We start from the raw sequence: 72,089 nt of genomic DNA on the forward strand, positions 1-72,089 counted from the left end.
GTGCCATCTTAGAGTTTCGCAACACAATTTACGTGAGAATTCTCAAAACCAGGGCTCGCCCTGAACAACCGGTGTTAACCGTCAACCCTTAATTCCGTACAGTCTTTAAACCAAGACTCACTCCGAACAACTGGTATTAACCGTCAATTGTTAACTTTGTATATGCCGTTGATCATTTCAGTTAATTTTGATATTACTCACAAATAATTCCAAATTTTAATCACAATTGATGTTATATCAACTCATTAAAATTCCCAACATAAAATATTGCACATGTCACACAATAATAAATAAATGTACAGCATTTAAATAAACAATTTATTTAAACCATGGTATGAAATAATAATTTAGATACAGAGAAAATAAACCAAAGTCACACACGTGCATGGATCTTTAATTTACAAGATTAGACTACCACAATATTAAATAAACCACAATACACCCATACATGGATTACTAATTTACTATATTTGATGAATTGGACCAACACAATAACTGATTTTTATCCGAATAAATAATTAAAGTCATGATCTTAAACCTGTCTAGAAATTTTCAGGTTATACCTTAGGTAATAAAAATTATAAATAAATTATTTATACAGTTCTAAAATTCGTGAAAATGTACAGAATATTCAATAAATATGTTTGGGTCATTTTTCAGAAATAAATTCCCAAAAATAAGTTGTAAATAATTCTGTAAAATTCCCAGAAATTTTTTATGACACCGATTTATCACATTTTCTTAAATTAATTCCATACTTAAATTTATAAATCAGATCCACAATCTAAAAATTTAGTATGAAATTAGACTTCTCAAATTTCATATTTTAGTTAGAATTTACCAGATTTGGCTTAATATAGAATTTTTAATAAGCTTTTAAACATATACTAAAATGTGTCTTACAGTAGCAGATTTAATTATAAATTTGTATAAATTCGTACCAGGCTCAATAATTGTTAAGAAAATTCATGGATGAACTAGACATCATTCTCAACAACTTTGTAGAAGAAATCATTTCAAAATTTTGAGCATAAAATTGTCTAAAAATTCGTACAAGTTTCTAGCAGATTGAAGAGTTATATAATCAAACCAAATAAAATCTTTAATCATCTTTTAATGGCACAAATTACACATGCAAGTCTAAATCCAAGATTATATCATGATTTTAAGGCTACTAATAAAGAAATGACCTTCAAATATTTAACATACCAATCACAAATTCACATACAACTATAAACAAAATTTTATCTAAAGTTTTAGCTATGTTAACATATGAACACAAATCTAAATATTTAACAATTAAAAAGAATGAGACGGTTATGAGAGTTTTCTTACTATGTTAGGTTGTTAATGATTTATCGTCCGAATTTGATTTATGATTCTGATCGTAAGATATGATTGTCCTGGCTCCATGATCGTCTTGCTAAAATTTCACATCAATCGGACGCGATCTCACCGTTGATCTGCCATTGGATTCTCTTAGAACTTTTAGTTGTTGATCATCATCTTAGACTCAGAATTTGCAAGATCTAACCCCAAAAATGGATTCTACACGTCGAAAAACCTAAGGGTGGTCATCCCCAAAGTCATAGGACCACTCGATTAACCTAAAGGTACTAGGGTGCACCGTAGCAGCATGGGCCGAGAAACATAGGATAAAATTTAAGCTCATCTTCTCCAAAGCCGTAGCATGCACGAACAGAAGAGACCCAGAAATTTGGTTTCAATGTCCCCAGTTCAAATACTTGTATCTTCTTCATCGTAACTCCGTTTTATCTTATTTTTCTGTCATTGGATTCACCTCACGGCCTAGTTTTTGGTTCACTACTCACACGCCTCGTTCCGTCTCTTTTTGCATGCCGTCGGATCTCCAAAATTTGATGGAAAATAAGATTATTTTCCTACCGTCTTGGACATTTTTTTCGAACCATCTTTCGGACTCCATAACTTTCTTAATTCTTAACGGTTTTACTTCATTCTTTCGCCAATCTCTTCAACTTACTCCGTACTTCATCTTACATGATCCATTTTTCTCAATTCTTCCCGGAATGGATGGTTTTGGCATGCCGAAAGTAAGCCGAAAACCAACTTTTTGAAATTCAAAGTAAACTTCTCTAACTTTGTTTCTTTCTCCTCCATCTTCCTTCTTTTTCTCTTTCTTCACCTACAACACTTTGTGAATGGTGGTTCTAGATGATAATGGAAATAGGTGATGGTGGTGGTGGCGGTCCGACGGTGCGCCAATGGTGGTGAAGTTCGCGGGTTGGCGATAGTGTGGGTTGAGGCCATGGCTATGGAGGTTGGGGAAGGAGGAAAAACATGGATAAAGGAGAAAGAGAGTTTTGAGAATAAGAGATGGAGGGAGAGAGAGAACCGAGAGAGAGAGAGAGATATATGAAATGGATAGACAGAGATATCAAATTAGAAGAGAAGCAAAGTGAGGAAGATGAAAAGAAATAAAATAAAAAAATGAGAAATTGAACACCTGGAGGTATGGAATGGCATGTTCACCACGTTCTCTTTTGATGTAGGAAGTGATTGCACGTGGAAGGCGGGATGTGAGAAAACATGGGGAGCAAGCCCATGGTTTCTGATTGGATTTTAGTGCAGAAAATATTAGGTTTCAGTGTAATTTGATTACAAAAAAAAATATAGAGAAAAATATAATAAAAATATCATACGGTTCAGAAATTAATATTGAGTAATAATATAAAGTCAAAAATATTTTATTTTATTTTGTTTTGAATAAATTTTCAGTACAAAAATATACAGACTATTAAATTCAAAATATTTTGACACCCCGTATTTTTGAAGTATTAATATTTAGTGAGTGGTATTAGTGGTTTATTATGATAATTTAAGGGTGAGATTTTTAGATAAAAATCTAATTTTAAATTATTTATTTGTATTTATCTCATCCCTTTTATATCTATCATATTGTTATTTATTCTCATCTAATAATAAATCCTACCATTCCCCATCAAAAAAAAAAAAAAAATATAGAGAAAAATATAATAAAAATATCATACGGTTCAGAAATTAATATTGAGTAATAATATAAAGTCAAAAATATTTTATTTTATTTTGTTTTGAATAAATTTTCAGTACAAAAATATACAGACTATTAAATTCAAAATATTGTGAATAATTATTTAAGAAAATTAAAAATATACATATTATTTTTATTATATAAAAATACGGGGTTTCACAACATGGAAGAAGAGGAAAGGGATGGTAGGGAGAGGTGGAGAGGGAGAGAAAATGGTTAGGGGAAGAAAGGCTTTGGATGTGAAATTTGTGGCTGATATGTCAGATTGTTTGGATAAGTATAAAGTGTTTGGGATTGAAGAACTGAGACAAGCAACTAATGGGTTTGATGAGAGGTGGGTGATTCAAGGGTCTGTGTATAAAGGTTGTATTGATGGAGTGATCTATGCTATCAAGAAGATAAAGTGGAATGCTTGTGAAGAACTCAAGATCTTGCAGAAGGTAAACATCAAAAAAAATTTCATCTTTGCCCCTTGTGTTGAATTAAAGCAAATTTTGAGTTAAAGCATTTTTATTTGTTTATTTATTTTTTGAAATTACTAACCAAAACGACGTCGTTTTAGTTAGTTTCATTTGGAACCGTTGGATCACCCACTTCAGGGATCACTTTAGGAAACCAAAGTCTAGAGGATCCTGATACAAGTGGAAAATCATTACGAGCCAAGATATGGCTTGGCTTGTATCTTGTTAGAGATGATTGAGCCGCCAAGTAGGTCCATGATGAAGGCCCAATTCTAAATTGGGGAAAACAAAGTCTCTTTAAGGAGGTAAACCCTAACCTAAATAGGAAAGGAGGGCAAAACCCTAAAACTAAAAAAAAAAAGTGTTGTCCAAGAAAGAAATATTCCTAAAAAGAGGCAATGAGATCAGCCTATAAAAGGAGCATACCCCATTGGGAAAAGATATGCGTGTCATTTTGTGCATTCTTATTCAGATTGTGTTCAGTATTAACTTTTATCATTAGAGTGCCCTTCCAGTAAACGGCCGGGACAGGTACTAATCTTGGCCTTGTAGGTAGATTACTAATTTCATTCCCAAATCACTTGTGAAAGACAACTGTCACGACCCAAACCTGCCTCTATAGGTTTAGCGTCGTAACCGGTCAGCAATCCTTGGATTATCAAAGGCTTCTTAATAGAATAACATATAGTTAGGAGCTGCGGAAGCAAATATACAAAATATACGTAGTCCATTGAGCTGTGAAAACATACATGGAACAGATAATTTAAAAACTTTTATAAACTTACGAGTGACGGCAAAAGGTACAGTATTTACACATCACTCCATGAACATATTATTAGAAGTCTTGCCCGAAAATCAAAAGAAACAAAGCCTAGTATATTCAAAAAAATAGCCACTAAACTTGACTTAATCCGGAACCTCCTCGGGAGGCACAAAGGTTGGCTGACAAAAACTGAGACGCCAGGTCCTCAACTCTGAGCCTGGTCACGTGCTTGATCACCTACATACATAATATAAAATACTGAACGGAAGCCCAGTGAATAATAACAAAGTAAATGATATAATGAATGAAGTCCATACCAGATTCAGAAATCATAATTCAGATTCAGAAACAAATTCATATTCATATCCTTGTTTAACTCATACACAGAAGTCAGAGTTCATGCTTAATTATACGTGGTACATCCATTAGCGCTAACAGAGTAGATACCGAACAGATGCAGAACATATGGTGGTTATGAGTAACCAGTTCCATAAAGGAACCTCCGGATCTTGGTAACAGACAGATATGCTAAGCTTTATAGTGGAGCCTCTGGTACGGGTAACAGATTGCAGACATATGAAGTTCTATAATGGAACCTCTGATATCGGGTAACAGCTAACATATATCACATGATGCTAAGGATACCATGAATACATTGTCAGGAATCGGACAATCATTCATTGTACAGAACATAACATTTCAAAAAATAGATATTATTTCATCATGCATAAAATAAATAAAGTGGAACATAGCTTTACTAAGTTATTACTCACAGTTGGTTTCGGGTGCAGATAGACAGAGCAGACAAATCAAACAGTTTACGACATGTGACCTACATTAACACATAACAAATACACATTTGAAACACACGTTGGAATATATCTAACTCATTACGTTCTATTCATAGTGTGTTTCTACATTTTACCCTCATTATTATGCCTTAATCTTGGCCTAGGAATGCCTAGGATGGAATGAGGATGCAAAAATGCATTTGAAAGCACTTGATCGAATTTTCTTAAAACAGGGTCCCCGCTCGAGCGTAGCTTTCTTCGCTCGAGCGGACATGCAAAATGTGAGGGGACGCTTGAGCGCAACTTCCTTCGCTTGAGCATTCTGCAAACTTTGAAAAAGTACTAGTTATTCGATTTTCATGCTTGATGAATGCTCGATGGTTACTCATCGCTCGAGCGGTCTGCAAAAACATGAAACTTCTAGGAGCATGCATTTTACGCTCGAGCGAATTTCTGGTCGCTCGAGTGGAGATGCAAAAACAAAGGTGGTCACTCGAGCACAGAATCTTACGCACGAGCGGAGAGCAAAATTCTAGAATTTCCAGATTGTTCTTCCTTGCTCAAAACTCGAATCTAATCCATTAGAACACAACTCTTGGCCCCAAAACTTGAGAAAACAAGTTTAAACTTTGAAGACATTAAGAATTAAAGGTTATTTCACAAAATCAAGGCCTACGAGTAAGTCAATTGAGTAAAATCAAACTTGAAACTTATAAAACAACACATGGACTTATATGCAAGCACTTTCTTGACTTCAAAGCTTCCAAAACATGATCAGTTGAGGCAAATTGATGAAAAACAAGATGAAGTTTCATAATAAAGGCCTAGTTTGGGAAGACTAAATAAGTGTACTTTTTGAATTTTTTTGTATTATGTGTAGAAAAAGTAGAGAGGAGATGTTGATTGCTGTGACCCAAAAAAGATAAAAAGATGAAATAAGTGCACTTTTTTGGCAGTAGCCAAACTTGGCCTAAGTTGAGAATATGACATGCATGGAGAATTTACTTGAAATCAACTTTAAAAATCACCATGAAATGCACATGCAAGCTTTACTCTTCTTCTTCTCACTTCCTTAGTTCATTTCATGCACTAATCTTCATTTCCTCTGAACTCACAACTTAAATGAGTTAATTACACAATTCAAAGGTTGAATTCCTTACCTACAAGCCTCAATTCTTTGAGTTCTTGAGTGATTCTTCCTAATGACTCAAATTCTGGCTAAGTTCAAGTCAATTCCTCCAAATTCTCTAGCAATCACCCTAGTTGAGCTCAAGTCTCTTATTTTCTTTCCTTCTCTCACATTTTTATCACTAAGAATGAAGATATGAGAGTGTAAAGGTATGACTGAGAGTCTATCAATGCCTTATATAGGCTAAAGTAATGGTTTAATTAAGTGATTGGTCAAAATACTCAATTAGACATTAAATTATTCTAATTAAATCATTCCGAATCGAATTTCAATTGAATCTACCATAATATTCTAAAAATTCGAATTGACACATAAATCAAGCCAATTTCTAAATCGGATGCCGACGAGGCCTTTAATTCGTAAATCGAAATGAAAACATTGACAGATCTTTCCTACGTTAAATAGATATAAACACAAATAATACAACACATATGTAATTAATTCAAAATTTGATCTTAATAACTTATTAAACATATGAAATCATGGATTAACGTTAATCATGGGTCGGGGTTATTATAACAACCTTTTCAAATTTGGTTGTGTAGTCAAATTTTAATAGGGCGTTCCAAAGGTCCAAGTGTTGATTTTCTTTGTTCATAAGGACAAGTTTCAGCAAAATGACCAAATTACCCCTTATATATATATTGTTTAAGCCTCATTCTAGAACCAAACCCTAACTCTCACTCTCTCTCTCTCTGAATCGCCGTCTTTTCTCTACCTCACAGCACCGCGATCGTTGCCTCTGTTGTTATCATACCTCCGTCACCTTCTTCCCACCTTATTTACCAAGATCTTCCCTTCTTATTGCTCAAGACACCGCTACATCGTCACGAACCATCGTTTCTTTGTCATCGTCTCCAACTTCAACAGTAGTAGCAGAACCAAAGTCTTCTCTTTTGATTAGTAAAGTTTCTTTGTTGGCGGCAGCGACGACTGTGGTCCCTGAGCAACTCTTTCGCCTCTGTTGTCGCGAGTTTGGGCATGTAGAAACGAAGCAAGACTGACATGAAATTGAGGAAGCTATGAATCTGACTAACCTCAGAGATAGCCAAGCAGATGGAAGCGAAGAGAGAAGTGAAGCTCGTGTCGATCCCTACCAAGTCCCTCTTCACAATTTCCAGAGCTCTCACGATCTTCTTTTGATCTAACGACGATTTTGATTTCCCGATTCGATTCTCTCATTTTTTTTTCTTTTTTTCTTCTTCTGTTGATAGCAGAGAATTCTGGTGATGTGTCAGATGCTGATTGAGCTCGGTTGTTGAAATTAGGATTTCCTTTGGCACTGTCGAACCATCATCGCTGACCCACGGGAAAAAAATGATCTTGCGTTGATGGTCGGCTACACAAATCTCAAATCTAAACATGGAGTGTAAATATCAGATCTCACTTGCAAAATACATATGTACTCATACTATTTATATGTATATATGTATATTTTAGTTGTTGATGATGATGATAATGAAACAAATATATGACAAATTTTGAACAGATAAGTGAGAAATTTTGCATAGAAATAGGACAAAGCTGCTCAAAATTTGAACAGATAATAATAATATGTGATTTTTTGTGTAATATTGATTGTTGGTGGTGGATAATTCCAACAAATAGAAAAATTAGTTTGTGAATTTCAAACAGGTAGGAAAAATGAACTTTCGAATTTGAGTAACAAATAAGAAATTGTTATTTTAACAGATAAGAAAAATTGAATAGATAGATAGAATTTAGGAAAAAATTAAATAGATAGATAGAATTTAGGGAAAAAATTGAACAAATAGATAAAATTTAGGAAAAAAAATTGAACAGATAAGAGAAAAAATTGAACAGATAGATATAAATTTGAACAGTTAGTCAATGAAAAATCAAATAGAAAAAAAAATGAGAGGGAAAAATTGAAAACAAAATATCCTTTAGGATATCTCATCAAATTATTTCACAAAGTGTAGATTTCTCACCAATAAAAAATATTTACTAAACCTAATACCTTAAACTCTCTTTAAATTGGATTTACCACCAATTTTTTTTATTTTAGTATACAAACTTATCAATGTTGGAAGGTAATTCATTAAAATGGCCCAAGGAAAAATTAACTAAATGGTGTGCAGTGAAAAGGAAAAAACCTTGGCTGGCTGGTTGGCTGGCTGAACCCACCATCAGCCCTAGTGGTTAACCAAGGGTAATTATTGGGTAATGTCAAAGTGTTACATGACATTACTTACGTCTTGTTCTAAATTAATGGCATAGTAAAAGTCTTACAGTTGGAACACGGTGACTCATCCTTGTTGGGTTCTTATTGAGTTGAAAGATAAAGAATGAAAAAAAATGATCCACTTAATATGAATTATAATTTTTTATTTACTGAAAATGTCATGTAAATGACGCTACATTATAGTTTCAGACTATTTAATAATTTTCCGTTAAAGGTGCACACTAACCTGAAGTGAGGTAGGACATCAGCAAATTGGTTTGGTTAAGTGGGCTTAATCATTAAACATAGTTCTTGGTTCACGTCATTGGACTGTTTGTTACAATTTTTAGATGATTATAATTTATTTTGATTTGAAAATCTGTGTCAGACTGTTTGGTGTAATTTTTATTTATAGTTTATTAGGTAAAAATAACTTAAATAAACTGAAAAAATTAATTATTTGAAAGTTAAGATAGAGATACTTTTAACTTTTACTTTTTAATTATCAATTTTTAACTTAAAAAAACCTTTACCAAATAGGACCATTGTATTGTGGATATTCCATTAGCAACAAGTTCTATTTTATATTTTTGCTTCTAAGTGCTAATGCAGTAATGCTCCACCTAAGATCCCAAAAGTAGCATTCATATTGCGACATTCATTAATGCCATCTTTATTTATTATTATTATTACAATGTATCATTTTATAATGAAGCACAATCAAATGCAGATCAAAATACAAAAAAAATATTATTATAAAGAAACTGTTAAAATAAAATAAATAAACTTCAAATAAATATTAAGAGAATAAGATTCATTTTTTGTAATACAAATGTGATTCAAACATATAACTACCAATATCTAATCAATTTAATTTTTTGTATAAATATTCTATTTAATGAATACTCAAAAGTGAATAGTTCATATCATTGAGATTGGCCCCAAAATGGGCCCATTAAGTCCAAATATTCTCTCAATTGAGATGACCAACTTGAGAGAATCCAAACCCTTCTGATTTTCAGAAAAAAAAATATATAAAAGAATAGGAAAATGATAAGAAAAGAAAATAAATGTATACAAAATGAAAATTACTAATCAGTTTTTTGTGGGCATGCCTAAGAAAAGAGAAGAGTATAAATAGTCATTTGACATTTTTCCAATGTTCTGTTATCTATAAACAAAATAAATACGCATACAATATTAATTGGCTATTTTGGTGGGTAAGTGTCGAAAGAAATATGTTGATTGAGATTAAATATATAAACTTATATGAAAGTTATTTTGTTATTTTTTTTATTTTTTATTTTTTGTAAAATAAGGATAAAATAGTACTTCACTTCTACCCTTATGAGATTGGATTGCGGATCCCAAAACCCTATGAGAACATTAATTCCATTCTATTGAATTACTATTTAAATCATAAGCTAAATAAACATGATCTTTGGGTATCATATCAAGCTCAATAAATTTTGAGTTAAATTAATTTCAAAAAGTTACTTTTTCTATTTTATCTAGCATTTTTTTTTTTTTTTTATATATTCACCTCTATCAGACTCTCTATTCTAAAATTAAATTTTACAAAATATTCATTTGTATTTTTAAAAAAATAGTCGGGGAAGTTCCTAATCTTGTATTGTTTATCTACATATATGTAGTGTCATTTTCCTTGAAAAAATAAAAATGTACCCAACAGTGGTTGTCCGGCTAGACGTCCAAAGTGGGTAGGATTTTGTATATATATCAATTTCTCAAAAGATAAATAAAATAAAATAAAATAAAAGAAGTTGTGGTCGACTGGGTGGATGGCCGAGTGGTCAACCACTTGGTAAAAAGTGTCTAGTTTTTCCAAATGAAAGAGTTACTTTGGGTGGTTAACTGGGTGGTTGATCACTTGGTAAAAAAATAAAAAAATAATATATAATTTGTGAATAGTATATTGCTATATGAAGCGATGTACTGTATCAGGTACAAATTTTGTAAATATGTAGCGAGGTTGATGGAGGTTCTTAAAAGTTATTGTCCCTACTTTTGCTCTATATTTTGGTTTAGAAATGAGTTTAACAAGTTGTGTGGATGCTCTTTGTGTGACTCCTATTAAGGTTCCAAAATTGGCAAAGTGTTAGAAGTGTTCTTTCTAGGCTAAAAAATGAAGCAAGTTATACCTCACATGATCAAATAAAAAAACGTAAAATTGTTTGTATTTACTCTTTAAGTAAATTACAAATTATCCTTTCTATGTTTGTCTATATTTTCACTTTTGCCTATAAAAATTATTTTTTTTTACTTTGACTCTTCATATTTCAAAATTTTCTCAATTTATTCTAAAAGCTAACTTATATCCAGAATTAGATAGAAAATGACATATTAACAGTCACGTATAAAGATATTTTATTGTATATAATTTACACCTCTAACACAAATTTAAATTCCAATATAATAATATACAATAATTTTTAATGTTATGTGGATGTTAACGTAACATTTTCTGTCTAACTCTAAATAGAGGTTAATTAACTTTAGGAGTGAACTGGGAAAAACTTAACACATGAGAGCTAAAGTGAGGAAAAATAAACCTTAAGGGTGAAAATGAGAAAATAACCAAACATGAAAGAGATGAAGCGTAATTTACCCTTATTTATTTATTTTTAAAACGTGTACTGTGTCAAATAATGAAACAAATTAATGTGCTAGTGTTGGCACCATAAAATATTATTATTATTATTATCATTTTCAAGACACGTGGCATTCTCTTATTCATTTGAAAGTTAAAAGAAGTTATAGAGATGATGGAGAATATGAAGGACAAAGTGGATGAGTGGAAGGACACATGGCAAGACAAGAATGAAGATGGAAGAAATGGGTAGTTATTACAGTAATTTTTCCTCTAAAAATAGCTATTAATGGCTACATTATAAAGGATCCAGAATTCATAATCAAAGACAATTGATTTCAATATTTCTTGTCATTTTCCTTATCTTAGAAATAGTTTAACATAAATTTATATTTCAAAACATTTATTTTCAGCATTTTCATTTCGAAGCATTTTATGCACTTCTTTTTCGAAGCATAGGAGTAGAGGTAAGTAATTATTACTTTGATTGTTTACTCAATCGCCTTTCTCCGTCCCTCTTTCTTCTTTTACTTTTTCTTTTCTCTACACTTGACAATTTTGAAGTCCTCTTCGTTGAGGCAAAAGAACCGTCAACACAATCGCTTGATAATTGGCTTGAATTTAATCTATAAGGATTTTTCAATCCTTGCTGGCACGCTCGCAATTATAATAATAACCTTCGAAAGTCAAAAAGCCAACATGTATTTTTGGCACGCCCAGTGGGACGTCAAGTGTAATAAATGGAAAATGAATTGGATTTGTCCATTTCAACTAGCCTAAATGAAATTTATTGGTGTAAACAAGAAATTTTGGATCTTCAAGAAGAGATCCATTTTCTTGATGAAATAAATTTTCATCCCTTACAATATTATTTGGTGGAAGAAAAAAGGCACCATTTAATTGGAGAAATTCATCGACTTGATATGGAAATTCGCCAATGGAATGATGAGTTATCAACTCTCACTACCAAGTCTTTAACTGAGGCCTTACTGGCCGGAATTGGTGAATTTTTTCAGAATTTTTCCATGGTTAAAAATAGCAAAAGCAAATAGTTGATTTCATCAATGACTTGGGGGGTTCAAGAACCCGTTTTTAAAGAGCCAAATTATGAAATTAACATAACGAAGAGCATATTATTGAGCCAAATTTGGCTAAGAATGATGTTCCATGCATGGCTTGGGGGGTCTCAAAACCAATTTTTAGAGAGTCAAGTCATGAAAATAACATATCTATGGGTGATTTTCATAAGCCATTAATGGCTAACATGGAAAAACAACCCACTTTGCTAAATAATTATGAAAATCTATTCGGCAAAAGTCATGTTTTTAAAACAAACATAGTCAAAAATAGTGAACAAGCCACTGTTCATGAATTCAAATTTTTTGACATTTTTCAAAATGTCAAAAAGTATGAATTTTCATGGTCACATTATACCATGACTTTTGTTGTTCGAAATCCATTTTGGATTTGTGGATCACATCAAACGTTGACTATGATGGAATGACTAACAAATAATATTTCGCTATTGAAATATATTGAGCCAAAAATGTTGTTAGTTGATCCATAAAACCATCACCATGTGGTTTTGTGGTTACCTTCGAAGTATGTTTCAAGACACTTCGAAGTAGATTATTCATTGAAATATCATTTTATAGCCATTAATGGCAAGTTAAAATGCCAAACTGATTTCATAATAATCTAACTCTTTGGATTTAATTCGAAGAGATGTCGTGAGCACTTTCGAAGGACGACTTTAATCCTTTAGTAACATATGTGACTTTCGAAGGGTGGTTTTGTCATCAATAAATACCTTCGAAATGTAACATGGGACAAGAAAGTTTTCGAAATGTGTACCTCCCTTCATATATATGTAAAACGACAATTAATTAATTATCGAATAATACCTATTTTTGGCATGATAATTAGTAGCTTTACTGATAACCATTTTTATAGCCATTTGTTACATGAAAATGTAACTAGTATTCTATAAAGGTTGGTTCGAAGAACAACGGTTTTGGTGTCTTCGGAGAATTAATAATTGGTTTAAAGCATAAAATTAATATTTTCATTAATTATGTGTGAACCAAAACATACAAAATTTGAATAACCACAATGTTGGCCAAAAGTTGCTTCGAAAGCCCTTTTGTCATAATTTTGTAAGCTTCGAAGCACTCCATCTTGCATCAACAACAGCTTCGAAGAAAAAATAGTGATAGTTGTGAACCTTCGAAGCTTTGCCGAGTATTTCCAAGGATGTAATTCGTCCTTTGTTGGCATTTTCGACCATCGAATAATAATTTTAGTCCTCTATACCACCTTTGAAGTTGGTTATTTAGCATGTATAACAGTTTGCTAAGGTGAATCATTAGCTTTGTTGATAATTTTAGTCCTTTATACCACCTTCGAAGCTGGTTATTTAGCATGTGTAACAGTTTGCTAAGGTGAATCATTGGCTTTGTCTTGAAAATATGTGGTTATCCTTCGAAACTTTTCTGCAATAATATCCCTTCAATGCGTATATATATAATTCACAACATCTAGTCATAATTTCATGCTCATTCGAAGGAGTTTATTGGTGCTATTATATCATTCGAAGCACTTTGTTAATATTATTTGAAGCACTTTATAGCTTAGATTAGTCATGTGCTTGGTTCGGCCCTTCAAAAATTCAAATAAACATCATTTTTAAGGGCCGCGGGGGGTAATGTTGGCACCATAAAATATTATTATTATTATTATTATCATTTTCAAGGCACGTGGCATCCTCTTATTCATTTGGAAGTTAAAAGAAGTTATAGAGATAATGGAGAATATAAAGGACAAAGTGGATGAGTGGAAGGACACATGGCAAGACAAGAATGGAGATGGAAGAAATGGATAGTTACTAAGTAGTTATTACAGTATTTTTTCCTCTATAAATAGCCATTAATGGCTACATTGTAAAGGATCCAGAATTCATAATCAAAGACAATTGATTTCAATATTTCTTGTCATTTTCCTTATCTTAGAAGTAGTTTAACATAAATTTATATTTCAAAGCATTTATTTTCAGCATTTTCATTTCGAAGCATTTTATGCACTTCCTTTTCGAAGCATAGGCGTAGAGGTAAGTAATTATTACTTTGATTGTTCACTCAATTGTCTTTCTCCGTCCCTCTTTCTTTTTTTACTTTTTCTTTTCTCTACACTTGACAATTTTGAAATCCTCTTCGTTGAGGCAAAAGAATCGTCAACACAATCGCTTGATAATTGGCTTGAATTTAATCTGTAAGGATTTTTCAATCCTTGCTGGCACGCTCGCAATTACAATAATAACCTTCGAAAGTCAAAAAACCAACATGTATTTTTGGCACGCCCAGTGGGACGTCAAGTGTAATAAATGGAAAATAAATTGGATTTGTCCATGTCAAATAGACTAGATGAAATTTATTGGCGTAAATAAGAAATTTTGGATCTTCAAGAAGAGATCCATTTTCTTGATGAAATAAATTTTCATCCCTTACAATATTATTTGGTGGAAGAAAAAAGGCACCATTTAATTGGAGAAATTCATCAACTTGATATGGAAATTCGCCAATGGAATGATGAGTTATCAACTCTCACTACCAAGTCTTTAACTGAGGCCTTAATGGCCGGAATTGGTGAATTTTTTCAGAATTTTTCCATGGTTAAAAATAGCAAAAGCAAAGAGTTGATTTCATCAATGACTTGGGGGGTTCAAGAATCCGTTTTTAAAGAGCCAAATTATGAAATTAACATAACGAAGAGCATATTCTTGAGCCAAATTTGGCTAAGAATGATGTTCCATGCATGGCTCGGGGGGTCTCAAAACTAATTTTTAGAGAGTCAAGTCATGAAAATAACATGTCTATGGGTGATTTTCATAAGCTATAAATGGCTAACATGGAAAAACAACCTACTTTGCCAAATAATTATGAAAATCTATTCGGCAAAAGTCACGTTTTTAAAACAAACATAGTCAAAAATAGTGAACAAGCCACTGTTCATGAATTCAAATTTTTTGACATTTTTCAAAATGTCAAAAAGTTTGAATTTTCATGGTCACATTATACCATGACTTTTGTTGTTCGAAATCCATTTTGGATTTGTGGATCACATCAAACGTTGACTTTGATGGAATGACTAACAAATAATATTTTGTTATTGCAATATATTGAGCCAAAAATGTTGTTAGTTGATCCATAAAACCATCACCATTTGGTTTTGTGGTTACCTTCGAAGTATGTTTCAAGACACTTCGAAGTAGATTATTCATTGAAATATCATTTTATAGCCATTAATGGCTAGTTAAAATGCCAAACTAATTTCATAATCATCTAACTCTTTGGATTTAATTCGAAGAGATGTCGTGAGCACTTTCGAAGAACGAATTTAATCCTTTAGTAACATATGTGACTTTCGAAGGGTGGTTTTGTCATCAATAAATACATTCGAAATGTAACAAGGGACAAGAAAGCTTTCGAAATGTGTACCGCCCTTCAAATATATGTAAAACGACAATTAATTAATTATCGAATAATGCCTATTTTTGGCATGATAATTAGTGGCTTTACTGATAACCATTTTTATAGCCATTTGTTACATGAAAATGTAACTAATATTCTATAAAAGTTGGTTCGAAGAACAACGGTTTTGGTGTCTTCGGAGAATTAATAATTGGTTTAAAGCATAAAATTAATATTTTCATTAATTATGTGTGAACCAAAGCATACAAAATTTGAATAACCACAATGTTGGCCAAAAGTTGCTTCGAAAGCCCTTTTGCCATAATTTTGTAAGCTTCGAAGCACTCCATCTTGCATCAACAACAGCTTCGAAGAAAAAATAGTGATAGTTGTGAACCTTCGAAGCTTTGCCGAGTATTTCCAAGGATGTAATTCGTCCTTTGTTGGCATTTTCGACCTTCGAATAATAATTTTGGTCCTCTATACCACCTTTGAAGTTGGTTATTTAGTATGTATAACAGTTTGCTAAGGTGAATCATTAGCTTTGTTGATAATTTTACTCCTTTATACCACCTTCGAAGCCGATTATTTAGCATGTGTAACAGTTTGCTAAGGTGAATCATTGGCTTTGTCTTGAAAATATGTGGTTATCTTTCGAAACTTTTCTGCAATAATATCCCTTCAATGCGTATATATATATAATTCGCAACATCTAGTCATAATTTCATGCTCATTCGAAGGAGTTTATTGGTGCTATTATATCATTCGAAGCACTTTGTTAATATTATTCGAAGCACTTTATTGCTTAGATTAGTCATGTGCCTGGTTCGGCCCTTCAAAAATTCAAATAAATATCATTTTTAAGGGCCGCGGGGGGTAATGTTGGCACCATAAAATATTATTATTATTATTATTATCATTTTCAAGACACGTGGCATTCTCTTATTCATTTGGAAGTTAAAAGAAGTTATAGAGATGATGGAGAATATAAAGGACAAAGTGGATGAGTGGAAGGACACATGACAAGACAAGAATGGAGATAGAAGAAATGGATAGTTACTAAGTAGTTATTACAGTATTTTTTCCTCTATAAATAGCCATTAATGGCTACATTGTAAAGGATCCAGAATTCATAATCAAAGACAATTGATTTCAATACTTCTTGTCATTTTCCTTATCTTAGAAGTAGTTTAACATAAATTTATATTTCAAAGCATTTATTTTCAGCATTTTCATTTCGAAGCATTTTATGCACTTCCTTTTCGAAGCATAGGAGTAGAGGTAAGTAATTATTACTTTGATTGTTTACTCAATCGTCTTTCTTCGTCCCTCTTTCTTTTTTTACTTTTTCTTTTCTCTACACTTGACAATTTTGAAGTCCTCTTCGTTGAGGCAAAAGAACCGTCAACACAATCGCTTGACAATTGGCTTGAATTTAATCTGTAAGGATTTTTCAATCCTTGCTGGCACGCTCGCAATTACAATAATAACCTTCGAAAGTCAAAAAACCAACATGTATTTTTGGCACGCCCAGTGGGACGTCAAGTGTAATAAATAGAAAATGAATTGGATTTGTCCATTTCAACTAGCCTAGATGAAATTTATTGGCGTAAATAATCAATTTTGGATCTTCAAGAAGAGATCCATTTTCTTGATGAAATAAATTTTCATTCCTTACAATATTATTTGGTGGAAGAAAAAAGGCACCATTTAATTGGAGAAATTCATCGACTTAATATGGAAATTCGCCAATGGAATGATGAGTTATCAACTCTCACTACCAAGTCTTTAACTGAGGCCTTAATGGCCGGAATTGGTGAATTTTTTCAGAATTTTTCCATGATTAAAAATAGCAAAAGCAAAGAGTTGATTTCATCAATGACTTGGGGAGTTCAAGAACCCGTTTTTAAAGAGCCAAATTATGAAATTAACATAACGAAGAGCATATTCTTGAGCCAAATTTGGCTAAGAATGATGTTCCATGCATGGCTCGGGGGGTCTCAAAACCAATTTTTAGAGAGTCAAGTCATGAAAATAACATATCTATGGGTGATTTTCATAAGCCATTAATGGCTAACATGGAAAAACAACCCACTTTGCTAAATAATTATGAAAATCTATTCGGCAAAAGTCACGTTTTTAAAACAAACATAGTAAAAAATAGTGAACAAGCCACTGTTCATGAATTCAAATTTTTTGACATTTTTCAAAATGTCAAAAAGTATGAATTTTCATGGTCACACTATACCATGACTTTTGTTGTTCGAAATCCATTTTGGATTTGTGGATCACATCAAACGTTGACTTTGATGGAATGACTAACAAATAATATTTCGTTATTGCAATATATTGAGCCAAAAATGTTGTTAGTTGATCCATAAAACGATCACCATTTGGTTTTGTGGTTGCCTTCGAAGTATGTCTCAAGACACTTCGAAGTAGATTATTCATTGAAATATCATTTTATAGCCATTAATGGCTAGTTAAAATGCCAAACTAATTTCATAATAATCCAACTCTTTGGATTTAATTCGAAGAGATGTCGTGAGCACTTTCGAAGGACGACTTTAATCCTTTAGTAACATATGTGACTTTCGAAGGGTGGTTTTGTCATCAATAAACACCTTCGAAATGTAACATGGGACAAGAAAGCTTTCGAAATGTGTACCTCCCTTCGAATATATGTAAAACGACAATTAATTAATTATCGAATAATGCCTATTTTTGGCATGATAATTAGTGGCTTTACTGATAACCATTTTTATAGCCATTTGTTACATGAAAATGTAACTAGTATTCTATAAAAGTTGGTTCGAAGAACAACGGTTTTGGTGTCTTCGGAGAATTAATAATTGGTTTAAAACATAAAATTAATATTTTCATTAATTATGTGTGAACCAAAACATACAAAATTTGAATAACCACAATGTTGGCCAAAAGTTGCTTCGAAAGCCCTTTTGCCATAATTTTGTAAGCTTCGAAGCACTCCATCTTGCATCAACAACAGCTTCGAAGAAAAAATAGTGATAGTTGTGAACTTTCGAAGCTTTGCTGAGTATTTCCAAGGATGTAATTCGTCCTTTGTTGGCATTTTTGACCTTCGAATGATAATTTTAGTCCTCTATACCACCTTTGAAGTTGGTTATTTAGCATGTATAACAGTTTGCTAAGGTGAATCATTGGTTTTGTTGATAATTTTAGTCCTTTATACCACCTTCGAAGCTGGTTATTTAGCATGTGTAACAGTTTGCTAAGGTGAATCATTGGCTTTGTCTTGAAAATATGTGGTTATCCTTCGAAACTTTTCTGTAATAATATCCCTTCAATGCGTATATATATAATTCGCAACATCTAGTCATAATTTCATGCTCATTCGAAGGAGTTTATTGGTGCTATTATATCATTCGAAGCACTTTGTCAATATTATTCGAAGCACTTTATTGCTTAGATTAGTCATGTGCTTGGTTCGGCCCTTCAAAAATTCAAATAAATATCATTTTTAAGGGCCGCGAGGGCTAATGTTGGCACCATAAAATATTATTATTATTATTATTATCATTTTCAAGGCACGTGGCATTCTCTTATTCATTTGGAAGTTAAAAGAAGTTATAGAGATGATGGAGAATATGAAGGACAAAGTGGATGAGTGGAAAGACACATGGCAAGACAAGAATGAAGATGGAAGAAATCGGTAGTTACTAAGTAGTTATTACAGTATTTTTTCCTCTATAAATAGCCATTAATGGCTACATTGTAAAGGATCCAGAATTCATAATCAAAGACAATTGATTTCAATATTTCTTGTCATTTTCCTTATCTTAGAAGTAGTTTAACATAAATTTATATTTCAAAGCATTTATTTTCAGCATTTTCATTTCGAAGCATTTTATGCACTTCCTTTTTGAAGCATAGGAGTAGAGGTAAGTAATTATTACTTTGATTGTTCACTCAATCGTCTTTCTCCATCCCTCTTTTTTTTTTTACTTTTTCTTTTCTTTACACTTGACAATTTTGAAGTCCTCTTCGTTGAGGCAAAAGAACCGTCAACACAATCGCTTGATAATTGGCTTGAATTTAATCTGTAAGGATTTTTCATTCCTTGCTGGCGCGCTCGTAATTACAATAATAACTTTCGAAAGCAAAAAAGCCAACAGCTAGCTAGAATTTTTCAAATAAAAGAAAACCTGTTTTTGGTTTTACATTGAGAGCAGATTTGAAGATATTTAATCCTTTGAAAATACTGGTTTCCTTCTAGTTCATTTTAAAAAAAAATTAAATTATTAGATGGTGATATTTTTCTTAAAAATTTGTCTTAATCTTAGAACTCAAAAGGTTTTAACACATCTCATTTTCAACGATATTGATGGTTTTCTTGCTTTGATGGTCTTAATCTTAATTAATAATTATGCATTTCGAAAAGCAACAACAATAAAACTTTAATTAAAAAATATACAATATGAAAAATTAAGAAATAGTTATTAGGAATATATATTTGTTACATGAATTTTATCATTTTTTCCACATTCTATGTGAATTCACAGAACAAATATTTTTTGTATGATTGATCCTATATACGCCTGACATTTTGTATGAATTACATAAAATTAGAAAAATAGTAAAATTCATCAACTTGTTTACATGAGTAGGTAATTATTTAGTAATCTCATAAGTACTATACTCTAAATCAATCAATCACGCAGTGGGGAATTTTAAAAATATTGAGATATTCTAATTGATTTTTGTTAAACACTTAGAAGATAAAAGATGACTCACTCAATTTGTATTATGAATTTTTATTAATTGAGAAAATCATGTAAATAATATTGCATAGTATTTCAAGAATATCTAATAAATTTCTTATATGAGCTTTTTTTTTTAAAATTAAAATTAAAATATAAAAAATCTCGATTTGGGATCTTGCCCAAAACTCATAGTATTCTTGGGCCTTATTGTATGTACAAGTTCATTTCATTTGACAAATTGAAAATACAAATATAGTATAGAGAAAAATGTTTTTTTTTTTTGGGGGGGGGGGGGGGGGGGCTGTATCTTTAATGATTTGAGATTTTATGTAATCTACTTGATTTACCTAAATGCTCCATTAGAGATTTCTTATCCCAATTAATTAGACCATGTCATTCATGTCTTCTTACGATAAGCACAATGTCATATGCCACAATTATAAGCAGTCAAACACAAAGTTGATGATGACACGATTATGTATATCAATTTTCTATCTTAAATTAGATGATGAGTTACCATGAACTAATCTATCAATTTATCTATATTATTATGAAGTGAATATCTCTTATGGTGTCTTAAAATTTTGTTTCTTATACTGTCACGTGTATATTTTTTTAATTTAAAATTAAAAAAAAAATAGATAGATAAGTGTCATGTGTATATTTTTTTAATTTAAAATTAAAAAAAAATAAATAGATAAGTGGAGAGGATTTAAATTTTAGACTTATATCAAATAAATAATACTTTTAACCCATAATATAAAATGAATTTTTTATTTTATTTTTATTTATTTGAATAGCAGTGCCAACTGCTAGTATATTGAAGGCGGGTGTTAAATTGGCTAATATAAATATGATGTACTGCTAATCCTTATCTAAAATTACACGATCTTTGACGGTTGCTTCTTTCTCCAAAACTCTGTTCACTATTGCATTCTTCTCTCTCTCTCTCTCTCTCTCTCTCTCTTCTAGACACATTTTCTCTGAGTGAAATAATGAGAATGTATCATGTTGTAACATAAAAGCAAGCTTCGTTTCAGTTCAACGTCCACATTATTACGACCCGTACTTCTCGTGTTTCTGGCTTTGGATTACTCGTGATTTCCTTTTTCTTACAACCACAAGTATATCATCTACACACGGTTAGTCTTCTTCTACTTCATTTTCATTTCCTTTTCATTCATTGATTGATTAATGACAATGACACGATTGGTTCAGATTCATATTCCGAAAATTTAATTGAAATATTATTGCATAGTAATCGTTGTTTTTGTGCACAGAGAGAGAGACAGAGATTGACCTATAGATTTGTTGTTGTTGTTGTTGATGTTGTGATGGTACATGGAAATGGAAGAAGAGATGAGGATACAAATGGAATTAGAGTTGAGGAGGAGGAGGAGGAGGAGGAGGAGGAGGAGGAAGAGTATGAGGTGGATGATGTCAATGATCGAATGGAGTCGTCGCGTGGAAGTCGATTCAATTTGCTCAATAGAGAATTGGAGCTCGACTACGCCCGGAGGATATTCAGCAGAGAAAATGTCATCAAGGGTATTAAGGACCTTTCCAAAGGTCTCGCCATTCATCCTGACAACAGGTACCACTACGACTCTCGCTCACTCACTCTCTCTCTCTCTCTCTCTCTCTCTCTCAATCTACGCGACGCGAGTATTCATGTCTATCATGTGACGTGTAAGGTCTGTTTGGATTAAACGGTTTAGTGAGAAGAGATGTACAGAAAAAGAACTCACACCTTACTTTATTTGCAAGTTCGGAGAGGTGATGTGAAAAATGATGATAAATAAAGAAGAGTAAATTACACAAACTTCTCTTAAAATCTAGACGAAAAATAATAACGGATAATAAAATTGTTTGAAATAATTTATAAATAAGTGTATTTTTAAATTTTTATAAAAAGATATGTAAAAATATGAAAAAATGATGTGACTCAACAAATATGAAAAAATAATAAATATGTTATTTTAGTGTACTCCAAATTTCTAATAGTGTGTTTCTGTCACCTATTTGAATTATAATTTTAAAATTTTTCTTAGCTTTATTATCCTTATATTACCCTCACAATTTCATTTTATTTTTTTAAATTTATATTCAAATTTATAGTCTAAACACAATTTATAGTTTAAACACAATTTTAAAGTTTTAATGCACGTAGCATATCTATCTTTTCATCTCTATTTTGTAAATTAATATTGTCATTCCTTTTACATTCTTTTATTTGTGTCTTTATACTATTTATATTAATTTTAATTTATTTAATCTTATTAAAAGGGAGAGTAGTGTTTTGTTTGTCACCAAAATAGTAATGGTATATTTATTGTTAATCTAAATTAATCAATAAAAACAATGTAATTTCAAAACTTATAAAAATTTCATATAATATATATGATGGAGATTTTTTCAAAATCAAAATCTGAATTTGATTGTTATGTCAAGGCTTGTGGGGCTCACCATAAGTGTTTCAATAATTCATATCATTTATTTGGTAAAATTCTCCCTCAAGATCATTCCTAAAAAAAATTATATCAATTCAATAATTAGAATATTTTTATTTTATCACATTAATTTTAAAAAATGGATGATTTATTTTAAAAAGAAAAAATTAAAAATTAGATGTATTTTTCAAAATAATTACCTACGTATCGAAGAATTTATGATTTTAATAATTAAAATTTATAAATTTTACAATTATTTTGCATTTTTTTTCAACCCCTCCACTAAGTTTTTATTTCCCCTTTAAAAAAACTCATTCATTGTTCATTTTTTTTAAAAAAATAAATATTATAAAATAAAAATATTATGATTATCAGATAAATTTAATTTTTTCATAAATAATGCACACAAAACACTTTACAAAATGAATAATTTGAGATCTCGTTTGGCATGTAACGCTTTTAGTCTGAAGTCAAAAAATTACTAAAAAAATAAAAAAGTTCATAACTTATACTAAAAAGTCAATTTTTTTTTTCTACTTCTTGTATGTCTTTTTATAAAAAATTAAAGAATCATTCAAAATAAATTAATTTTTTTATTTTATAATTTAATTAAAAATTAAAAAATTACTAAAATAATCGATTCTCAAATGAGATCTGAATCATTAAAAAAATCCCATACCAACTCCACTAGCCCTAATACTACAATGAAATTTAAATTTTAAACTTTAGGGAGAAACCCAATTAGATATCATAGAAAAATGTTATAAATTTCAAATTTTACTAAATAAATAATTAAATATCTAAAATTTATAAAATTATAAATTTTATAATCATGTAAAATATTTGATCATTTATTTAATAAAAAATTTAAGTATTTCTAACATTCGCTCGATATCGTGTCGTTTTAGGAACCAAAATAAAAAGCCACGTTTTTGTCAATAGGTCCAAAAACGCAAGTGGCATAAACGTAACAAAATTAGTTTGGGAAGTTACAAAAACGCAAGTGTGAAATTACAAATTGGAGCCTATGATAAAAAAATAAAAAAATAAATTTCTTATATTGGGTAAGGGTATTTTGGTCATTTTAATTTGATTTAACACCATAAACAAATATTAAACTAAAAAGTCAAAAATCAACTTTTTACTAACTTTTTAAATCACTTTTCAAAAAACTAAAATACTTGATAAAAAACCAAAAACTAAGGGTATGTTTGGTTTGTGTTTGAGAGATGTGTTTTAGAGATAAAAAGTACGAAAATATGTTTGGTTTGATTTTTTTTAAAAGATGTTTGGGAAAATTATTTTGAGATAGAGTTTTGGAAAAAGTGATTGATTTGATATGTGTGAGAGAGAGATTTGTTTGGAAAACTTGTTTGGTTTACAAGTTTTGAGAAATTTTTTTGAGAAAATTTGTTTGGTTTGATTATTTTTGAAAACTTATTTGTAGAGAAAATTTTCTAAATTTTTTTCAGAAAATCAAACCAAACGAGCCCTAATTTTTTACTAACTTCTTAAAACACCCCGATGATATGTCATGAGAGATAAAACTTAGTAAGGGTTGGTTTAGGAAGTGGGTTGGCTTTTTGATTTTTTTAGTTATTTTAGTCTGGGTTAAAAAGCTTAGTTTGAAAAGAATTTTTTAATTTTTTAACTTTTTTTATAAAAAAAAATATAATGATTATGAATTAAATGTGATATTTTATTTGTTATGATTAAAATAAATTATTTTATCTTTTATGATTGTTTTAATAAAAAAAAAACCCTAAAAAATCTCTTCCCATATAGAGGCTAAGTAGCTCTCGGTACGTTGGAGGCAGTTTGGTGGGGGCTACATGATGCATGCCCTGCTTATTGTTGTTGTACTGTCTTTTATTTTTTTTAATTTTTGTCACATTTAGATCTACGATGGAGGGGATGACATATATATGGGTCCCAACTTAAATCATTGTTGTACTGCTGCAGTGGCAGACACACAACTCTTGGATAGAGGGCCCAAATTTATAGGTAAATTATTAATAGTTGTATTTAATTTTCAATTTTATTGAAAATAAATTTTAATAAAATCTTTATTAAAAATAATTTTTTGTAGTAATATTTTATATATGTCGTTAAAAATTAATAGTAAATAATTTTTTTGTCACGATTTTTATTGATTGTCTATAAAACTTATAATTAGTAATATTTTTTGTAACGAATTTTTTGAATAACCACTGAAAGTTTGAAATTAATGACTTTTTTAGGATAATTTTTTAAAATTATTACTAAAATTTATAATTAGTGACATTTTTAATAATTTTTTTTAAATTGTAATTAAAAATTAATAATTAATGATATTTTTTAATAATATTTAATAAAAAATGCTATTAATTCTTACGAAACTTATTAAATAATAAATTTGCTTATTAAAATTTACACCTAAATCTCCTTAAATACAACAAAAAGTGTCATGATTCATGAAAATTTATTTTGAATTTTGCTAAAAAAGTGAGTATAAGAGATACATTTAAAAGTTAATGGGTTGTAATGGGTTGTAGACTAGACCCACCATAAATATAGGCCATTTTTTTAGAAAATCTGTTCGGGCAGGCAGTTTTCGTACCTAGCCCAAGTTTGAGTCTGTATCCTGAGTGGGCCAACTCAATCTGAATGAGAATTGAGTTGGGAGTAGATTTAGAATTTGAAATACGACTAAGGTCGGGCCTGATTTTAAGGCATATATTTTTTTTTACCATTTTTTCATATAATTTGATGGATTCATGTGTTGGCACGGTGGGTAGCCCAGTGGGCTGCCTCTCTTACGGGCTAAGGGCATCCGTATTAGTCTTAATAAATTTTAAATTAAATTATAACTCAAAATTTATTTTTATATTTTAGCTAGTCTATACATTTCATCAAATTCTCTATTTTAAAATTCTATTTCATTAAAATATTATGAACAAATAAGTATAAACAAGATCCAAGACAGTAACAGATCAACACCAGAACAACAACACAGCAGCAGCAGCATAGGAGGGCCAAACCCATTGAGGGGGGGTCGGTCGGCCGGTCGACTGGGTTAGGCCAAATTTGGGTGCTCACAGGACATCCGGGTGAACGACCTGCCATGGTTTTTTAGCCCAACTTTACTCTAGAAAATATGATAAAAAATAGATTATTGTATGAACAGTACCTCAACAAATCAGTTGAGGCACTGTAACATTCACAAAATGAATGAAGGGTATAAAGAGACTGATAGAGCTGATATTTACAACTTTTACTCTATACAATAGCTTCAAAGTTATTTTAGAGGAACTGATACGGATGCTCTAATAAAAAGTAGACAAACTGCCCTAAACAAAACAAAACAAAAAAATCATATAAACATGTCAAAATTTTAATACACATATTTTTTAAGTTTATTTTTTTATCTCTAACATTATTCTTTTTACATACCACATTTTATTTACCAAGTGTTGTGTCATGTATTAATTACATACATGACAGGATTGATTCAATCAATGTGATTATAACAAATAAAATGATGAATAAAATGTAAGGCTTCTCTTCAGTGTATAAATAGTGTTATTAGATTGGTAGGATTTATAACAGATCTCATTTTGATTATTTGAATTGTTCAATACAAAAATTACATTGAATGAATATCGATAGGTATTTGATCAGATAAAATTTTTGTCAACAATTTATTTTTAAAATTATATTTACTATTAACAAAAATATAATTTGATCGAAGGACTATCAATATTTGATCAATATTATTTTTATAAAAATAAAATATTTAACAAAATTTATATATTAAATAATTTAAATTATTAAAATAAAACTCTTGATTAAGCCAGACTCAACCGACCTAAACAAAAAAAATAATACCATGTAAACATGTCATTGCTTTATTATTATTATATTTTTGGTAATAATGCATGTTGGTAGGGGTGTATTTGGCCCAATTCGGCCCGACCCATGTCGGACTTCGCGAGTTCTCACCAAAATTTAGGCTTGGTCAGGTTGGCCCATGGGCCAAAAAAATAGGCTCAGGAGTATTCGTGCTTTGGGTGGAGCGGGGCCAGTGGGCCTGTGCCTGGACTTGGGTGGATTTGAACATTTTTTTAAATATTTTTTATCAATTTTTTTAATATTATTTTTAACTAAAAAAGACACTGAGTCTCGAGCCAGGCCCTGAGTGAGCCTTAACCAGGCCGATGGATCAGATCACGAGCCAAGCCAGACTTCAAAATGATGGGTGATTCTATTTGCACCCAAATAATAACTTAGTACGCCCAATTGTAATTTCTATTATATCTTTATGTAAATTTACTAATAAGGACAAAATGTTAAATCCTAAAATAATTTTTTTTCCTCATAGTACATTCAAATCACTTATAAATATTTTTCATATTCAACTCTCATCATATTCTTCTCAAATTTCAATTATTTTCTCTTCGTTTTCTTTCTCATTCTAAAACTTCAATTCATCCTACCAAAATTTACCATTAAAAATCTTATTTCTACCAAAACTTACCATTATCATCAATACCAATCAGTTTGCGGTGGGTCTGTGAAGGCAAAGCCCCACTGTTTTGGTGGGTTTGATTTGTATATTAAAAAAAAATTAAAAAATTATATAAAGAAAAAAAAAACAACGGAAGCTATGTCTTCATCCACTACAGGCCTTGATTTCACTGTTTATTTATTGTAAGGAAAATCAATCTCAACCCGTTTTGTTTTTCAAACTTTCAACCACGCCATTCATGACAAAATTATCGTAAGCCGGGTTGATACTATTACCTTGTAATCATCAGTGGATGAATTCATAATAAAGTCTACATATAATCTCATTGATGTAATCGTTCAAACCATAGTAATAATCTGCTGCAGGACCTAATTGATAGAAAAATTTCACTCCAACATATACAAGTTACGACTCATTATACGAAACTTGGATTTTGATCTCACATATTGAGTTTGGATGTGAAATTAAAGATTTTGATTTGTTTATTATTAAAGCGTAACTTGAAGGATAAAGTCAGAAAAATATAAAATATATTAAAAATAAGTTATAATTTTAAATAATTTAATATAATGTATTAAGAAATTGAGTTTACTTAATTATTTTTTGAGTGCAAATAGAAACTCCCAAAATAGTAGCCCAAATCTAGAGTCTCGGTCCAAGTCCAAACAAACTTAGGGGTGATTTGGCATTCCTTATATAATTTATTTTTTTATTTTTTTTTCATCACGTTACTTTTCTATTTTTCTGTACATCTATTATCCCAAACAACCTAGACAGATTGGACCCACCTCAGACCGCGTACCACTTTTACACTCAGTTGGGCGGACCGCTTAAAACACATCTCCCGCAAAACTATTGGGGCGGCAAACAGCATTATGTGCATAGCTTGTTGAAAAATTGTTTGAGGTTTTGAATTCTTACGGTAAGATGATAAGCAAAGCAAATTCAGGTGGTACCGTGCATGGACGAAGTTCATTCTGGTGTGGGCAGTGTACTCATCTTTCTTCACACCCATGGAGTTCGGGTTCTTCAGGGGAATGCCCAGTAAGCTTTTCTTATGGGACATCGCGGGTCAAGTTGCTTTCCTTGTAGACATTGTCCTCCAATTCTTCGTCGCTTACAGAGATAGTCAGACCTACAAAATGGTCTATAAGCGCACCCCAATAGCTCTTCGGTCAATTTTCTCTTTCCTTTCCCATTTTTTATTTTTATTTTATTTTATTTATTTATTGATTTTTCAGTCTAAAATTTAAAAAATTAGTTTTTTTACTAATCTTTTTTTTATTAAATTTTTTCAAAGATTTTGAAAACCAACCAAACAGAAACATAATTCTTTCTTCTATTTTCTTTTTTAACTATTTTATTGCAGGTACCTGAAATCTAATTTTGTCTTCGATCTTCTTTCTTGCATGCCTTGGGATGTTATCTATAAGGTACCACTCTTCGTTCCTATAATTGTAGTTTTTGAAGATACCATATGGTTCCTGTTTCACCAATTGTTTTGCATATTGCACAATAATTGAAGTTATTATTGTCCCCATTATCTTTGTCAGTACGCACTATGTTTTTTTGTTTTTCTTTTTGGGGGTCTTGGTTCACCTTGTTTCTTGATCTATTTGTCTCTTGATGTGCAAAACAAGATCACACATGAGGGGTGAGGGGAGTGTTAGCTCGATATATATATATATATATATATTGTTGAGTCCATTTTCTAATATCTTAAACTTTTGAGTTGAAACAATTGGTGATTTAACATGGTATCAAAAAGTTCAGGTTAGAGGAGGTCTTGGTTCAAGTTTCTCCATTTGTATTTGGTCCTTATTTGCATTCTTTCTTTAGTTGTTTACAGTCTTTGTTCTCTCTCTGTACGTATGGATATTTACATCTCAACATGTAAGACAAGGTTGCACATGAGGGAAGGTGTTGAATAGTTTGATACATATTGTTGGACCCATTTCTTAACAACTTAATCTTTTGGGACAATTGGTTACTTAACAGTTACAATTGCACTGACATTGAATACAAAGAATGAATTGAAATTTGAATGAACAAGTTTTTAGTGTTTTTGTCAAGTATCCATGGAGTCACATGCAAGGAAAGATAGGTTCCCATAAATCTAGGTGTAATTGATGACTATAGTAGCAGACTATGCATCTTTTCACCTTGATTTAATCCCTTGTATCTTGCTTCTTTATTATTTTTAATTTTAATTTTTTTAAAACTTTGCTATGTCTCTATTTTTCAATTCTATTTCAATCCATTGATGTGGTTATCTAACATGAGAGATTTTACTTCTCTTGCTATTCGTTTCTACTCTCCTTTTTTTCATTTCTCTTTTCTCATTTTATGCACATCAACTTATATTTGAGTGAAAAAGACCATCATGCATTTTATATTATTTGATATACAATGGTTCCACAAATTATAAGCCACTTGCTGAAAATAATTTTAATATTAAAATATCCAACTTAATGTACCCGGTACTTGTTTGATTGCCATCATTCTCTTTGACTATACATATAGTTGTGTATTCTGTAAACGGATATATATTTTAAAATCTTAAAATACTCAAGAATGCAGATTCCTTTAGCATACCATGATTAATTGGCACTAAGCCTTTTTGTTGTTGAGTTGAGTTGGATAAACTTTTATTTGGGATACTTTGGATAGTATGCAGCTAGGAAGCACTGGTGCGGGTACGCTGATACGGAAAAACTCAAAAAAAGTATGATACGGGTACGGCTGCGGTACGCCGATATATTTTTTTTATTATTTTATTTATAATTATGGTTAAAGGATCCAACCTACAAATTAAAATTAAATATTAATTTTCAACTTCAAATCTTATGTTCATATTCAACAAACAAATTCAGTGCCAAATTTTTAATATTATCAAACCTCCATTATGGTTGAAAGAATACTAAAAACTTCTAAGAATATGGTGTAACGTCCAAGAATAGGGATTGGCATGTTTAACTACCAGGATGATCAAGCTAATATGTCTTCCAGTCAGTTCTTGTTCAATAGAATGTTTTGTTTCATTTTCAGAAGTTGTATTTTGAAAAATATTAAAGAGTAGTTTGTTGAAAATACACCACCGAAAGATGTTTTTGAATTTATTCAAAACAATTTTTTGTACAAAAAAGGAAATAATATGAAAATGAAGTGGTTTTGAATTTTCATTATTTTTTCACCAAATTAATTTTAGTGTTTTCCAAGAAGTAAATTTTGAAAACAAAGCCAGAGTGTTTCTCAACAACACTTCTGATGAGAAGACATTAATGAATTGGCTTATAATTTTTACAGTTTTCCAAGAAGTAAATTTTGAAAACAAAGCCAGAGTGTTCTCAGTAAAAGCATATACAATTCATTCATACGGACAAACAGGACAACAGAGAAACATCAAAATTGCTGATTTGCAAGGGCACAAAAAAAAAAAAAGGAGAGATGAAGAAAACTCACCGAAGGGAAGATGAAGAAAGGAATAGAGAAGAAGACCACTTGCTGATCTGCAGAAAAAAACGAAGAAATGAAGATGAAGAAACGAAGACGAAGACATGAAGAAACGAAGAAGAAGAAAAAGAAGAAGATGAAGAACACTCATCGGAGGACTTCGTCTGGTTGCGTCGCCGTCGCCATCACCGTCGCCATCACCGGAGGGCTTCGAAGTGAACAGATGTTGCTGTCGCTAAAGAAGAAGAAAAAGAAGATGACGAAGAAGACCTCCACCATTCTCTTTGCTGTCGCTGAAGTGAATAGATGCAAAGAAGGGACAAGACCTAGGTTATAACATTGTGTTTTTTTTTTTTTTTTTGTTTTAATAAAGAACATAAATAAATTGCTCCGGTACCCCTAATTGTCTTATAAATTTGATTTTTGGCCCCGACGTACCCGAAACGTACCAACGGCGTACCCACGCTGTACCTGATTGAACCAAACGTACCGGACCCCCTTTTGCCATACCCGGTACGCGTGCAGCCGCAACGATACGCATACCGCATCCGGTAAGTACCTAGAACTCGTACGACATTATTTTTGGAGTACTCGTGCTTCATAAGTATGCAGTGATCACATAGTTCAGACTGGGAACATGATGGTAAAATTAAGGGCAAATTTGTAGATGGTCCTTATATTTTATCCCTAATTTTAGTCTTTAATTTTTAATTGACTCGATTTTGACCCTTAATTTTAAATTTTGCTTCAATTTAGTCCAATTGATAATATTATTAGTGTTTTTTAAGAAAAAATATCTCTAAATTGTTAAGGTTAATTTGTTGAGTTGAGTAAATTTATAATTTTGTTCTTAAAAATATAGCACATGACACTAATGTGCATATTTTTCATAAAAAAATACTAAGAGTTGTAACCAATTGGACCAAATTGAGACAACATCATAAATTTGAGGTCAAAATACAATCAATTGAAATTACAGGGACTAAAATGACACAAGGACCAAAGTATAGGGACTACTGTCATAATTTGCCCTAAAATCAATATGTTATGCTATGGTTTCCATATTACTTTTTGTGTCTTAGGGGATAGAATTAGAAAGGACAATAAAAACTTATAATGGCAGTTTTTGGATGTCCTTTTAAAATTGAGTTAGCTTATTGTAGTTTTGAACCTGCTTTATTTAATTTGTAGTTTATCACAATTTGTAAATTGTTTTTCACAAGATGAAGCACCTGGTTACTTTAGAATACTCCCTGATCTCATCGTGTGAGTCAGTCATATTAATGCTGGTTGAGTGTTGTACTTATTACACTGCTACTCTCTGTGCTCATGTGCCCTTTTCTTTTTCTTCTTTTACTTCTCATAATCCTTATATTTTAACATTTCCATAACACCACAACTACATCTTCAGTAATTACAACATAGCAATCTGTGTTAATCAGGCTTGTGGAAATAAAGAAGAAGTGAGGTACCTTTTGTGGATCAGGTTAAGTCGGGTTCGCAAAGTCATTGATTTTTTTCAGAACATGGAGAAGGATATACGGATCAATTATCAGTTTACTAGGATTGTCAAGCTTATTGCGGTTGAACTTTATTGCACACATACTGCAGCCTGCATATTTTATTATTTGGCTACCACTCTTCCCGCGGAGCAAGAAGGGTATACATGGATTGGGAGTTTAAAAATGGGTGACTACAGTTATTCACACTTCAGACAAATTGATTTGTGGACGCGGTACACAACATCCCTATATTTTGCCATTGTCACCATGGCAACAGTTGGTGAGTTCATTTCTCTACGTAACTGAAGGCATATTATGGTTTCTAGTTGCAAAATCCGACTCTCAAATATTGATAAAGGCTAATGATGTTTGCATTACATGTAATCTATCTTATTCAGAAATCAAAAGAAGCTAACCAATTTCTTATAGAAAAAAAAAAAAAAAAACCGAATTTAATACAAGGAAGACGTTAGGTCTACCCAAGATCAATTCCAACATGTATTTGTCTTGAGGTCTTCAGTTGTTCAATGAAGACCAAAGCTAGTTAAGTGTAAAACCGAAGTTATGTGTAGAATTATTTTTTGGATAAATTAATAATTAAACTAATTTGTATGGGTCATTTAGTAATATCAAGGAATTAGTTATGAGATGGCATTATAATTTCTATAACTTAGATGGGTAATTTTGCAATTTTGGGAAATTAGGTTAATAAGCCAACATGTTTTGCTTCAAGTCTTGGAGGAAAACAGAGGTCTCGCTAGGGTTTTGAAGGCTGCCGCAAGGTTTGAAAAAGGTAAAAAGAAAAAAGAAAACGAAGAGGAAAGATTTATAGAGTGGTGATTTTGATTTATTCATCTCTTAGAGGTTTGTGAGATTGAGGTGGATCTCGGTAATTTGAGATTAGCTTGGGAAATATTATTTTAGCTGTTTGAGGTAAGTAACCCTCTATCACTGTTGGTTCATTTTTATTTCTAGTGAATCGTTTGAAATTATAAATATTTATTTATAGCCTTCCTATTCTCTTAAAATAAAATATGGGTCAAGTATAAAACAATATCGGATATTATTATGAAAATTATTTGAATATTTTGTGAAATTATTCTGAAAATTGTACTAGATGTTTATTTTAAAAATATCGAATATTTTATTTAAAAGTTGTGTATTATTTGAATTCTGAATATCACTCTAGTCTGATTATGATTTGGACCATAATCAATGGGGGTTATTTATTGGCACATAAACTAATTTCTTTTAGGGCTTTACTACCGGCCTATGTGTGGTTCTGGGCCTTGTCATGGGCTAAGTGACTGTAGTCACCAAGACTTGAGTTTTGTGAATCGAATCATTGAACTGTCTGAATATCAAACCATCAATTTGAACAACAACATTTCTTCAAATTATCTCATTGTCTTTTCAATTAAAATGTATTGCTATGCTGTTTATTTTCAACTATGGAACCATCTTACAAAATAATTGTTCATTTATTGAATTATAGGAAAAATATATTTATTGCATCGACTATTTTTTTTTGTATACTTGATCCAGCTAGTAGTGATGGTTGTTATTTGCTGGACTGTCTAGTTTACCCTTATTTGATTTTTTTCAGATTCTGAGGAGTAAAGCTTGTTAGAATAGGAAATACGTAATTGTGTGATTGTGTTTCCTTATATTATGCCTTATGGCACTCTTGTAATTACTCAGTATTATCAATATAAAAGGGAATGAAGTCTAACTCATTCCCTAACTGTTTCTTTTCTCCAAAACTACGTGGTATCAGAGCCAAAACCCTAGCCCATACCTCTGTCTGTAGTCACCTCTCTCAATCGACTTCTGTAGCCTATCACCTAGGCCCCTACAGTCAATCCGAACCTCCCACACTCTTGTTCAGTCCATTGGCAGCTTCCCTGTGCCTCCCGACAGCCTCTTAGGCCTAGTCGACAGCCCCTCTGGCCTTCTAGGGGTCTGTCGGCAACCTGCGCGGTTTTTTACTTGTGGGAGTGTCGAGAGTAGGACTATGATTTAAGTTACTTGGATTACTATTTTGTTAGTGGATTATATTAGTGGATTTGGTGGACAATTTTATATGATAAAGATCGTTTATTATTTATGGATTTTGGCATTATGATAATTAAAGATTTAATTTGAGTATTTTGTATTATTGGTTTATTTGATTGGACTCTTAGCCTTGCATGCTCACTTAGATGAGTGTGCGGTGTTGTCATGGGGCTTGGGGCGTGACATTAAGTTTCATTATGGTTGGGGCTTTCTTTGGTGTATAATAGCATTTACTCATCTAAAAGCTTAAGTTGTTAGAGAGGGGCAGTTTTATTATTTATATTATATTCCCAACATGCCGCCTCACGTGTGGTTAGACATTTTCTCATAGTGGGAGGTCGAACCTAGGATCTATTGTCTGCTTTGATACCATATAAAAGTGTTAATTACTGTGGGTGAGAGGTGTGGTTAGAGGTAGTTCGGGAAGATGGCGGGCACTTCAATGGCCTGAGATCACCGGAGGTGGAGAGGAGGAGGTCAAGGCAAGCTTGGAGAGGGAGAGGTTGGCAGTGATAGACCTTTGAACACTAATGTAAAGTATGAGAGAGTGTTTAAGCATGAGACTTGGTTGTATTGTTGTTGTTGTATCTCGCTGCATACACGATACGTTAAATAGGCCATAGGAGTATTGGAGCCCAAGCAAACAGTTGGACAGGTGGCTTGTTCTCCTCAACTCTGCCAGAAGTGATGTAAGCCCTTCTGCCGTCTGTGGCTTGCCGGCAGGCGGAGAGCAACATTTCGTGGCAGGCGGAAAGTAACGTTTCGTATATGCATCGGATGACATGAACGTAAGGTCATTGTTGCCTTTTCTCCAAGCCTGGTCGAAATGGAGTTGTATTAGCAAGAAGACAACCATCTCGACGATCCCATGACCTCAGCCGCCAGTCCAGTATCCTCTAATGATCCCGAGCAGTAGTGCCTGGGTCCTGCTCCCAACCCAGGCATCCAAGTAGGTGAATGGGCTAGGGCCCACCTTAGTGTTTAGGAGAGCCAAGGGCTCGCTTCCAGGTGACCAAGTAGGAGGATGGGCGGCGGGCTTATCTCAATGTTTGTCAATCCAAGTCCAAGTGAATTGGGAGCTTGGGCTGATTGTATTGTTGTTTGGTTTTGGAGCGAGGTATGAAGGACCGTGGACCCTGCGGGGCCATGGTGTTGCCTGTTGCAGGGCTCTTCATATCTAGATATATTTGGGCTTGTACATATGCTCCCGCTTAGGCTAAGCATATAATTTTGGTTGCCTTGGCACATGGCGCCCATAGGGCTCGCCATGTATCAAACATACGACATGCCCGACGTGGTGCCTTATTGGTCTGCCACGTGGGTGGGGTTTTGGTGATGCGGCACCTGTAGGGCTTGCCACGTATTGAGCTTGATACAAGTACCCACAACTACCAACTCATCGAAAGGCTTAAGTTGTTAAAGAGAGGGGCAACTTTATTATTTATATTATATTCTCAACAGTTTCATACATGTGTACATATAAAATCACAAGTGACTACCATGGTAATGATATTTTTTGGGTTGGTTCATGAACTTCAGAGAACTATGGGTATGTTTGGTTTGTGTTTGAGAGATGTGTTTTAGAGATAAAAAGTACGAAAAGTTGTTTGGTTTGATTTTTTTCAAAAGATGTTTTGGAAAATTATTTTGAGAGAGAATTTTAGAAAAAGTGATTGATTTGATGTGTGTGAGAGAGAGATTTGTTTGGAAAACTTGTTTGGTTTACAAGTTTTGAGAAATTTTTTTGAAAAAATTTGTTTGGTTTGATTACTTTTAAAAACTTATTTGTAGAGAAAATTTCTCAAAAATTTTTCAGAAATACAAACCAAACGAACCCTATATTTCTCATTCTGAATATGTTTAAAAATCTGTTACTGAGAGGATTTTTGTCGATGGTCGTTAGAGATGTGGGCAAATTGGGGCCCCTTTGGGAATCATAATAGGCACAAAGATGGTCAATTGATTGTTGTGTGAAGTGAAGTCCCACATCACCTGAGTACTAAAGCAATGTTAAGTATGTAAGCGTGAGGGCACCCTCACCTCAATAGCTAACTTTTGGTGTCGAGTTCTACCCAAGACCTTGTAACATGGTATCAGAGATAGAGTACTCAGTGATGGGTAGGGTGCACGCCATAGGTGCTGCCTAGTGAGCATGTTGGGCGTAAAGGAGGGTGTGAAGCGAAGTCCCACATCAGCTGAGTACGTTAAGCATATAAGCATGAGGGCATCCTCACCTCAATAGCTAGCTTTTGAGGTTGAGTTTTACCCAAGACCGTGTAACATATTGCACGGGTAAAATGTATTTTTGGACTGGGGCACTTTTGGAGTTGGTTGCACTGGTAGATGTGGGTTAACTTGGTCATCAGAGGTGGTAGTTGTGTTACTGACATGTGAAAGTGGCAGATTTGTGGTTGAGGTGGTGATGCTGGTATAGGAGGGTTTTCGGAGCAGCTTGTTTATGTGGCAATGGTGGCAGTGGTGGGTAGGAATAGCTTAGTGTTGAAGGTGATAATTATTTAGAACATTTGTGATGAAGATAAATTGTTGGTTGTTTATGGTGATATTGTGATAGAGTGCCAAAAGTAGTGATGCTAGTCACAATGGCATCAATTTTGGCCTTGATTCGCATGTCTAATATTTTCATATATAATAGTGACAAAGAAGTAGAAATAGTGATAACATGAAAAAGCTTGAATAAGCTGTTTACACCAGTATCTATTGTACTGTTATTAAGACGTTAAAAAAATAATGGGCTGCTTCATTAGAAGTTTTAGAAAAGGAAAATCTTCTTGGTGGAAGTAAAAATGTTACTTGATGATTATGAATCATTGGAAGAACAATTTCCATTTTTGAGATCTCTAAACGTAGAGAGAGGCCAAGCAGGAGTACAAAAATTAGTGAGAAATAATTGGTTTAATTTTAGACCGTCGGGACTGTTGGAAAAAATGGTTTTTGGTGACTTTAATTTAATATTAAAGTGTGGTGACTTTAATTAAATATTAAAGTGGGTCCTAACCATTTATTTTGTTGGGTCCAAGTGGGCCAAAAACCATTGAGAATTGAATAAGAAATTGCCAAGAAATTACCTCATGATGTTAGATTCATGAATGAGATTTTAAGGATATTTAAATCCTTTTTCTTGGCTAAAGAGTGTGAACCCATTGGGCATCCAAACTTTTCATCTTTCTGGAAAAGGGTTATGGATCCTGGTTAATGGGGCTTTAATGACCAGCCATAAAGGCTGGTGGCTCTTCCTCTCTCCCCTATACATGTATAAATTGAGACCCTCCTGTCAAGTCTCAGTATAGAAATTTTTACTTCCATTTTACAAGTCAGTTTGCCAGAAAGTTCCTACTGTGAGAGAGTGCTGTCACTATTTTTGTTCGCTAAGCTAGACAGAGAGTGTTTCTGCCGTAGTTGGTTTTTGACCGTTGTATCCTGGGAGACAAACGCTGGGATTCCTCAAGCACTCGACCCGTGAGGCGGCGAAATCTGTTTTAAGGAAACTACTACCGTGCAGGTTTCGGTTTGGTTTCTTTATCATTTTATTGTTTTGTGTATTTCTGTTGAAATTTAGTTGTAATTATCAGCATATATTCTTGGTATATAATTTTGATTTCTTCATAAATCTATTTATTTAATTTCACAATTTGAACAATAGGGACATGCTATTTGATTGAAAGAAATAATGAAAATAATTATTTTTCTTTCACAAATAGTCTAAACATGTTAAAGCTTTCCACCATAAAATACTTCTACTTTTCCTGATGGGTTCTTTGTTTATGCTAAATGAGTATCTTCTTCCTGCTGCAGGTTATGGAGATATACATGCAGTCAATCTGAGGGAAATGATATTCATAATGATATATGTCTCTTTTGACATGATTCTTGGTGCTTATTTGATTGGTAACATGACTGCATTAATTGTGAAAGGATCAAAGACAGAAAGGTTCAGGGATAAAATGGCAGATCTCATGAAATATATGAACAGAAATAGACTTGGAAGGGACATCCGCAATCAGATCAAAGGTCACTTGCGGTTACAGTATGAAAGCAGCTATACTGAAACTTCTGTCCTTCAGGATATGCCCATCTCCATTCGTGCTAAGGTAAAAGTGAAGAAACATTGTATAACTTGTTCATAGTATTAATCTCTAAACATTACTAAAGCCTTTTATTTTATTACAAGTTCTCTTATGTTTATTTTTTCAATAAAATATTTCTTAGGTTTGAATATGCATGTATGTTTTCAGATTGTTGTATATATATGAATGACAAATCTGTTCTGCTTGTGCATAACAATTTGTGGTGTGCTTTAATTTGATTCCTCTCTTGTTTTGCTCAACATCTTTTGCAGATTTCCCAAACTTTATACAAGCCATACGTTGAAAATGTCCCTCTTTTCAAAGGATGCTCTACAGAATTCATCAATCAGATTGTAAGTTATTTTAGCTAACTAGACAATGTTATATTCATAATAATGAAAAACATTTGGATTCGATCAACAATTGTCCCCAAAGCTTAAGTTAGGAAATTGGCTCAACAATGTATATAAAACTAACATTCTAAGAGAAAATAAGGTGAACAAAGACAGGTAGAATAGAATGAACAATGATAGAGATAATGAGGGTAACAAGACTTGAACCCAAGATTCTCCTGGGAGGCTGAAACTAGAGTTCTGATACCATGTTAGACCAATCGTACCAAAAGATTAAGCTTTTACAACAATTGGTGATCTCACTTGTATTGTCATTAGGGCTGCAAACGAGCCGAGCCGAGCCGAGCTTTAGCATGTTTGGGCTTGTTTATTAAGATTTTAACGAACTTGAGCTCAAGCTTGAGCTCAATAAAAATTTAACAAACCGAGCTCGAGCCGAGTTGGCTTAGGCTTGACTCGAGCTCAAGCCTGTTCACGAGCCTTAACGAGCCAAAAAATTTATAAATTCATATCTGCGTATGAGACTACAGTTACAATTAAAATTTTGATTATATAATTATATATACAATATATATAAATATTCTAAAAAAAAAAGTCAATATTATATTGAAATAATATATACTACCACTGTTATATAAATGTACTATTTATAGTTAACTATTATTTACATTTATATTTTTTAAATATATAAATAACATATTTATCTTATTTTTTATACATATGTTTACATTATTTAATATATAAATAATAAATATTAAACGAGCTAGCTAACGAGCCGAGCTTTAGAATGTTTGGGTTTGTTTATTAAAAATTTAACGAGCTTGAGCTTGAGCTTGAGCTCGAGCTCGAATGCAAAAAAAATTTAACGAACCGAACGAGCTCTTACTGAACCGAGCTCGAGCTTGTTCACAAACGGCTCTGTTCATTTGCAACTCTAATTGTCATAGCAATTCTCTTTAAATTTTTTTGTAGTTTTTAGTGAATTTGTTATCCTTAATTCATGAAAATCAAGTTTAGAATTGATATTGTTGAAAGTGAATGGCATATAGCAAATGGGTCTTCTTTATTTCTTCTGGAAACATTCAAACATTCATCAAGTTTTGTTGATGCATTGCTTTAAGCATGACTCTAGTTTTTTCTTCCCGGGGAATTTCTTCCTCTTTTTATTTATAGTGAAAATAAATACCTATAGTATTTGAGTTTATTATATATGATCTCTGTTTGGTGCTTAAAATCCTCCCAAGTGGATTGGTTCGCCAGATTGCAGAGGCGCATCATCTTATTTGTCATTTTAGTGCATATAGAGGCTGTAAGATAAATTGATATATATTATTGACTGATATTATGTTATATATATTACAATGATTCATGATTCCTATATATAGAAGAGGGTGAGTGTGTAGTAGGTAAGGAGTAGGTGAAGTGGAGGTGGTAGTGGTGTAGTGGGTTAGGTTTAGTGGAGTAGGTGAGGTGGTAGTGGTGTAGTGGGTTAGGTTTAGTGGAGTAGGTTTAAGTGGGTGAAGTAGGTGATAGGTTTTAACAGCCCCCCGCAAACTCAAGGGGGATAGGAACTAGCCAACTTGAGTTTGGAGAGAGTAACAAAACAAGAAAATAGACGAATACATAAAAGAAAAGAGGATAGGAGACACTGTATGGTCGTGTCAGACCGATGGTGAAGACACTGTATGGTGGTGTCATAACGTTGTAGAGGACACTGGATGGTTGTGTCAGACTGATGTAGAAGACAGTTTATGGGGTCATGTCGGACCGTTGTAGTAGACAATGTTGTGATAGTTGTTGTGACAGTTTACGGAGTCTTGCTGGACCCTTGTAGAAACTAACCGAAATCAATGTCGGGACAGTTTACAGAGTCTTGTCGGACCCTTGAAGGAGCTAACCGGAATCAATGTCGGGACAGTTTATAGAGTCTTGTTGGACCCTTAAAAAATACACTGTATGATGGTGTATATAGGCTGCCCAAATATATATATATATGGATATATATAGTGAGCCCTCAAAAGTCGTGCTCTCAAAAGGCGCGCCCACTTCATCAAAAGGCGTGCCTGACAGAAAGCGTCGAGCCATCAAAAGGTGAGCCGGAGACGCGGCGAGGCACGTGAGCGACAGAGTGGCGTGTCGGCCTCGGCTATTTAACCAAGGTTGAGGCGGAGGCTGTGCAAACCAGTCTGAAACCGCCGAAAATCCTTTGAAAAAAAAAACTCTTCCGTTTCTGAGAAAGAGATTCTGGAACACTCTGTTGCCATTCTGTAACCAACCTTTCTCTGAAACACTCAGCAACCCATAACATGGCCTCGTCTTCCCGTTCAGCTACCCAGAATATGGCCTCTTCGTCCCGTGGTCTGCTCACTCTTTTTCCCGACCTCAACGAGTCAACAAGAGAGATAACTGGTGCGGTGGCACTGGAAACTCAACTAAGCGCCCCGGAGTTTGCTCCGTTGAACTTTCCTATGCGGTCTGTGGAGCAAAGAATGGCAGTGCAGTCGGATGTGGAGGCCAATCAGTATACATTGAAGTCATGTGTGGAAACCATGACTGCGGTTACAAATTTGTCGAACCGGCTGCAGAGTAGGACAAATGAGGTGCAGCAGTTAAACGCCCAACTGGCTCTGCTCCAACGCATGTATAAGGATGCGCGAGCAGAGATAAGTGTGCTAAAGGCGGAAAACAAGGAGCTGAAGCGGAAGGCCACCGTGATGTTCCGATTTGGAGGGCCGCCATATGCTGCAGTGGAGGAGCAGGGAGTAGTGATCATGCCCAGTGGAGTGGGAAACACGGAGGCAACACCGGCAAGGGCCGTCCAGGACGGAGGCAAGAAGAAGAGACCGGCGGCAGAGTAGAGAAGGGAAAAGGAAAAAATCCCGCCTGTGGGTGGGTGTTTGTGGGTGATGTTTGTTTGTTTGTTTGTTTTTTTTTTTTTTGTGTGTAAAATTGTGATCGGGGTTGATCCCGGAGAGGAATAAAATATGGGTGTTGTGCAAATTTGTAAATTGTTTGGTGTTTTTTTTTTTTTTGTTTTGAAAGAGGGGGAACACGCCCATGTGATAATAATAAAAAATAATGAGAATGAGAAGAAATGGGTTGGTATAGTGCAAGTGTGTTGGTAATATATTAAAATAAAATAAAAGAAATCCAGTGGGGGTTTCGGAACCTGTGGGCTAGGATAGTGATGTGAATATATTAAAATGGGTTGGTATAGTGCAAGTGTGTGTGTGTGTGTATGTGTGCCTGGTATGTGGAAGGTGCTTCATCTTTGAAAGCATCCATATATTTTCTATCCACGGGCTCAACAGGTGGGAGTGTCCATTTCTGCTTGAAGACTTCGTAAAGACCCATTCGGATGGTGGAATAGAGAGTCTGGCGGAGGATGGTGGCGGAGACGCCGGAGTACAAGGCGGCGACGCCTTCTGTCTGGAAGATCTTCACCCCAACCGAGATGAGACCCGCCTTCGGCGGCGGCGGCGGTTGAGTTGAAAGCAAAAGCAGTGGAAGGAGAGAGGTGCTGGTACAGTGAAACTTTTGAAGCACAAGGGAACTGGAAAAGTTCGGCTCGTTATGCGACAATCCAAAACCCTCAAGATCTGCGCCAACCATCTCGTTCTTCCGACGATGTCGGTCCAGGAACACACCGGGAACGAAAAGTCATGCGTTTGGCATGCGGTTGATTTCGCTGATGGCGAATTGAAAGATGAACTCTTTGCCATTAGGTTTGGGTTTGTTGAGAATTGCAAAACATTCATGGAAATGTTTCAAGAGGTAGCTGAATCACAAAAGAAAGAGGAAAACAAAGATGCATCTGCTGCTGCCAGGCTACTTGAGAAACTGAGTGTTGAAGATGAGAGAGCAGCAGAAGACAAAGCCAGTGAAGAGGTGTCTGTCATGGTTTGAGAGAGCCGAGAGGTAAGAGAGAGGAAGATGAAGTTACAGTCTGGGTATGTGTAGAGGACCGGCGGGCGGCCAAGGCGAGGCTGCCGCCCGCCGGTGAAGCAGAATGAATAGGTTCTTAACCTAGCTCTGATACCATGTAAGATAAATTGATATATATTATTGACTGATATTATGTTATATATATTACAATGATTCATGATTCCTATATATAGAAGAGGGTGAGTGTGTAGTAGGTAAGGAGTAGGTGAAGTGGAGGTATATATTACAATGATTCATGATTCCTATATATAGAAGAGGGTGAGTGTGTAGTAGGTAAGGAGTAGGTGAAGTGGAGGTGGTAGTGGTGTAGTGGGTTAGGTTTAGTGGAGTAGGTGAGGTGGTAGTGGTGTAGTGGGTTAGGTTTAGTGGAGTAGGTTTAAGTGGGTGAAGTAGGTGATAGGTTTTAACAGAGGCTAAAAAAGTTCTCTTCTTTTCAATAATGGGTGGGTGATTTTTCTTCTTTCTTACTTTTTTAATTTTTTGTAGATTTTGTTTCTCTGTTGCTATAGGCAACCTTAACCAGGCATATCATGTGCTTGTTGACTTTTGGATTTTTAATAATCTTTTGTGGTGTTCTGTTTCTTGGGAGTTGCGTATGATTATCAGTCACATTGTGAATCGTTGGCTATTTTTGTTGGTGTGATGCCAACATTAAACAAAGCTTGAAGCTGAGTAAAGCGAAGTTTAGATATCCAGAGAAGGATAGAAGATTATATATTACTCTTGCTGTTTGAGTTTTCAGTCATTGGTGCACACTGAATTCAGTTCTTACTGAAGCTAAGCAAATAATCTTTTGGCTATCCTTAAGAATCACTCCAGAAAAAGTAACCATATCACCCTCTTTGAAGTCAGACATGTTCGTATGACTATTGTCATATTTTTTTACTTGGTACTCTTCTCTGCTGTAGCTACAACTATAAACTCATCATGTTATTTTCCTCAATATATTCTTCAAGCAACCTTCATATTTTTCAGTCATTTCTACCAAGCAACCTTCATAAATTTGTACATGGATAGACATAGAAAGTTAGAAACCACTGTAGGCTTTGTATACTGATTGGGGTGGTGTGAATAGTTTTTAATCGTAAGCGGACCAGAGCCTCGATCAAAGTGCTTTCTCTTGCGCTATGTCAATGTTTATAATACTGCAATCAATTTATTGTTGTATTCCTTTGACCTTAATGCAATGGTGTCTATAATTACATCCCCACTTGAAATCACTGGACTTGAGTTTTTCATCATTTCATCTAATCTCGGAACCTCTAATGTGTGCACTCATGTGCTTTCCAGTTTCATCATGATTAAATGAATTAAAAATTGCATTACCTGTGATACTAGTTTTGGTGGTCAACAGGGTATTTGGTATATGTTGGTTTACAACCGCAAAATTAAGATTGTCCTTGTTGAATAAGCAAATATGGATTTACATAAGTTGATGGAGTTGCTCTCAATCATTCTTTTGTTCTTGTAGGTAATCAGAGTCCATGAGGAGTTTTTTCTCCCAGGAGAAGTGATAATGGAACAGGGAAATGTGGTAGATCAACTTTATTTTGTCTGTCATGGTATGCTGGTATGATACTATCTTGTATTGACTTTTGTTTATTAATATTTATTTGATTATCGTGAGTCAGTTTCTTTTTGTTTGTTCTTTATCTTCTTCTGTTTCTTTTAGATATATACTTTTCAGTTCCTTATTCTAATGCATGGCATATTAATTTATTTTTTAATTTGCGGTTGCCTGTCCTGATGTTGATTTCATCATAAATTAGTTGTTTATTTAAACAAAAATGCATAGACAACTCTATTTAATTTTTCTTGAGTCTAGTTGTCTTCAAAATATAGTCCTGTTATTGGAGGACATCAGTACTATTCATCCTGTGGTTTGGAGTGTGAGGTTAATCCTACTCTGAATCATAACACTTCCAATATGAAACATTTAACTACTAATACCAATTGGGTCTTTGCTCACCTTTCTTTTCTTTCTCATTACACCTACTTGAAGAACAAACATTAAGAAAGGGGCTCAGGGATCTTCATGGTTGAAAATTTTTGTTTATTGTAGACAGGGTTGCGAAAGAAATGCCTATCTTGAACCCAGCCGCTTGCCATTGCCATTTACATTTCTAGAAACATAACCATTATGTTGAATTAGAGTATTTCTAAGTAGTTCCCTAGGGAAGTCGTCATTAGTTTCTCGCATTTTAATATTGATGAAAGACTATTTATGTACAGGAGGAGGTTGGTATAGGGGCAGATGGATCAGAAGAGACTGTTTCTAATTTGGAACCTAACAATTTATTTGGTGAAATTTCTATTCTTTGCAACATACCTCAGCCTTATACTGTTCGAGTTTGCGAGCTATGTAGGCTTCTGCGCCTTGATAAACAATCATTCTCAAATATCCTTGACATATATTTTCATGATGGGCGAAGAATCTTGATCAACCTTCTGGAGGTAATTCAGTTGTGCTAAAATGTTATTGCCTCTCTTATGTTGTTTCTTGCACTTCTTTTTCTCCCATGGCATCAGTACCTACAAATGCATATTCATTTGTTTTGCATAAACTTTATCGAATTAATTAATTTATATGCATCAAATGCCTAAATAATATAAGCTGACAGGGAAAAGAATCAAATGTTCGTGTGAAGCAATTGGAATCTGATATCACATTTCATATTGGAAAGCAAGAAGCTGAACTTGCTTTAAGAGTTAATAGTGCAGCTTATCATGGAGATTTGCATCAACTCAAAAGTTTGATCCGAGCTGAAGCTGATCCCAAGAAGACAGATTACGATGGAAGATCACCATTGGTATGATTTTAGCTTTTTGCTATGATTTTCAATGGTTTTACTTTGTTGCTTCTTGATTCTTCAATCTGATGCTTATTTTACAAAAAAAAGGGTATTATATTATTGGGAATACGACTTAGTTTTTCTTTGATTTCTTGTCTTTCTGAATTTAATAATTCATGGAGTTAATTTTAAGATATCCCGCATGCAGCTACCTGAATCATTTAAAACTGTTATTGATGAGCTATAGGAACTCTATAGATATGTGCAAGAGGCAATGGTGGTTCTTGTTTATAGTGATACTAGTATACTACTGTTTGCAGATTCATCTGATCATGCATCCACGAATTACATTTGATTCAGGATCAAGAAAAATTACAAGCCATAAATGAACATTTGAGCATATGTTGTTCTCACATCTGGTTAGCATTATTTTTCATCTTTGTCATATATCTTTATTTTGTTGGTGTTTTTTGGTTGGTACATCTTTATTGTCTTCCCGGTTCGGTTCCGATTTCAACATTCATATCAAATGGACCTTATCTGTTTAGTGCAAAATCAGAAATTACTTGGAACGAACAACAGATAATACATTTTTGTTAGTCTTGGTTGTGAACGTTTTTGAAATAAGGAGAATTTCTCCTTCGATGTTTCCTCCTTTAATCACATCTACAATAGAGAACATTGCAGTAGCTTGTATAATGTCTTACGATTTCACTTGGTAATAGGTTCAATGCTTTAAGCAGGTGAGAAATTATTGAACAAAAAGATCTGTGTTGTTTTCAATAGGAGAAGCTACAAATGTATATTTTGCCATTAATTGTTTTTCTAGATGTGTATTTTCAAATTCTCGCTTCATTTGTGTTTTTTTACCCTTCTTGCTGGGCAGCTATGTCCATGTGAAACTATGGCAGATTAGTAATCACCTTCCAAGAAAATTAAGCATGATTTTATGTTTTTTCTTAAAACCCTCATAAATCAAGTAGTTCGTTGCCGAATAGTTGAAGAAATGGAAGGAGGTACCCTTTACACTCTTTATACGTAGTGCAAAAGTTGTTTAAGGCAATATAGTTATAAAAGTCAAAGCTATATAGTTATAAAAGTCAATGTTTTTGTCCAATACAACTTACTTAAGGATGCAGATGTAAAAATGAATATGATACTCTCTTAAAACTGGTTGGGAATCATGTTAGAGCTGTAGAAAGTAAATATGTCATTACTCCTATTTTTGTTATACTGAACTAATGAAATTTGGCGGATAGTGTAGACAAGTGCTGCTTGTTTGCCTGTGTCATTTCACAGCACAATATATATACACAGACACATATTGACTCAAGTCTATGAAATAATTGAAGTGAAGTGCAATTATTTTATTTTACATACTACTAAATCCATATCTGGTGGTAGAATTGTCATTTCATGATAGTCGCTGGTGCTGCTTATGACAGGAATCTATCAAATTTTTTACTTTTTCCAGACATATGAAAATTAAAGTTTCGAATAAAAGAAGTGCTTCTCCCTGAAAAGATCCTCTTTAATTATTTATTTATGAATTTATTATTTTTCAACAGCATCTTGCTGCATCAAGAGGATATGAAGATATAACACTCTTCCTTATTCAAGAAGGTGTAGACGTCAACATTTCAGGTAACCTTTTTAATGCGCTTATCATTTTTTTTTTTTGTGTGCCTTTGTTGGCACATAAATTTCAACTAAATTTATGACACGTATAGAGCCTATGATAGGAAGGTTGTAGGTAATCACTCCCTAAAAAAAGATCAATATGATCTGTTGAAGTACATAAATAAAATGACATTGTATCTCAACAATGTTATTCAAGATACTCAAATGGCACGTGGAGCTTACGAAAGATGACACCTGTAGAGCCTACAGCAATGACACCACACAGGATGAAACCCCAAAAATCAATCTGATTAATCAGATATACGATTAATCAGATAGTGCTATTATTCAAAATTCAAATGGCGCTATCATTCAATTTGAAATTCAAATTGAAGATGAGGCATTCCTATCACCTGGTGGCCCTCTATAAATATGAGGACCATCACACAAGACGGGGGATCAAGAAATCAAAAGTGAAAAGATCGGAGAGAGAGAGAGAGAGAAATTGAGAGCTAAAGAAATCGTTATAAGAAAGAAGAAGAGAAGTCTAGAGAACTCAAGAGCCTACGCAAATGGCAATGAATAGGTAAAGGGTTCCAAATCCAAGAATTGTATTTTGTATTCGAGGGTTCAAAACCCATTACAATTTCAATAAAATATTTATTTTTCTTAAATTGTCTTTTGTTGTTTATTTTGTTCTTCATTAATCGGAGGTTTCATTTGTATAAAATGCGTAATTAACGATCTGAAATACAGATCGGAAATAAGAACCTGCTATTCAAATAATCAACACTGTTTAGTCCAACAACTAAACAGTAGACATTTGTAACATAAATTTTGAAATGTGTTGAAACACTTTATGTTTTAAAATTTGTGTCTACAGACTTTTTAAGCTTTACTTGTTTTTAGCTTTGTCAGAATAATTAATTTGCATGTATTTATCAAATTAAAAATAGAATAATTAATTTGCATGGGTTTCTTTAAACTTTGCAGATAAGTTTGGAAACACACCCTTACTAGAAGCCCTCAAGAACGGTCATGATAGAGTTGCTTCTATACTAGTTAAAGAAGGAGCTGCATTAAAGATTGATGATGCTGGTAGTTTCTTATGTACGGTGGTTACGAACGGGGATTCAGATTTTCTCAAGAGGATATTATCCAATGGAATTGATCCAAACTCTAAAGATTACGATCACCGAACTCCACTTCATGTAGCCGCCTCTGAAGGATTATATTTAACAGCGAAGTTGCTTTTGGAAGCTGGGGCTAGTGTTTTTTTGAAGGACAGGTATAATTCAGTCAACCTCTTGCTACGATGAAATAGCGTTTATATGCAAACTTATTGAGCCCTATAGCAGTTTTAGCCAGTCATTTAAAGTGTAATTTGATAGGGCATCAATTTTGAGTCACATATAGATGTGATTGACTCCATGACAATTTTTTTAGACAAAATATCCTGATCTATTCTGGGCATGGTCAAATTTTATCATACCCTATCTCATCTGTTTGTAAACTGTTTCTTTGCATACTTTAGTGTTGTTTAAAAACTTCATTTCACCTAAACATGCACCTAAACGTGCATTGATTTGACCTTTCAAAAGACATTTCCTCTCAACCAGTCGTCAGGCTTTCTATATGTTACAGCTGTACTGGTAAATTTCAACAATTATAACAAGAAATGGTTTAGCTTTACCAATGAAACCATATATAAGACTAATAAGATTGCATTGATGTGCACATTTCTTGTTTTGCGATACAGATTAGAGTACATGGTACTTTTTTTTCTCTCTCCTGTAATTATCTAATTAGCATCTTATTTATATGCAATGCTATAGCTCAATTTTGACACTTTTGTCTAAATTGTAGGTTAAAATTAACGATTTTTGGACACTTGTCAATTTTCTAAGGTGTATGCATAGACAAAATTAACAAAAATTTATCCAAAAAGACCAAATTGGAGCTGTACTTAAAGTGTAGGGACTAAATTGTTCAAAATGAAACAATAGGGACTAAAGTGAAATTTGAGTCAAACCATAAGGGTGAAAAATGTAATTAACCCTTGTTTTTTTTATATTTAGGATCATAAATCTCTTACTTATTCTTACAAGTAAGCCATTATTGTCTTATCTGTAATTTGCAAATATTTAGGATCATGAGTCTCTTGCTTATTCTTACAAGTAAGCCATTATTGTCTTATCTGTAATTTGCAGATGGGGAAATACCCCACTTGATGAAGCACAAATATGTGGAAACAAAAATTTGATCAGACTACTGAAAGATGCAAAATCAACTCAACTGCCTGAGTTCCCCAACTACTCTCAAGAAATCACAGGTATTGTGAAACCTTGTTTTCCACTTTCATTATGCTTACTCGACTTGAACTAGATGTTACATGAAATATTCACGACTACAGCACTACCAACTGCCAAGGCTGGTTGCTACCACCCAAAAAAAAAAAAAAAAAAAAACTACAGAAATTAATAATTTATCTCAACCCTTCAAATAAAAATCCCAACTTACTGGCTTATTCATCCCATATTTAGCTAAAAAAGTATAGTCTTATTTGGCAAGCCCATTTCCTGTCAAAAAGTCCAGATTAGCCAAACTTGCTTATCCGAAAAAGTCTTTAAAAAAGTTGAAAGAAATATACCATGCAAACTAGTGTTTTTTAGAATTAACTTTTTTATAAGCTCTTTTTAACCAATAAGCTAGCTATTTAGTTAATGTCCAAAGAATGCTAGTCACTTACGGCTGTCCAACATGTGTTGGATACAGACATGCTTGGACACGCTGCTGGGTCTATCCTCATGCTGACAATATAACTTTGATTGTTGATAACAGATAGAGTGAATTTGCGGAAATGCACAGTGTTCCCTTTCCACCCATGGGATCCCAAGGACAAAAGAAAATATGGAATTGTACTATGGATTCCACAAACCATTGAGGAGCTCATTAAAACAGCAGCCAAGCAGCTAGACTTGCCACGGGGTTCTTGCATATTATCCGAAGATGCAGGTAAAATTCTTGATGTGGGCATGATTAGTGATGGCCAAAAATTGTACTTAATCAGTCAGACACATTAGACATTATGATGCCCTCTTGTATGCTATTTTCGTCATCACTTGGCCTTTGTATCATCTTTGTGCTTAGTTTGAGTTGAGATATGAAAAGTTTGATCAGCTTGGGTTTTGTAGCTGCATTTCAGTCGCATATAAAAATATTCAACAATTCTAATGAAGCTACAAAAAACTGAGGACTTGAGGTTATTGTTTTGACATTGACAAATATGAGTGTGCATTAAGGCCCATTTGGTAGAGCTGTGAGAAAGTAATTATACCTTATAGTTTAACAGCTTATACCTTATAGCTGTGAACATAAGTTGATTTTTGACTTATAAATTAAGTTTCTCCTCCCCTACTCAAAGAATAAGTTGATTTTTGACTTATAAAAAGCTATAAGCTGTATTGTTAAGCTAAATCAAACACATCAAAATAGTTTAAATTAAGGTAAAAGCTGAAATAAGCTGAAAATAAGCCGTACTAAACAGGGCCCAAGTCTTAAATCAAATATGAATTATTACTTCAGTAAAAAGAAGAGATAATCTGTTTGAAATTGGTTTGAAGTTCGGAACCAAGTCCTTAAAGACGTGTAATTGCATCCAAACTGAATTTTGCATACTTATTTGTAGGAGTGTGCGGTGTGATTTCGTGCGGTTTGAGAAAAAAATTAAAATCAAATCGTGAATAGTAAATTGACAAATTTGATATCTATAACCAAACTATTGTTTAATTAAAGAATAATCTTAAACGATTATCAAGCACTTGTATAATATATAATACAAATTTATATAATATTTATATATATATAATCCTAATTGATTTTACATAATATTTTTTGTATATAAAACACAAATTTGCACTAAATTCCATATTTCTCACACTGATTTTTACTTTGATAATTCATTAGAAATAAAAAAAATACATGTATTAATCATGGTGGGGTGAAATACTTTTGAAAGCGAATTATAAATTTCAAATCGTAGATCAAATTAACCCCGGCGGTTAGCGTGCGGATTGGGTAGTTTTAACGGATTAGGTAGAATTTTGCATGTCCCAACTTAGTTGGGTTTTTTTTTTTGGAACATTGTTGTTCGAGACAAAATTAGATCTAATTTTTAAGTTTAATAATGTGGCAATCAATTAGGATATTAAAGGTAATATTCTCTTTCATATCTTTTCTAATCATTAATCAATTATATTATTTACACATCATTAGGTCTAGAAAATGAGTTTAAAAAGTAGATTTGTATATTATTATTTTTTTAATAGAAAAATATAAAATTTATTTGACAAATTGTTTTCGGGATTTTTTTTTTTTTGAAAATAACCAAATTTTAAGGAATGCCAAAAAAGTTGTTTTTAAAATTTTTAGGTGCTGTTTGGTAACACTTACGTTTTCAGTTTTCTGTTTATATTTACAAAATTTTAAAAACTCAAATAAAAACTTGTTTGGTAAAATTTTTGATTTATAAATCAATGGTCTCAGTTTATAAATTTGGCCAAAAAATAAAAACACAAAAAATGTGTTTCCCTTTTGAGTTTTCTGTTTTTTTTTTTTACCACCCAGCATTAGCCACCACCCGTTACCATTTTCCGCCACCGTCTTCCTCCACCACCACCTGCCACCCACCTACCACCACCACCAACCACCACCACCTACCTGTCATCCACCCGCCACCATCCACCACCCGCCACTACCATCCACCGCCCGTCATCATCACCCGCCACCTACTTGTTACCACCACCTACCACCCATCTGCCACTACCATCCACCACCTGCCAACCACCACCACCAGTCACCTGCCACCCACCCGCCACCACCACCACCCCCCACCACCACCACCATCATCATCACCCACCACCACCCACTACCCGCCACCACCACCACCACCACCCACTAGCTACCACCGATCACCAGCCATCGTCACCTACCCACCCACCACTACCACCACCTGCCACCACCCGCCACCACCACTCACTACCACCACCACCACCATCACCTACCACCCACCTGCCACCTACTGCCACCAGCACCCACTACCCACCACCACCACCACCACCAGCACCCACTACCCACCACCACCACCACCACCACCACCACCACCACCCACTAGCTACCACCGACCACCAGCTATCGTCACCCACCAACCCACCACCACCACCACCTGCTACCACCACCCGCCACCACCACCCACTCGCTACCAACCACCACCCGCCACCGTCAGCCACTCACCCACCATCACTACCCACCACCCACCCACCACCACCCGCCATCCACCACCCACCTGCCACCACCACCCACTCGTTACCACCCGCTACCGTCACCCATTACCACCACCCGCCACCTACCCACCACCACCACCCGCCATCCGCCACCCACCTGCCACCACCACTACCACCCGCCACCACCACCACCACCACCACCACCTACTCGCTACCACCCACCACCCGTCACTGTCACCCACCCACCCACCACCCATCTACCACCACCAGCTACCCACCACCCACCGTCTTCCGCCACTACTTGCCATTTCTTACTTTTTTTTTATGTTTTTAAATTTTTTTAAACATTTTGTCAATTACCAAACGCGTTTGTAGTTTATGTTTTTCTAAAAATAAATAAAAAATAAACAAAAACCAGTTTATAAAATTTTTGTAAATATAAACTGAAAACGTAAACGTTACCAAACACATTGCTTATGCACAAAAATGAAAGCTATGGGCATTCATTGTTTTTATTTTTAAAAAAACATGAAAAATGAAAACAAAAAATAAAAATTAAGAAAATGGAAACACAAACAGCTTGCACGACTTGTTTGGGGTGTGGATTTTTGCCTAAAGTAACCAAAAAATCAAATCAAATTATCATATCACTTTCTTTATTTTTTTTATATTAACTTTTTTAATAAAAAATAATAATAAAAAAACTAAAATATCTCAATTAATCATTGTGATAGTATTAGATAAGCCTGATTAATCTTGTGCTAATCGTAGAAAATGTAAAAAAAAAATGGTAGTCACAAGTTGTCTAAATGATACTTTTCACAGTTGACGGAATGATGTTGGTTAGTCGTATAATATGTTTCTAGTTTACAATTTATATACAAACATATTATTGTTATTGAGGTATTTAAATCAGTTGTATTTTTAAAAAATAATTGTAAATATTTGTTTCATGAATTTATAATTATTTTTTAGAAGTTTCACTTAATTGTAATTTTTCTTTAAAATATAGTAACGCTTGTTTTTTTAACTTTCATATATATTGTTGTGGGGATATATTTTTTGAATACCAACACGTGGTATGATGACGCCGACGTGTCAGCCGAGGTGCCACGTGTCGTCATAGTTAAGCCGAGATGATCTCGGAGTTGTCGAGGTTATCCCCGAAGATATCGGAATCCGAGATAAGCAGATAAGGGACAAGAGTCCTAAGACAAAGCGGGGACTTAACCAAGATAAAACTCTTAAGGGAGTTTATCTTTATCTCTTAAAGAGTCCAAAGTAAGCACTAAATTGGAGTTCATAGAAGTCATACTTCTAGTGGGACTTAGGTTGAGTATATTATAAAAGAGAGGCACCCCCGTGGGTCTAAGGTATGCAATTTATGTTTTGAGTATTAAGTTTTGCACTTGATTATCTTTGAGAGATATACTGACTTGATCGTCGGAGTGCCCCCGGGTGGAAGAACCACCGCCGGAGCCCTTTCTTTCTGTTTCAGGTTGCTGAAGCCATCTATTCTGCCTATGCTCTCTAGTTGATCACTAAGCAGGCAGTGTGGTCAGATTTTCACCCACACAATTTGGCGCCGTCTGTGGGAACGAAGGAAGAATAGATGGCCAGTAACGGACAGCAGGAAAATATTGGAGATGACGCTCCCGCTGGGAGTGGCAGACCAATTGACCTTGACATTGAAGGAGACAACCACAATACAGAAGCCCGTGACCAGGGTCACAGAGAGAAAGACGTCATCCAGGAAGGCGACACGTCAAAAAGGACAAACCAAGGAAAGTACTACAATGAAGATAACCTCCAGGTATGGAGGGACAGATGCCTACAGAGGGATGAGGAAGTAAAAGAATTGGCGAACAAGTTGGCAGACCTTCAGTCAGTCGTCAACTTCATGATGCAAAATAATGTTATGCAGCCACCATACCCGCTGCAAGATACGCCGATGCCAGCAACCAACGCCCAGAAGAGCGGAAGAAAAACAATCCCCGACGTCCTTCAGCATACCAGGAGCGGAAGGCATTCTCACCGGCCTTCCAGGGAGGTCGGACGAGAAGAACCGAGGCAAGAGGAGTCCCGAAGGACGCACCACACGAAGAATCCAGAGCCCAAAGAACATCGGCATGTTCAAAGGCAAGCACTCTAATTCGACACAACCCATGGAGAAAGATCCAAACGGGCCCACCACGAGGACGAAAGCAGTGTACCAAAAAGACTAAAATCCATAGACAGCCGAGCTCCAGGAAGGAGCAAAGAAGACCTGAGGGACTACCTCAAAAGAAGGCAGCAGAATGTTGAAGCTAAGGTAAACTCCCCGGTAAAGCCGAAGACAGCCTTCTCGGTGGAACTGGACAAATTCGAGCCACCAAAGAGATTCAGCATGCCGAGGTTCCAAATTTATGATGGCAAGTCAGATCCAAACTTTCATGTTGGACTATACTTGAATTCAATGGCGTTATATAGCGGGAACGAGCCGTTGCTCTGCAAAGTATTCCCCTCATCCTTTGGGGAAATTGCATTTGATTGGTTCCATAAATTACCAAAAGGAAGCATAAAGACATGGGAAGGCCTGGCCGAGATGTTTGTGGCCAGGTTCGTGACCAACAAGCTGCAACCCCTGAGGGTTGATGCTTTGATGGCTCTAAGAATCACCAAGGAAGAAGGCCTTAGGGCCTATGCGAAGAGGTACTACGAGGTGTTCAACCGAATACCCGAATGCAACCAAGAGGTAGCGGTCGTGTCTTTCAAGAACGGCCTGAAAGATGACTGCCCGCTACGGAAGTCTTTGGCAAAAACATTGCCAAAAAGCATGGAAGAACTCATGGCAAGGATCGAGAAGTATGCCAGAGCCGAAGAAGATACAAAGGGAAACGGCTCGCCGAAGCGAAGCCGAGGCAACAATGGGCCGACCAAACAAGAAACAGAGTTGAGAAATAAACAGGCGGTAACAACGGTATTCCAGATCCCAATCCATAAAGTCTTAGATCAGATTCGAAATCAACCTTATTTCAGGGCTCCGGCAAGAGCACCAGGGGAATTCATGGTAAGGAACGTTGGTAGACGTTGTGCCTACCACAATGAAGAAGGGCACCCAACTCAAGGTTGCAGAGCCTTAAAAGCATACTTGGAAGACCTGGTAAGACAAGGCCTTCTGAGGGACCTGGTCGATGAGGCCAGGACAAGGGAAGAACAGGCAAGGTTGCCTCAAGCACCAGCAGCACCGCCTCCCCCAGCACAACTACCACAAGCAGGAGGACCGAGGGTAGTTAATGTGATCCACTCAAGGGTCAACGAAAACGAAGTCAGAGGAGAGACCCAGAGGGTAAGACATTTACAGCATATCTACCAAGTCGGGGAGAAGAGACATCGGCCAGAAGAATGCCAAGGGCCGATAATAGCCTTTACTGAAGCCGACCTGGAATTGGTCCAACATCCGCATAATGATGCCTTGGTAGTATCCCTCCAGGTTGGGGAGTGCCAAGTAAAACGCATCCTAATAGATCAAGGCAGCTCCTGTGACATCATGTATGTCAGATGTTACAAGGAGCTGGGCCTTCACCCTGATGACTTAGAACAATCCAGCGGCCCGATGGTCGGCTTTAATGGAACGCTGACATGGCCACTGGGCGCAACAAGCTTGGAGGTGCAAGCCGGCACTAAGAAGATCCAAACAGAATTTCTCGTAATTGACACACCCTCACCATACAACATCATCTTGGGAAGGCCGTGGTTGCATGCAATGGGGGCAGTTCCCTCAACGTTGCATCAACTACTGCGGTTCCCAACAGAGCAGGGGATTGAAGAAGTCAGAGGGGATCAACTGCAAGCAAAAAATTGCTCCATGACAGCAATGAAATCCACCTGTAGTATACGGGAGCCAAGGAACGCAGAAGTTGAAGATGAGGACATGGAGGTCCTAGAAGACGTCGGGAAGGAACCAGCCGAAAAGAGCGAAGAGGCGCTAAAAAACGTTTTCGTCCAAGAGGACGACGAAGAGCGTTTCTTTTTTCTCGGCTCAGGCTTAGCTAGAGAAGAAGAGAAAGAACTGGAAGATTTCTTAAGGGCAAACATAGAGGTGTTCGCCTGGACACCTTATGAAATGCCAGGCATTGACCCCGAGGTCACTTGCCACAAACTGAATGTCGACAGATCGGCAAAACCTGTGATTCAACGAGCCAGAAGACCGACGTTGATGCACGTCGAAGCAGTAGAAGAAGAGATAGACAGACTCCTGGAGGCCAGGGCCATCCGAGAAGTTTAGTACCCAACATGGCTGTCCAACACAGTAGTAGTAAAAAAGAAGAATGGCAAATGGAGGGTTTGTGTAGACTTTACCAGCCTCAACAAAGCCTGCCCCAAAGACAGCTTTCCTCTGCCCAAAATCGACCAACTGGTAGACGCCACTTCAGGACATGAAAGGATGAGTTTTTTGGATGCATACAGAGGGTACCACCAGATTGTCATGTACCCTCCAGACGAGGAGAAGACCGCGTTCATCACCCCTAAAGGCCTGTACTGCTACAAGGTAATGCCTTTTGGGTTGAAAAACGCAGGGGCAACCTATCAGAGGTTAGTAACAAAGATGTTTAAGCACCTAATTGGCAAAACAGTAGAAGTCTACATCGACGACATGGTCGTGAAGACCAAGGAATCAAATGGTCATCTTGCCGACCTAAAAGAGGTCTTTGACATACTCAAAAGATATCGGCTCCGACTCAACGCCTCAAAGTGCGCCTTTGGAGTTGGATCAGGTAAATTTTTAGGATATCTGGTAACAAGAAAGGGCATTGAGGCCAGCCCAGACCAAATCAAGGCCATCCTGGACTTACAGAGCCCGACATCGGCAAAGCAAGTTCAAGTGCTTACTGGAAGGGCCGCAGCACTAAACAGATTCATCAGCAGAAGCTCAGATAAGTGCAGACCCTTCTTCAACCTGGTGAAAAAAGCCACGGACTTCCTATGGATAGAAGAATGTGAAGCCGCCTTAACCGACCTAAAAAAGTACTTGACCACAACTGCGGTTCTTTCCAACCCAGTACCAGGGGAGGAACTGTTTTTGTACTTAGCAGTCTCAGAACACGCAGTCAGTGCAGTACTAATCCGAGAGGAAAAAGGAGAACAAAAGGCTATTTATTATGTAAGTAAAACTTTGGCCGACGCAGAAACAAGATACCTTCCACTAGAAAAATTAATGCTGGCCTTAGTAATGGCTTCAAAGAAGTTGAGCCATTACTTCCAGGCACACAAGATTGTGGTCCTAACAGAGCACCCACTGAAGTCCTTGTTGCACCAAGGAGACTTAACAGGAAGGATAGCAAAATGGGCAGTAACCCTGGGCCAGTATGACCTGGAGTTTAGACCGAGAACAGCAATAAAAGGCCAAGTTTTGGCCGACTTCGTCGCAGAACTCACACCTGAAACCATCACACATCGGGCTCCGTCGAGCCAAGATGAGCATTGTCCCAACAAGCAAAAAGAATCCCAGCCAAAGACAAAAAAGCAAGAGAATGAGAAGCTCAGACCCTGCAGCATCTACATCGGTGACTCATTCAGACTATTCGTCGATGGAAGTTCAAACCGCCAGGGAGCAGGGGCAGGAGTACTGCTGATATCTCCAGATGGAGAAATAGTAGAACAGTCCATCCGTTTGGGGTTCAAAGCCTCCAACAATGAAGCAGAATATGAAGCATTAATTGCAGGGCTAAAGCTGGCAGTAGCAGCAGAGGCAGATGAGGTAATTGTTTTTTGTGATTCACAACTCATTGTTAACCAATCAACAAGAGAATTTGCAGCCAGAGACGAAAGAATGTCGGCATATGCAAAGGAAGTCATCAGATTAGCAGCCCTATTTCAGAACTGCAGATTACTCCAAGTCAGCCGAGATGACAACACCCACGCCGACGCATTGGCTAACCTGGCCAGTTCAATTCAAACTGGAAAAACAAGGACAATTATGATCGACTACATGTCGGCCCCGAGCATAGATAAACAGAGTACCGAACAAGAAGCAATGTGCGTGGACTTGGGACCAAGCTGGATGGATGCAATCATTGCATTCCTAAAAGAGGGGAAGCTGCCAGAAAACCATAAGGAAGCACATAAAATCAGACTGAAGTCGGCCAGATTCAGTCTAACAGCAGAAGGCCATCTCTACAGAAGGTCCTTCACTGGGCCGCTTTTAAGGTGCGTACACCCTTTGCAGGTTGAAGATTTTCTTTACGAAATTCATGAAGGAATTTGTGGAAGCCATGCTGGGGGCAGATCATTAGCCCACAGGGCCATTACCCAGGGGTATTGGTGGCCCTACATGCAAAAGGATGCCGAAGCCTATGTGAAGAAGTGTGAACAATGCCAAAGGTTTGCACCTTTGATACATCAGCCAGCCGCCGACCTAAACCCAGTATCCAGCCCTTGGCCATTTGCCCAATGGGGGATGGATCTGGTTGGACAACTTCCCCAAGCAACTGGGCAAAGAAAATACTTGCTGGTAGCAACAGACTACTTTACAAAATGGATAGAGGCAGAACCTCTTGCCAAAATCCGAGATGTGGACGTCAAGAATTTTATATGGAGAAACATTATCACCAGATTTGGGATTCCAAGAGCAATAGTTGCCGACAACGGAACACAGTTTGACAGCAAACTCATCAAGAACTTTTGTGCAAAATTCAAGATCAAGAATTATTTCTCAACACCAAGTTTTCCCCAAAGCAATGGGCAAGCAGAGGCATCCAACAAAGTAATTCTGGATGGAATAAAGAAAAGGCTGCAGGCAGCAAAAGGAAAATGGGTAGACGAATTGCCCAATGTACTTTGGGCATATCGGACTACACCGAGAAGATCAACAGGAGAATCCCCCTTTGCCATGGCTTATGGCACAGAAGCAATCATCCCATTGGAGATCGGCATCCCAGGGATCAGAACCCAGGGAGTAGAGAATGGCACCAATGACGTACTCTTAGCCCGAGATCTGGATTTATTGGAAGAACGAAGAGAGAAAGCTGTAATTCAGCTTGCAGTATACCAGCAACAGCTTGCCAGAGCCTACAACAAGAAGGTCAATCCAAGAGATTTTCAAGTCGGCGACCTAGTCCTGATAAAAGTCGTCGGGAACAAGAAGGACCCCGGGGAAGGCAAGCTTGGCCCAAACTGGGAAGGACCCTACAGAATTACTTCAGTATTAGGCAATGGAGCTTATCGGTTTGAGGACAATGAGGGCAAAGCACTGCCCAGACCTTGGAATACTTGTAATTTGAAATTTTTCTATCATTAGATGTACATCATATTTTTGCCGATATCATCAATAAAGTCTTTTCGGAATTCTTTCAACACACATGATTGAGAAAGTTATGCATTGATGTTTATTGAAGACACAATTAATGTGAACCCAAGTCAAACTCAGGTTCACATTGGGGGCAAAGAAAAAGCAGAGATTATTCCTTAATTCACTTGTTAAAATTTGTAGCAATTTACAAGTTGAAGTTAAGCCGAGATGATTCCTTAATTCACTTGTTGAAATTTGTAGCAATTTACAAGTTAGAATTAAGCTGATTCCTTATCTTCACTTGTTGAAATTTGTAGCAATTTACAAGTTGAAGTTAAGCCGAGATGATTCCTTAATTCACTTGTTGAAATTTGTAGCAATTTACAAGTTGGAATTAAGCTGATTCCTTATCTTCACTTGTTGAAATTTGTAGCAATTTACAAGTTGAAGTTAAGCTGAGATGATTCCTTAATTCACTTGCTGAAATTTGTAGCAATTTACAATTTGGAATTAAGCTGATTCCTTATCTTCACTTGTTGAAATTTGTAGCAATTTACAAGTTGAAGTTAAGCCGAGATTATTCCTTAATTCACTTGTTGAAATTTGTAGCAATTTACAAGTTGGAATTAAGCTGATTCCTTACCTTCACTTGTTGAAATTTGTAGCAATTTACAAGTTGAAGTTAAGCCGAGATTATTCCTTAATTCACTTGTTGAAATTTGTAGCAATTTACAAGTTGGAATTAAGCTGATTCCTTATCTTCACTTGTTGAAATTTGTAGCAATTTACAAGTTGAAGTTAAGCCGAGATTATTCCTTAATTCACTTGTTGAAATTTGTAGCAATTTACAAGTTGGAATTAAGCTGATTTCTTATCTTCACTTGTTGAAATTTTAGCAATTTACAAGTTGAAGTTAAGCCGAGATTATTCCTTAATTCACTTGTTGAAATTTGTAGCAATTTACAAGTTGGAATTAAGCTGATTCCTTATCTTCACTTGTTGAAATTTGTAGCAATTTACAAGTTGAAGTTAAGCCGAGATTATTCCTTAATTCACTTGTTGAAATTTGTAGCAATTTACAAGTTGGAATTAAGCTGATTCCTTATCTTCACTTGTTGAAATTTTAGCAATTTACAAGTTGAAGTTAAGCCGAGATTATTCCTTAATTCACTTGTTGAAATTTATAGCAATTTACAAGTTGGAATTAAAGCCGATTCCTTATCTTCACTTGTTGAAATTTGTAACAATTTACAAGTTGAAGTTAAGCCGAGGTTATTGCTTAAGTTCTCATAGGAATATATGGGTTACTTAAACCTAAGGAAGATGCTTAACACTTGTTGAAATTTTTAGCAATTTACAAGTTTATGTTAAGCCGACATATGGTCACCAGCCGAGGTATACAGAAACTTACAAGTTGAAGTAAAGGCTAAGTTTATTGTTTAAACACTTGTTGAAATTTATTTAACACTTAGAAAAGTCTACAGTATATGTTAACACTTGTTGAAATTTGTAGCAATTTACAAGATTGCAGGTCAGTATTTTGCCGAAGTAAAAGTTTTGTAGTTATACCCGAGGTATGTAACCCCGAGAAGATTACACAAAGGATGCAACATGAAGAAGCATACAAAAATTTCCAAGTATAGAACTATGTAGAAGCAATCAACAGAACATCACAAGATTAAAAAGCATCTATAGAAAGAGCAGTTGCAGTTACATATTGAAAAAGTTATGTCGACCATAAGAAGGAGTCTTACATTATCCAGAAATTAAAAGAAAGTACAGAGTACAAAGTACAGAAAAAGAAGAAAAAAGTACAAAAGGCATTTTAAATCAAGACTCTTCAGTATTAGCAGCTACAGGGACTGGGACCTCGGACGATTCTGGTGGTACCTCGTCGGCCACTTTTTCCGCTTGTATCTCGGCATCAATCTCTGCGATTGTTGTCTTAACACTTCTTTCTACCAAGAGAAGATCGGACGATAGCTGCCCAGTGACAATTTCCTTAGTGACAATTTCCTTGGTTGCCCCCTCATCCTCATCACCCTCCTCATCCAAGGTTAAGTCCATAACCTGCTCAGCAGGAGGAGAGGACTTGGCTTCAGCACCATCCTTGGATTTCCTCACCAAGGCTTCATCATCATTTTTCTCTTCATCCTCATCCTCAACATCGGCCTCAGTCTCTGATTCGTCTTCAGTCTGACTTGGAGGAGGAAATGGTAAAGGAATGACATCGGCATTACGAAAAGGCGAGTCAACAGGGAGATCAAGTTTTTTAATCAAGGACATTCAACCAAGGGAAAATCCCCTGTTGCATGCCTGCCTGACTTGAAGTTTGTAGTCCTCTGCGACGTCGGCCATGCCCTGTGCATAGGCCTTTTCATCGGCCTCTTTGACTTCGGCCTCTTTGGTGGCCAGAGCTTGCTGGAGCTCTTTCTCCGCTTGGGCCTTCTTAGCCTCGGCCTCTCTTTTCTCAGCCTTAGCAACTTTTTTAATAGCCTCAGCGGATTCGGCCTTCTCAAGAGCTAAAGTTTGGGCCTTTGTAGCCGCCTCGGCCTGATCTTCCAATTTTTTCATCCTTGATTCAAGAGATTTGATCTCTTTCTTCATGGAAGATGCTTCCCTCTTCATATCAACCAACCTTTGCCAATTTTCAAAGGATTGCATTGAAAATGAATGGGCATGTTGGATGGCCTGAGGAAAAAACAGAAGTATTAGAAAATATTCTCAGTAAAAAACAAGAAGGAAGAATCACAAGCACAGACAGGAACACTTACTTGAACGGAGTGTTGGAGCATAAGAGCGTAATTCTCATACTCACTAAGCTCAACATTTCGGTTCAAATCCTTCGGAAGAAGAAGAGCAGTGCTGAGGGCAACACCAACGTTAATATCGTCGGCACTTTCACTGGCCATGATAGGCCTATCCTCCAGAGTTAGTTCAAGAGCCCATGGAACGTCGGGCTTCTTTGACACCGAGGTCGTCGCGGACGATGACCTTGGCCTCTTTGATTGTGTAGACCCTGAGGGTTGGCCCTCAGCAGACCTTTTGGTGGAAGCAGAGGTTGATTTTTTGCTTTCTGCCAGCTTAGAAATAGGCAAAGCATCCTCAGCCTCGGCATCTGTAGCCTTGGCCTTGGGCTGAGCCTTTTTAACTCTCTTTGGCTTTGGTGGGAGCATTGATTGCGTTGGTACAGCTTCGACGTCAGTTGGAAGGTCGGCAAGAAGATCTTGAACGACAGGCCTTGGACGAACCATCTCGGCAGTCTTTACAAGTCTTCGTCGACGTTTACGTTCTGGAATTGGTATTAAGTAGGGGGCCGAAGTTGATGGAAGATCGGCTGGGTCAGAGGTGGATCCTTGATCTGTTCGGGATGAAAACGCGGTTATAGTTGTAGCAGTAGGTGGAGAGAGACTATTTTTCTTCCTTTTTGGGATGTCGGGCAAAGTGGATTTATATGTAGGGATGAAGTTTAGTAACAGTGGGGCTTTTCGTTTATGGACTGGAAGGTCAAGGAGTTTTTTCAGATCTGTTCCTGGGAAGAAGGATTGACGGAAGTTTTTTGGTGACTGATGAAGATCTGCAGGACAAAGAAACAGACGTCAGAAACAGAAAGTATTAAAGACTTGAATAAAAACAACTAAGTGTTGGCTCAGGGCTCTTACCCTTGCCGTCTGTAATTGTTCGAGGAAGAGGGTAGAGGTGGACATCTTCATCTGGGCCAAATTCCCAATTTTCCGACGCAATAACAAAGTCATCTCCAGCCCCCTTGTTGGAGTCTGGAAGGTCGGCTACAATTTTAAACTAGGTAGATCTCGGCTTAAGGTAATAAACGAAGCCCCTATCCTTCAGGTTGAGGGGACACATGGTATAGCAGTACTGAAGGTCGGCCAGGGTGATTCTAAGATTCTCCTGCCTAGCTAAAGCTATAATACCGTTAATCACCCTATAGGAGTTGATAGTAAGTTGCATGGGGTTCAGCCTGTAGAAATGAAGAACTTCACGAAAAAGGGGGTGAAGTGGAAGCCGAAGTCCACATTCGGTAAAAGCTACTATAGGAAAAGGCATTGTATGATCTGTGGGCATGATGGTATCATTATCCCCAGCTAGCTTAAGGTGAACATCAATTGGGATAGAGAATTCCTGCCTAAAGTATTCAAGTTTTGTTGGGGTATTTACCCTATGCCTCCACATACCCATTATGTCAGCTTAAAATGTGTTTCAGAAGATGAGCGTTTTAAGAAGGGTTGCAAGAACCTCGGCAAAGACCTAGAAAAGGACTGATAAGGCCTGTTTCAGTTTTTCTTAAAAATTGAAGGTTCTACACACAACTCCCAAGCCAAAGAACTATAAAGATCAAGATCGAAGGCACAGATCTAAACAAGAAAACAAAGGTGACGCTTCAGAATCAAAGAACAGAGGTATGATTCTCAAAAAAAAAAAAAAAAAAAGTGGTAAAATAATGCAAGTGTTCAAGATGTAGCCATGATTCAAGATACACACAGATCCAAGGCTTTGAACAAAAGCGATAATAGCAACAGGCAGACGGAAGCACATAGAGAGAATTAAGAATGAAAGGGAAGAATCTTACCAGAACAAATGAAGCCGGGGCAATGTTCACCGAGCTCAGAAATCGGTTGCAACAGCAAAGAAAGCTTCGCAAGAATGGGAGATTAAGGACAGTTCCAGAAGAGAGATCGAAGCAATGGCAGATTCGAAGAAAAAAGAGCTTTCAGAGAGAGAAAGAGCAAGAAATCAGAATGAAAAAGTGAAGGAAAAATAGAGACAAAGAAGAGTTTTGTCAAAAATTTGAAACGGCGGCAAAATTAGGGCAATTATTACGCTTGGAGCAACGCACGCGTCAGACGGCGCAGACAAATGACAGACAACTTTCAGGCGCGTCACAAACACGCTCCAATAAAGACAAAACACGTGAAAGGAACGGTTAGATATGCATGACAGCTCATGCGCGTGGGAAAGTACGTTCGAAACCTTGTTCTCCGAAGAGAACACGTCGACTGGAAGAGGATTATCTCGGCTAAACAGTTTTTGAGCCATTACTCAGAAAAGAAATGTTGAAATGTCGATATAGGTTCCATCACCTCAGAATGCCGAGGTAATAGAACCTAGGGGGCAGTTGTGGGGATATATTTTCTGAATACCAACACGTGGCATGGTGACGCCGACGTGTCAGCCGAGGTGCCACGTGTCGTCATAGTTAAGCCGAGATGATCTCGGAGTTGCTAAGGTTATCCCCGAAGATATCGGAATCCGAGATAAGCAGATAAGGGACAAGAGTCCTAAGACAAAGAGGGGACTTAACCAAGATAAAACTCTTAAGGGAGTTTATCTTTATCTCTTAAAGTGTCCAAAGTAAGCACTAAATTAGAGTTCATAGAAGTCATACTTCTAGTGGGACTTAGGTTGAGTATATTATAAAAGAGAGGCACCCCCGTGGGTCTAAGGTATGCAATTTATGTTTTGAGTATTAAGTTTTGCACTTGATTATCTTTGAGAGATATACTGACTTGATCGTCGGAGTGCCCCCGGGTGGAAGAACCACCGCCGGAGCCCTTTCTTTCTATTTCAGGTTGTTGAAGCCATCTATTCTGCCTGTGCTCTCTAGTTGATCACTAAGCAGGCAGTGTGGTCAGATTTTCACCCACACAATTGTTTTAGAGGAATTTAACTTTCACATATTACATTGTAGCATTAGTTGTATTGATTTGATTATATACATGATGTAAATATTATATATCGCTATTTTCCAATTATAAAATTATAGATTTATACTTTTTATTCATGTAACTTATGCCACCCTTCTAAAAAAAAAAATATTTATGTCAAATAATAAAATATTTTTAAATGGGTAAATTATACTCTAAAATTCTTATTATATAACTCAAAAAGTATATGAAATAATTGAAAAATAATAAAATGACTGCTAAAAATCTATTAATTTTCCTTTTTTAAAAAATATTATTTTTCATAACACGTAAGTAAAAAATATCTTTTAAGTAGAGTTGTGCCAAAAAGGCTAACTCAATTTAAAAAATAAATAAATAAATTCTGGGTCTACCCCTAACTCATGGGGTGTGGGGTGGCTGCTGTGCAGCGAAATTGGCTTATTTCGGAGTTTATTTTAATAATTTGAACTGTTTATATTTTAAAGGGAAAATCGGTCTAGGGTCCCTCTCCCACTTTTCGTAATGAAAGAGATTCACAAAATTATTTTTTGATGTCTAAGGTTCCTAAACATATATCAGAGAAAATTAACTTTGTCTTTCCTCTCTCTCTCTCTTCTCTGCTCACACATCAATGGCTTCGACAACTCTTTCACACACTCTTTCCTCTCATCTCAGCTCTCACCGAACCCACACCAACTTCTCTCTTTCTTTGCGTCGATCGATTTCTGTCTCATCCTCTCCAACCTCTTCTTCCATCTCCAGATCCCTCATTCTCCCGACCCAATCGAAGACCAGTCGCACTTGTTTCGTATCTAATTGTTCTGCAGAAGGGAAACAAAACTCCACCAAAGAAATTCTCATCAAAGAACTTCGCCGTCGCTCACCGCCTCGGCCCCGTTCCCGTCGGCCCCCCACAGCTGCCGCAGCCATAGACGGAGGCGATATCTTAGCAGATTCAAGGCTCATGGAGAGTATTTCGTCGACATTGTTAACTCGACCTATGATGGCTGCCCAGTGGAAGGGAGTTCGACCTTCATGGTCCTGTGAAGAAGAGAGATCTGAGTCTGATCTGAAGAGTTCACTGGTTGTCTCAAGGTGACCTTTGCTGCAAGCTAGGTGCAATGGTGAACATCCATGGCTGTATGTTTTTGAGGCGAAATCAGGGCGTTCTTTCAATATTTCCTTGACTATCCCTGCAAAACTCAGGACACTAGCAAATAAGAATAAGAAATTATGTATACAAATGAGATAATTTCTCTGGACCAACCCAATTGAATTTCTCTGAGTTGAAGTGTCCAGAGAAATTTCAAAGACCAAACACAGAATTTCTCTGGGTTGTTGTTGTTGTTGTTGTTGTTTTTTTTTTTTGTTGGGTGATGCAGAAAATTTCTCTCGTTTTAAATCCAGAGAAATTCTCTGGTGATGAGATTTTCTCTGTGAATATGTATCCAAGTCACCGCAAAATCGATTGGTTCTATAGTGGATAGAATTTTGAATTTTTTTCTGAAATTTTTTATGTGATTTGTTCAGAGAAATTTGAAATTTTCTCTGTAATGTCCAGAGAAATTTTCTGGATAGAATTTTCTCTGAAAATTTGATTTGGAATCTGATAAAAAGCTTCATAGTTTTAATATAGGGAAGCATTCCTACTTAAAGACTTGTGCCACAGTTGGGGCATTTGGGTCTCCGGAGTCGAGTGACAATGGAGATGGTAACAACAGTAGCAACAATAGTGGAAGATCAAACCCAATAGTGAAAGGGTAACAACAGTAGCAACAATAGTGGAGGATCAACAATAGTGGCAATTTGAAATTTCTCTGGAGTCCATGAAAGGCTAAGGAAAATTTCTCTGGATCAATTTTCTCTGACTTGAATTTTCTCTGGACTAATTTTCTCTGGATTGATGTTGAGGGACCTTAGACATCATGAAAATATTTGATGTCCTTTATACTGTAAAATCATAATATCAGGGACCTTAAAAAAAATACCCCTATTTTAAAATATATCAAGTAAAATATACCTGTAAAAAATTAAATTAAGATATTGTTAACCCTTTCATTCACTCACATTTGTATCTATTTTAATATTTTAAATCACAATTATTATTTATTTTTATAGATATAAATGTGAGTGGACGAATGGGTAAATGATATCCGATTAATTTAATTTTTTACAAATATATTTTACTTGATATATTTTAAAAAATTAACGATTTAAATTATCAAAATAAACTTCAAAATAGACTCATTTCGCTATACAGTAGTTACTGTACGCTGCATAACAACCACCCTACACTCACATGGTCACAAAAGTTTTGCTATTTTATGTTTGTGTTCGAATTTGGAAAGATAACACACAATTGAAGATAAACTCGGATGAAAATCATTAGATAGTCTCCGAGTATGTTGTGTTATTACTCAAAAATTGAATTTGCAAATTAGTTAGCATAGCAGTGGCTGTTTTGTTTCAATTTGAGGTATATTATGAGCTTATTTTTATGATCTGAACTGTTTATTTTGTAAAATTTATTGAGTACTTCGTGCTTACCAAAAATCATATTAATCGGATATCAATAGCTATATGATCGATAATCAAAAAAATAAATAATAAGTTTTTCTTTTGAGAAATATTATAAAAAATATGCAATTCGATCATATAGTTATTAATATCCGATTAATATGATTTTTGATAGGCATGAAGTACTCAATAAACCCTACAAAATAACGATTCAGATCATAAAAATAAATTTATAATATATCTCAAATTAAAACACAACAGTCACTACTGTACTAAAAGCACAGCAGTGACACTTAATCCCGAATTTGCAAAATACATTAGATAGACCATTTATTCTCTTTTGACTACTTGAGAAAGGTCAGTTGGTATTGGGTTTTCTACTGCAACATTATCTGGGAGCATACTATTGAATAATTGCCCAATTTCAAAGACTTGTCAAATTATTTATTTATTTATTTATTTTTTTGTGGACTAGTCAAATTTTTGACATTGGTATGCAGGACAGCGCATCATTGGAGTTGCTAAATTAAAAAATATTTATTATGTGTAATACCAGATTTAAATCTAAGTTGCATACCAATTTTTTGGGGTTAAATTTATGGTCCAATTTTCTAGGACCCACAAAGGGAATTTTTACTTGGCAGTGTGTAAAATAAATTAAAGAAATATAATTTACACAATTACAGCAATATTGTCAAATTATATATGTTTAAATAATGTAGGATGTAGGATGCCAAATTATGAAATTAGGTCAAGTTTGGCTAATCAATAAAAGTGCACTTATTTCATCTTTTTATCTTTTTTGGATCATATCAATCAACATCTTCTCTCTACTTTTTTTAGATATAATACAAAAAAAGTCAAAAAGTACACTTATTTAGTCTTCCCAAACTTAACCTTAGTATTGTCAAAATGACAAAACCACTAGAATGCTTATATCGGACTGGGGAGGATGTTGTCATAGCACTCATGTGGGAGTGAAAGATGTGAGTTTGATTAGTTGCAAAAAAAAAAAAAAATAAAAAAAAAAAAAAAAAAAAGTAAAGGAGGTGAGTGAGTTTGATTAGTTGAAAAAAAAGGATAAAGTTTATGTGGAGATTGAGTTTTATAATATTTTTATTTGTTTCAAGGTCACTTCTATGTAAAAACAAAAGCAAGCAAATATTCAAATAGAAGCACTTAAAATAAGGAGAAAATATTACATATGAGGTTTTGAAAAAAATAATTACAAATGAATGAGAAATTTATAAATATTAATAATTAAAATAGTAAACTTTTTCATGAGTTTGTATTTTCTTTTTTCTGACATTAATATGATGTAATTATTATCCCTAAAAAAACAAATGGCACTTCAATTAATGATGAATTAATTACATATTTTAATGTTAATTACTTCTACTTAGAAATGCCATGACATATTTGAATCACATATAACACTTGATTTAAGATATTAAATAAATATATGTAAAAAAAAATTCTAAGTCATATATATATTAATTGAAGATAATGCAATTTTTGTCTACTAGTTTTTGTAAATTAAGGAGGTAGGATTGAATTGAAATGAAATTTCTTTATGAATAAATTCATTCATTAGAATTCAATTTTTTTTTTCTTTTTTTTTTTTTTTGATCAGCAAAGAAAAACTTCATTAAAAAACATGAAATTAAAGGTACAGAAAGACGACAGAAATTGAGAGAGAATCGAGATAGTACAGACTATCCCTACTACTGCTACTCACAACCATCTAACCAACCCCTCGGCCTCACGATATTAAAGATTAAAAAAAAAAAAAAAAAAAAAAAAAAAAAAAAAAAAAAAAAAAAAAGGGTTAAGAAGAACTTAACACCAAACACCAAACCGAAAACCCCTAACACACCAACCCAACCCCTGCAAACCCAAACAGGACAATCACCCAAACAGGACCTCCACCCAAGCAGGACAAACACCAAACATCAACCACTGTTAACAATAAAGAACACAACAACCCTCAAGAATAAATAAAACCCTTACAAGCCAAACACACCACTACGACACACCTAGCACAAAGCCACCACTAACCAAACAACTCGAGACCCTTCTAGAGATTAAATACAATGCACCCCACTAACTCTCACTCTCTTTCCCTTACACCAGCTAAGTTTTCTTATTGATTTTGGCTTTGTTACTCAACTCCATCTCGATAAAATCCTTCAGGAAAATGTCTTCTCTACCACCAAAATCAATCTGCAATTTCTGGCCCAATTGTAAGGTTTCTTTTGCTTCAGCCAAAAGGAGTCTAAACTCCTCTTCCTCATCTTCATCTTGCTGTTCTATTTCCTCATCAGATTCCACCAGCTTGTTCAAGAAGCGCTTGTTGCAAACCCGAATTGTGCTAGAAGAGATTGATGATTGCGATGGCTGCGAAGATCGGACAAGTTTGGCGTCCTTTGATTTTTTGTTGGAACCTTTGGCATATCTCCCTTTATTCAAGAATTTGTGGGGAAGCCCCAACTCAAGAAGTGATAGTTTCTTTCTTCTATTGGTGGATTTGTGTATCCTAATAGGACTGGTTTTCTGCGGAAAAATAAGTGCTTGAGATGGGTTGAGGTGATTTGGGTATGAGGCATGATTAGGGCTAAGAGATTTTCTCACTTGGTTTTGGGATAACATAGGGTGGCTGGAAGAAGAGCACAGAGCATTGGATTCTGTGCGTTGATGTACGTCTGGAAGCTCTGCCTCAAGCGTGCGAAGGTCGGTGCCGATTATGCTACGTGCGACATCAAAAGAATCCTCAACTTGGCTGAGAAGAGCTACGTCATCATCACCGTAATTCTCTCCGGGAGCTAAGCCTTCGATATCACCGGCCAAAACCGCACCCTGTAATACATGTCCGGAACGGATAGAGACATCTTCACCAACGTTGATGTGATCACCATCATCTTTTGGACCCTGTACATCGCCGGTCTCTGCACTAAGGAAGCCTTCAACAGAGGTAGAATCATCCATACCTTCATCCACCTTAACAGCCGCTTTGGGGTAGTAAGACGAGCCTAACATATATATCTTTTGAAATTCCATCTCTGAAACTCTGACATCATAGAGAAATTGACCGACTTTTAATTTGCAGAATCCATCTATTGAGTTTTTAAAATTTGTTTCCACAAGAACTTTCCCTCTTTCTAGTTCCATGCGTGAACTAGTTTTTCCATCAACAGAAAAAACTCGGCCCCAGTTGCTGGCGATTTTGGTGAAAGTTGTGGAGTTCCAAGCATTCAGAGGAACCCCTTCAATGGCCAGCCAAACTCTCCTTGAAAGCGTAAACTCTCTACAATGCCACTCATATACTTCATCAAACCAAGTTTCTAACCACCACCTACTCCCTTGAAGCATCTCTTTCATATCTTCCACAGTATTAAATTGTAACAGAACCTTAACACCACCTAGTGGTTTGATTGTTACAAAATTGACCCCTTCAGTTCTCATTGCCTCCTCGATCATAGGAATAATTTTGTAATCTCTGACTATACCAACCGCACAAGTCTTTACCCAAGAGTCATCAATCTCTTCTGCATTAACAGTGAAAGAAGAACCATCTGGGTTAACTTCGACTCCTTCTAAAGAATACAGTGACTGGTCTTCGGGGACTAGATTATGCCTCCAGATCCGGTCACCTTCTAGGGAGAGAGGATGAGGCAAATGAGACTTCTTTTTTCTCCAAATCAGTCTTTTCCCAGAGGGAATGGTTGCCCTTTTCACCACTAGTAAATGACCCCGCCACCATACCCCATTGAATGAGCGAACGGCTTCGTCGGCCTCCTCTTCCTTAAGGTATCTTACAAACCCAAACTTACTATTACTAAATCTGCGTCTCTTGAAAGGGATAAAAGCATCCACAATCGTCCCACATCTATTAAACACTCTTCTAAGCCACCAACTGTACGTTTGCTCAGGAAGATTATCAATGAAGATTGAGAAACACTTGTGATTTGGTACACTTTCCATTTGAGACATCCTCTCTCTCTCTGTCTACTCTCTCCCTCTCTTTAACTCTTTGTGCGAGTTTGAATGATGATTTGGTACACTCTTCTTTTTTGCAACTAATCAAACCCATTTACCTTTTTGAATGATGATACTGTCACAGCACCTTCTCCAAATCCGCCATTAGCTTACTCTAAACAAAATTACAAATTCTACCAGAGTGAGTACTCATACATGATACATGGTTAACAAAAGCTTTGCCACTTTGTGGGACAGACGACATAAACACTAGTGGACATCCAAAGGTTTCACAAGTTATGGAACACTTAAAACACAGTGGCGCATATATATAATCACCAC

At 35.3% G+C, this 72,089-nt stretch overlaps 2 protein-coding genes and 2 long non-coding RNA genes across 6 annotated transcripts; 2 read left to right on the plus strand and 2 right to left on the minus strand.

Moving 5' to 3' along the window:
• The first annotated feature begins 21,134 nt into the window (after positions 1-21,134).
• LOC114310246 (potassium channel SKOR) lies at positions 21,135-50,218 on the plus strand. Of its 3 annotated transcripts, XM_082866954.1 has the most exons (15): positions 21,141-21,399; positions 21,538-21,851; positions 28,164-28,388; positions 28,584-28,647; positions 29,885-29,950; positions 32,110-32,449; positions 38,038-38,333; positions 38,582-38,662; positions 44,079-44,177; positions 44,840-45,061; positions 45,229-45,417; positions 46,968-47,043; positions 48,013-48,307; positions 49,230-49,351; positions 49,861-50,218. In XM_082866954.1, exons 2-15 carry the CDS (start codon positions 21,592-21,594, stop codon positions 50,100-50,102), a joined length of 2,577 nt encoding a protein of 858 aa, XP_082723080.1. In that variant the 5' UTR covers positions 21,141-21,399; positions 21,538-21,591; the 3' UTR covers positions 50,103-50,218. The 3 variants fall into 3 exon arrangements, with proteins under 3 accessions (XP_082723081.1, XP_082723080.1, XP_082723082.1); XM_082866955.1 differs by lacking the exon at positions 29,885-29,950 and having other exon boundaries at positions 21,135-21,399; XM_082866956.1 differs by lacking the exons at positions 21,141-21,399; positions 21,538-21,851; positions 29,885-29,950 and having other exon boundaries at positions 28,228-28,388.
• LOC145789691 (uncharacterized) lies at positions 25,594-30,971 on the minus strand. Its single transcript, XR_014327913.1, has 3 exons — positions 30,677-30,971; positions 28,171-28,361; positions 25,594-25,805 (listed from the first exon to the last, which is right to left on the minus strand). It is a non-coding gene; the product is annotated as an uncharacterized LOC145789691 (long non-coding RNA).
• Positions 41,572-43,016, plus strand: LOC145789692 (uncharacterized). The gene is made up of 3 exons (XR_014327914.1): positions 41,572-41,869; positions 41,974-42,801; positions 42,881-43,016. It is a non-coding gene; the product is annotated as an uncharacterized LOC145789692 (long non-coding RNA).
• Positions 50,219-69,322: 19,104 nt separating the features above from the next.
• Positions 69,323-71,780, minus strand: LOC145789693 (uncharacterized). Its single transcript, XM_082866957.1, has 2 exons — positions 69,821-71,780; positions 69,323-69,731 (listed from the first exon to the last, which is right to left on the minus strand). The coding sequence occupies exon 1, from the start codon at positions 71,760-71,762 to the stop codon at positions 69,906-69,908; it is 1,857 nt and encodes a 618-aa protein (XP_082723083.1). The 5' UTR covers positions 71,763-71,780; the 3' UTR covers positions 69,323-69,731; positions 69,821-69,905.
• Between the last annotated feature and the right edge of the window lie 309 nt (positions 71,781-72,089).

This window comes from Camellia sinensis, chromosome 4 (genome assembly GCF_055761805.1).
Source record: "Camellia sinensis isolate YWXY chromosome 4, ASM5576180v1, whole genome shotgun sequence".
NCBI classification, from domain to species: domain Eukaryota; kingdom Viridiplantae; phylum Streptophyta; class Magnoliopsida; order Ericales; family Theaceae; genus Camellia; species Camellia sinensis.

What these genes read in the sequence shown, in the direction of transcription:
- LOC145789693 (XM_082866957.1), bottom strand. Translation starts at nt 71,762, where the DNA reads ATGTCTCAAATGGAAAGTGTACCAAATCACAAGTGTTTCTCAATCTTC.
- LOC114310246 (XM_082866954.1), top strand. Translation starts at nt 21,592, where the DNA reads ATGGTACATGGAAATGGAAGAAGAGATGAGGATACAAATGGAATTAGA. An exon ending in CTTGGGATGTTATCTATAAG is followed by an intron (nt 28,648 to 29,884) that starts GTACCACTCTTC and finishes TACTTTGGATAG; the next exon opens with TATGCAGCTAGGAAGCACTG. An exon ending in CCATCTCCATTCGTGCTAAG is followed by an intron (nt 38,334 to 38,581) that starts GTAAAAGTGAAG and finishes CATCTTTTGCAG; the next exon opens with ATTTCCCAAACTTTATACAA.